General features: G+C 38.6%; 2 protein-coding genes across 2 annotated transcripts; both read right to left on the bottom strand.

Moving 5' to 3' along the window:
* Positions 1-19,717: 19,717 nt before the first annotated feature.
* On the bottom strand, positions 19,718-22,301 carry LOC111903606 (glycosyltransferase BC10). The gene is made up of 2 exons (XM_042897581.1): positions 21,003-22,301; positions 19,718-20,389 (listed from the first exon to the last, which is right to left on the bottom strand). Exons 1-2 carry the CDS (start codon positions 21,579-21,581, stop codon positions 19,751-19,753), a joined length of 1,218 nt encoding a protein of 405 aa, XP_042753515.1. The 5' UTR covers positions 21,582-22,301; the 3' UTR covers positions 19,718-19,750.
* Positions 22,302-49,104: 26,803 nt separating this feature from the next.
* LOC111903582 (AP-3 complex subunit delta) lies at positions 49,105-53,055 on the bottom strand. Its single transcript, XM_052767038.1, has one exon. It carries the CDS (start codon positions 52,914-52,916, stop codon positions 50,199-50,201), a length of 2,718 nt encoding a protein of 905 aa, XP_052622998.1. The 5' UTR covers positions 52,917-53,055; the 3' UTR covers positions 49,105-50,198.
* Between the last annotated feature and the right edge of the window lie 19,034 nt (positions 53,056-72,089).

Here is a 72,089-nt window from a genome sequence, read left to right on the forward strand (position 1 = left end):
AGCTTAATACCAGGCTCTCGGCGCTTGCTTCAGGCCATATACTGCTTTATCCAGAACATTGTAATGATCATGATATTTCTCGTTCACAAACCCAGGTGGTTTCTCAACATACACTGGTTCCTCTAGTTCTCCATTCAAGAAGGTGTTTTTTACATCCATTTGAAAAACTTCGAAGTTTTTATGAGCAGCGTATGCCAGAAAGATTCTTACAGATTCCAACTTTGCTATAGGAGTGAAGGTCTCCTCATAATCTATCCCTTCTTCCTGACAGTAACCCTTCGCAATAAGTATCGCTTTATTATGAATTACATTCCCTTCCTTGTCCACCTTGTTCCTAAAAACCCATTTTAGTCCAACGACCGAAGCATCCTTATGTGCTGGAATAAATCTCCACACTTTTTTTCGCTCGAATTCGTTGAGTTTATCATGCATGGCATGTACCCAATCAGAAAGATCTTGTGCATTCTGAATCGTTTTTGGTTCAACCTTGAAGACGAACGAATTAAACATGCAAAATTCTACTTTAGAGAGTAGTGCAGTTTGTTTCGCTTTCAGTTGAGAGCGTGTAAGAACCTATTCTGATGGTTCACTAATAATTTGTTTTTGAGGATGGTCTTTAGTCCATTTGATTAGTTGTGGGTAATCAAGATCATAAGAGGGATCTAGTTCAGCATTCACTTCTTCCTCGAGTTCGGATTGAATGTCATCATCGTTTAGATTCACATTCTCCCCCTCAAATGATGATTCTTCTTCAATTTCAAGCTAAGAATTCTCCTTTTGGATTGCACTTTTAGATGGACTCTCCCCCTGGAATGGTATTTCTTGGTTATTTGGATAAGACAAGCCGTCCCCCTGAACATAAGAACTAATTTTTGAGTTTCGCATGACTCAGGCTGTTCGGTTGCTATTGGTTGATCATCTGTCATTGTCTTTGGTGCCTCATCAATTATCTTCCTCAGGCTATCCACCCTGTTATTAGCAGCCTGGGATTCAGAGTGAATAGCCTTTTCTGGTTCATCGAATAGCAGCATGTATTGGTCGAAGGGATTTGATATTTGTGCCGTAACTTGACCAGTTTTTGGAAATATTTCCTCCACATAACTTTTGATTGTTGATAGTTTCTTGACGTAGTTATCATCGAAGGTGACATAGTAAGTCTCTTTAATTTTATTTGAACGCTTGTTAAGAACTCTATATGCTTTGGATGATAACGAATAACCTAGGAATATCCCTTCATCCGCTTTAACATCAAACTTGTTTCGGTTCTCCTTTGAATTGAAGATAAAGCATCTTGAACCGAACACATGAAAGAACTTTACATTGGGCTTTCGGTTGTTTAATATCTCATATGGGGTGACAGAAAAATGTTTATTCAGATAAGATCTGTTCTGCGTGAAACATGCAGCAGCAATAGCATTTGCCCAGAAATATAGAGGTAGATAAGCGAAGCTAAGCATTGTTCGGGCTGCTTCACATAAAGAACAATTTCGCCTTTCGACAATCCCACTCTGTTGCGGAGTATATGGAGCAGAGAAGTTGTGAGTAGTTCCCTTTTCTTCTAGAAAATCTTCAAGAGCTTTATTCTTGAACTCCAACATGTTATCACTTCTGACATTTCTGACCACCTTTTGCAGTTGAACTTCTATCTGTTTGATAAATAGTCTAAGCTTTGGAGTAGCATCTGATTTCTGCCTCAAAAAGAACACCCAAGTAAACCGAGAGAATTCATCAACTATAACAAGTAAATACCTGCTACCACCAATGCTTTCGATTGAAGAAGGACCACATAGATCAACATGAAATAATTCTAGTGGTTCAATAACTTTAGTATTGACTCTTGAAGGATGACTCTTTCGACTCTATTTTCCCATTTCACAAGCTGCATACAAGTGTTCTTTTTCAAATTTCAGAACAGGAAGACCGCGAACATGATCCCCAAGTACAAGCATGGTTATATCTTTGAAATTGAGATGGGAGAGCCTTCGGTGCCAAAGCCAACTTTTGTTTGAATTAGCTTTCGTTAGCAAGCAAACTGCTGGTTTTTCCCATATGGGATTGAGATTCAGAGGGTACATCTCTCATTTTCACTTCGACTTCAGTAGAATGTTGTTCGTCTTCTTTTCAATGATTTCTGAGCCCTCGTCATCGAATGAAACCTTTAACCCTGTGCCAACTACTAGTTGTGAAACACTGATGAGGTTATGTTGAAGACCCTCAACGAACACCACTTTTCGAATTGAGAAATCACCATTGGTAATCATACCATATCCTTTGATTGTGCCAAGGGAATTATTTCCATACTTGACACACCCACCATCTTCAAGGGACCGAAATTCCCTCAGTTCTTCCTTTCTTCCTATCATGTGACGCGAGCAGCCACTATCTATATACCATTCATCATCGAACTTCTCGTCACGCGTAACCTGCAAGAATTAAGCAGATTTAGGAACCCAAAGTTTCTTGGGTCCTCGTGAGCCTTTTACATAACAGGGAATGGTAAGAGCAACATCGATCAAAAAGGTTCTTTTTATTAGTGTTGCTTCATCTTTTCTTTTTATGGTAAATACTTTGATTTTATTAGTTTTAAGAATTTCAGGTTCAGTTTTTAATTTGACGCTAGCAGCCTTTCTGTTCTCCACTTTGGATTCATACACCGTCTTCTTTTTGTCTTCTGGAAAGAGTTTTCCTTTACCTTTTCAATCATTATATGAGTGAGAGTGAAAAGGATGAGACTTGGGAGTAGAATTAGAATTTTTATCATTGCCCTTACTTAGTTGAGACCCGAAACTACCTTCCCTTCGGTTCCTCTCAACGGTTGATTTAGGACCGAAACCCTCCTTTTGAGGACCGAAACTCCTTTTTCGATTGTCGACCGTCTGATGACTCAACCTTCTCTTCTGGTTGCTTTGCTTCTGTGGACCGAAGCTTTGTTTTTGGTTATCTTGATTTTGAAGACTGAAACTCTTCTTTCGGTTGTCTTGGTTCTGAGAACCGAACCATTGTTTTCGGTTGTCTTGAGTTTGAGGACCGAAGCTTCTTTTTTGGTTGTCATGATAGTGTTGAGACGCTAATTTTGCCTTTTCTTCTTCCTTTGACTTAAAGGACTTATCATAGCGAATGTAATTAGGATTTTGAGATCGCCAAAAGTGTTTCCTTTCTGTCAGATTCTTCTTGTATCTCAAATTCCGTTGATGCTTTCTGTCTGACACTTGTTTTGAATTTTTGTGGATGTTAGCCCTCTTCCTTGGTTCCTTAGCAAGAGTTTTGCTCTTTAGTGAATCTGTTTCGCTTGATGTCATGACCGGTTCACCTGAAGATGTTTTGGTACCACTTGTGCTTGGAACATCGAATCGCTCGGGTTCATTAAGTGGTTCTGCCACATACCTGCCCTTCACTCTCCATGATGTTTTCTGAGATAAACCTTCTGTTTCATCAGCATTATCAATCGATGCCGACCATAAAAACTCATCACAGCCATCTACATTATCTTCTTCTGCTAATGTTGTTAGTTCGGCTGTCTGATGTGTTGTAACTCCTTTGACTGTATAAACTTGATTTGGAGTTGTTTAGACTTTTTGATATACTACAACTTTTGTCTTGAGGACTTTAGTCTTGTCTTTTGATGAGCGAGCGAACTCAACAGAGTTTTTAGAAATAAGATTTTTATTGGTTTCGGGTTAGCTCTTGACAAATTCAGAACAGTCCACCTCATCTTCTACAGATATTTCACTCATATCATCATGCTCATTTAATTCAGAAGTGTTTTCAATATTAATTTTGTTTTCTGAACTCAACCTGGCATTTAAAGAGTCAAATTTCTATATAGTTTCGGTTTTGATTTTTAATTTGTCATTTTCATCCAACAAATTTTTAAGCATCTCCTTATGGTCTTTTGACTTTGTGAAGGACTCTATCTTGTCCAAACCAATTTTGTAAAAGGGAGAGATATTGTCAGAAGAAATAACATTTTCACAGTTGTATGCATCGGCATCGATTTCATCCTACTTGAGCTCAAGGAAGGGTAAAATCATACGATGTATCTTCTTTCATATATCACAATTAAGATGCAGTTGAGTAATGTTGGAATATAGTCTTTTAGAGATTAAACAAAAAACATTTCGTTGTTTCAAAAGCTTCAAATTATCTCTTTGCAAATAAATTGTTTCATCTCTATACCTAATTAACTCCTTCTCCTTTTGCTCTATCCACATACACCTTTCCTCACTCTTCGATGATATCCTGCTGATTTGATCAGTTAGGTTAGAGTTTGTGACCCAAGTTTGAGATAGACTGCCACTTATACTAGAAAATTTAGATTTTAATCCATTTAGTTCCTTTTTATAGTTTGTGACGGGTATTTTTAATGAAACAAGAATAGATTGTACCTTCTTGATCAACTCATCACATTCGTTGATCTACAAACTAACAGGTTTCGCTGCAAAACACCTATCTTCTGTCTCTTTCACTTCATTTAGTTCCCCATCAGTAGTATATCCTCTCATTTGTGATACCTCAGAGGTCACCATCAGACACTTTCTAGCAACCTTCTCTTCTTTTACCAACAAAGCCCTACCATGAGTGGGCTTTCTTACTTCTTCATCTTCAGAATCGGTTGACCAAACTTCAACTCTGCCAAATTCGTCATCAACAGTATTTCCCTGCACAATTAGAGCATTCATAGTGTTAGTAGTTTCAGCTTTCTTCTTCCTGATTTCCTCCAAACGTCGTACGAGTTTTGCTTCCTCGTCATCTTCGTCATTCTTTTCAGACTTCTTTCTCAACATACAATCTTTGGCAAAATGGTTTTTGCCTCCACGGTATTGACAATTAAAACCTTAGTCGCCACCAAGTTTGGCTTCTTTCTTTGGTTCTTCGGTCGAAGAGACACCTTTCGTTTCCTCCTTTACCTTCTCGACGTTGTAGCTTTCCTGCCAGTTTCGGTTCTTATTGGCTGGGAATCTTCTTTTGATGAAATTCTTGGGATTGAACACCATTACAGCAAAATCTTCACTCGTTAGATCATACTCAGTAAGATCCAAATCTTCTTCTTCTTCAACAGCATTCTTTCCTTTGAAGATTAGAGCTAGTGAACCCATGCTGGAAACCACGTTCATTTATTTAGTCATTGCACTCTCATGTGACTTTAATATTCCTACTAGCTTTGGAAGAGAATAAGCCTTGAATTGTTCATGTGCCTTCACAGTAGACACCACAACCATCCATTTGGTTCTAAGGCCATTCATAAATGTGACCTTTTGTTCAATTACTTTCCTTTCTATCCCATGTTTTATCATCTTACTGAGGAGATGATTAAAGCGATCAAAAGCTTGAATTAGCTTCTCTTCAGGCTTCTGCTTGAAGTCACCAAATTCCAAGAGCAATAACATTTGGATGGAATGCTCAAGATCTTCATTTGTAGAATATAGCTCCTTCAACCTATCCCAAATCTCCTTCGCTATTGTGCATGAACTTACTAATCGAAACGTGTCCGATTGTAAAGCAAACCTAATCATCCTTAAAGCTTTGATTTTGCACTGAAACTTCTCTTTCTCATCATGAGGAATGTCTTTGACATCATTAACGAGTTGATTATACTCCTTCTGAGTTTTGACAATTCTTGAAGTGCTTGAGTGAGCAAATGGACCAACAGTTATCGCCTCCCAAATCAAGTATCCATTATCTTGTGAACCAATCACGTAGTCTTCAAAGTGATGTGTCCATACCTCATAACCTTGAGTGTACAGTATAGGAATTCTCGTTGTAGATCCAATGTTGTTTGAGATATTGATTAGGTTTGACTGGGAATCATATATGGACATGACGATGTTTGATTAAAAACCTTTCTAAGATCAGACTTTTAAATAACGTTAGGTTAAGATTGATTTAAAGAACTACATCAATTAAGAATGACGGCTCTAGGAAAATCAATCAAAGCGGAAAGACCCTAACATCTTCTTAAATAGAAGAGATGTGTATGAATTACACAGTCTCCTGCTCTGATACCAATTGATGAGTTTAGAAACTCTTAGATCGATTAGATCTTCAACATGTTAATCAGTAAAGCAAATTAACAAACAAACAAACAAACAATAAAACGCAAGATGGAATCAAATATTGCTTAATGATTTAAAGTAGTCATGCCTCAGTAGAGCTCGATCAAGAACTTCCACTGTAGAGTCGAGCTAGGGTTTCAGTACAATCAATGAGAATAATTATCAAAAGCATTGTTTCCTATGGATGCATGCATGCACCTTAAATACTAAACCCTGATAAATAATCTCGGTTGGACAGGCCCAAACCGAGTATACAAAATAAACCAAACATTAAGCCCAATGACGCAACTTTAATACTCAACACAATCATAATAAACTATACTTGGTATACTCTGGGAGTCACAAATACTAATTTATCATTTCGGACGAAACATATAATTATTTAAAGGTATAATTATTTTTTACACTATGTAACCACTATGGAGGAGTAATACTTTCATTTATAAGAAAAAGGGTTTTCATTACACTAGACGTAAATCGGTTAATACAAATTTGTGAGACATGCCTTCACCGCACCTACTAGAGTACACACTAAAGTCCTGAATTATAACCAGAATCTCGATAAGAGAGTGTGACACTTTTGTATAGATCTATACGGGACAAAAAATCTTGCACCCAAGCTGTTAGCTACAGTTAGACCGGAAGGGCTGGCTAGGGTGACAAATGTCTAACATTCCGACACCTGAAGGACGTCGTAGCAAGCCAACTAGTTGTTAGCATGGTAATAATGACTTAAATGGGGTATTAACAATATAATTGGTTTACGAGGCTAATATACATTCAATCAGTTTTATATAATGATAAAACTACATAATACTATTTTCTAGTATAACATTACTTACATTTTTGGTCTTTGGGTTTAAGACTTGCAGCTCATTTTTAACGAAAATATTGGATTTTCTGAAAGCACACTCTATCATTTTTACAAGGAAAAATTTATCGATTTTCACATACAAAACTCTTATGAACTCACCAACTTAATTGTTGACACTTTTCAAAACCACTAGTATTCTCAGGAAATTAGTAGACAGGTAACCAAAAAGGTTTTGAGGATGGGGCGTCACTCATTTATTTTTGTCATATGTATATGGTATCAAGTAAACAATTGTGACAACCCAAAATTTCTATTTTGTACAGTCAAGCACTTCAATTAAAAGTTAAATACTTTCTGCTAATTTTTAGCCGGTTTAAAGTCAGTTTGAGTGTTCTAAAGCCTAGTACTGCAAGAGATAACTGGAGAGAGGATACTTTAGGGTAAAGTGTGCAACATTTAAGTTCCAAAACTCCAAGAGTTTGGATTTTATGGCCCAAATGGTATGGGTGCCGTGAACTCCATGCCTATATAAGAAAAACTTTGCCATTTTGATTCATTCTTGCCATTTCAAGCCTAGAACTCGCGGGTTCGCTCCCAAGTATCATCCACATTCCATCCCTAGATCTTCAAAACTAGTAAGTGTTCTTCCTTGACTTATTTATACACCTCTTAACCTAGCATTCTCTCATGATTTCATCCAGCAAAAATCATATTTTCATAGATCTTCAAGTTTCACCAAGAACACACACTAGTGTTCTTGGACCTTAAACCCAATCAAGTTCTAGATTGTAAGTACACTTATCCTAGCTTGTTATACACTTGAAAAGGACTTGTTTTCACCTAGAAAACACAATGAATCACAAGATCAAAGGTGTTTACGGCCAAGGAATGCTCTTGGGTCGTAAACCCTTATAAGTGGGGCAAAATGCACCCTAGTCCCTTCTTAAGCCTTGGACACTAGTCTAGATCACTTCCTTGAAGTTTTTAGGACCTTAAACATCAAAGAAACCAAGTCCCCATAGAGTTTATGGTCGTTAAATCATAAGGAAATGGTCCTTAGGCCGTAAACTCTATAATGTGGTGATATTGTGCCCCTAATGCTTCCTAAGGCTTTGAATTGAAAATTGGATGCTAAATCTTGACTTATAAGACCTCAAAACACCAAATGGAACTTATTACCATGAGTTTACGGCCATAAACTCATGGGGGAAATGACCTTAGGCCGTAAACTCCATAAGGAGTGGTCCTTGGGCCATAAACTCCAATGTCATCCCATACAACCTTTAAATGCAACCCTTTGGTACCTATAGCACTTGAATCAAAGTGTTTCCATGTCCTAGGGTGTCTTAACTTAGTTAATTAGTAGTTAAATGACTAATTGGATACATATATGCTTTATTATATGTTAACTAGGATCATTGTGTGTGTTCAAGTCTTCACTTGACACCTAGCACCATGTCCGACACCTCCATCCAATCCACTCACTACAGGTGAGTTCATACCCCTTAACCAACCTTTTAAATGATTTTAAATGTTTATATGGGGGGATACAAGTTGAATATCATAGTTATTAAATCAATCACATGTGATTAATAACTATTAATCGATGGATTTAATATACTTTCAAACTGTTTTACCAAACATATGACTTCAAACTGCTTATCAAACTATTTTACATGTCAAACTCTTTATCAAATTTACTTTTGTATACCAAACCTTTCTTTTACAGTTTTCAAACTTATATATTGTAAAAACCATGTCTACTATTACATATATAGTTATATAAATAAGGTTTGAAGGACTTAGGACTGATAACTCACTTTACTTCCTGTTCCTTGTTTGGTTGTGGACTTAGAGTACCCGGTTGTTTGTCCGAGTGTCGTTGAACCCTTAGTTATGTATTATGTATATATGTAGAGATATAAAGATTATTATCTCATTTCAATACATTTAGTCATACAAACTCTACTAGTAAACTATAATAGGTATAGTTTAGGGTTATACTACTTACTACTTTTAGTCCAATGAAGCATACAAACAGTTAGTTCATTCATGAGTCACCACTTAATATGATGAGAAACTATAAAACTATACTATGATGAGAAACTATACGACTATACTATGATGAGAAACTATACAACTATATTATGATGAGAAACTATACAACGATACTATTATGAGAAACTATACAACTATACTACGATGAGGAACAGATAAACAATACTATAACGAGAAACAATACATACTAAGATGCTATAGCATACAACAACTACAAGGTCTAATTATACCAATGAATCACTAACTCATTGTTCTAAACAAACGGTGATAGTTAAATTGGGTATACATGATCATATAACTTTAATGTGGATGTACATGATGCAACCACCGGTTTGCCAAGTCGTGTTTGGTTCCCAGAATCTTTTGACACGGAGAACATTTAGTACGGGAACTAGCCATCACATTATACCTTAAACAATCAATTTAAGACAATAACTACAGCAGTGGTTACTGAAATACAGTACTACAGTACTTTAATATTTTCCCCATTGCATTCATTTTGTGATCTTCTCACATAATCGGTAATGTATAAACTATATTTTGTTAATGATAGTCACACTTGGGAAGGATACACACTTTTACAAAAAACAAACATGAAGAACTTTGATGCCTTGGTAGAAGGCTACTTTTAGTCGCAATTATATGATTTTCTAGGAGATACAATTACTTATACAAACCTTTACATTGTACATTTATAAACATTTTCTTCAAACTTATACAAACATTTAATGTAAACATTTACAAACTTGTACATCAAACACTTACAAACGTTTTCATACAAACAATGACATTAAATACTTATGAACTCGCCAACTTTTATGCTGATCTATGCTATCAAAATAACTTGTATTCTCAGGTCACCAGTAGACAGGTACGATGAATAGGTTTTGAGAAGATGGAGTAGTCAAGACTCATCTTTTATTTTGATTACTTATTTTCATGTCTTTTTCTATGAAAGAACACACATGTATTAAAATCTTACTATTAATGCAATGAATGATGTTGTTGCTTATTTACTACTTTACACTGTTGTGATACTTTACATAACGTCCTCCACCCCAGAATGTTTCCGCCGTTCTTAGTTTTGGGGTGTGACAGATTGGTATCAGAGCATTGTTTATAGTGAATTGAGTATATCAACCCATAAAAGATATACAGACTATAAATACAATGGGATTAAAATACTCTAACCAAGAGTTTATACTTTTAAATAATAAAATATTTAACTAGGTATACATACCTACATTCATACTAAAATCAGTGTCATAACGACAAGAACAAAAGTATTACGATTGTTGAATATCACAAGTAAGCTCGAGGATGTATGGCCAGTCCTGGGAGTGGCATAGCCTAATCAACTATGCTGGTCCGAGGAGTGATTAGCATATGCCCAAGAATGGTTGTGATATGGCAACAAGTCTAAAAACTTACCAACACTACTACGATAAAGACATTAGGAATATCCTGTGTTACTATAGGTACTTAGTTGAGAACTAAAAAGATCTTCATTACTAGGTCAATAGTTTCTAAGTTGATACACTAAGGTTATGTCTAACTAGGATGACATAGACTTAGAATCTATGAATTTTTGCTTTACCCCTGTTCCTTGTGAATTTAGAGTTATGGTCACTTATTCGAAGGCCTATCCTGTTTTGATTACATATAACTGGTATGCGCTTTAAAAATAATGAAGTAAATAATGAATATTATCTTATAACTATCTAGTTAGTAAGACTAATAATTATTTCTTTACCCCAATTCTCGGGTAGATAACATGGCTGGACTCCATCCCCACGACGATCCGTACCTTCCGAATGAAGACAATGTTGGATGGTTTGGAGAAGAACCAGAGGATGATCATCCAATCCCTTTGGATGATCACCATGATGAACACTTTTTGGATGGTGCTAACTCTGAGCCCGAGGTTGAGAACCTACCCCCGGTAGCTCCCATTCCAAATCCTAACCCTCGTCCGGCTTTTCATGGCCCGACGCCTCCTTGGGTAGAATGCTTGGAAACATGGAGCGAAGAGAAAGATCAACCTATGTCGTTTAATGGAGACTGAAGCTTCTACAACTTAAGTGAAGGGGGCTCAGCAGACAGCGTTCTGCCAATCCTGGTCCGTAGAGTTGCCCAAAACGAAATTCAGGGCAGGACGGCTCTCCATCGTATCACAGAGGTTGATGCCAATGCAGGAATGCATACCCTCCGCACCAATTTCCTTGAAAATACTCATGAGAGGTCTGAGAGAGACTATGAGACCCTGCTGCAAGCACTAGCTGAAACTCGAGACGAAGTCATAGAGCTCCGAGTACGCCATAGGGTGTACGAATGATACCTGCTTGATATGGAACATCAACTAGCTGAAATAAGGGTTCACTATAGAGGTGACCGTCACCAGTAGGAGGTGCTTTACTTTCCTCCCTTTTTTTAAGGAACCATTTTCCTGTCTATGTCCTAGGTAGCACTTTTCTATGTAACTACCTTGTACTGTAAGTACTTTTGATTAGACCTTTCTACTGTCAAAGACTTTTCTACTCCGAATAAGATGTAAGACCTACTACAAGGTTAATATTCCCAAACTTATTACATCTTAAACATCAATGATATTGACAGTCGACTAACATCTGTTTCACTCTTTGTTTAAATACTTTCATCATACTTTAATTTGAGTCTATCTGAAAGCCCCTCTAGTCAAGTTATTGGACTATAGTAATTTAACTCTAAGATCATTTCCAATTCTCTTTTAAAGGTTGGATCATGTTATCCAGCAACCAATAATACCCTGGTTTGGACGGAAAACGTCTTGAGACCATTCTATCAACTTACTTCTACTCTATACTAGGACTGCATCATAGGGATGTAGGTCAAACCATCGAGAACATACTTCTCCTCTTTACATGAATGATCAGAATACATCTAGGTTCAACCAAAATTGCTCACGAACTCATTTTCTTTTCGTGTGACAGAATCATGCCGTTGAAGAAAAGTAAACAACCCATCAACCAAACACCAACTCTTCAGATTGATGAAGCTACCTTTCAAGCCGCAGTCTCAGCTGTCATGACTCACCTTAATGCTAACAACGCAAATGTTAGTGGGATTGTTATCAATCATTCCAATCAAAGTAACAATCAAGTACATCAACGAGTAACAAACTACCATGACAATCCGAATCTCAAACCCAAGACTAACAAACGAAATTTTTGGGAAAGATTTAAAGGCAAATCACCCAAAGGGACGAGCAAAGGACAACAACCTGTGGCAGCCTTCGCGGCCACGACGCCTGTAACTCCTACTACCATCCCTTCTGGTATCCTAGTTATCCCTAACCCAGCCAGACAGTATGTTGGTAACCTACCAAAGTGCAATAAGTGCAGCTTCCATCATCTAGGTAGTTGTCTTCTGTTACACTGCAATAACTGCAACAAGAACGGACACACTACCAGCTTCTGTAGGACTTAGATCCAACACATTACTTCAACCACCAATGTCGAAATTTCCTGGATATGCCATTTATGTGGGGTGATGGGACACTTCAAGAGGGACTGCCCAACAGAGAAGAATGACAGTGGAACAGGAGGAGTTTGACCTTAGAATGGAAAAAGGCAACAAAGGACCCTACTATAACATAGGTTCACTTCCAATCGGCAGTAATTAAGTATGCTTTTAAACTATTTAAAACTACTTCAACTCGATTCTTATCTTTTGCAAGATCCCGTCAGTCAAGGGACCCTCGTACTGCGTATACTTGCCTTTTGTAGTATACCTAGTTTGCAGCAGTAATCTTTAGTTAATCTAAAGTAATATTGCTCTGTTAAAAAGTTGCACTATTGTGTTTTGTCTGTAATGCCTTTATGATCAAATCTAATGCCTTTATTTCCAAGTGAGTCTGGTATAATCATACAACTTGAGTCAATTCGATCCTCATAGTACCAGTTTCATACGTAAATCTCTTTCTCCAAAATTGCCTTTCTAGCGCAACCGTCAATCCAGAACTCCAAGATACTCATGTGTGGGATATCCTATATTTCATAACCTTCCCGAAGAAACCTCCCCGGAATACCACCCATACAGTACGTCAAGTTCAATCCAAAGACCCTTATGGTTGATCTATCGCTGAAGAATGTATACACAAGGGTGGTATATAATCAATGTTCTACAGGTTTAGAATTGATAATTCCGCTTTAGCTTTTTTTCCTTGTTTGGATGTGATCTTAAAGAAGAATAATTTCTTCGACTACCTTTTCAATCATAATTATATATGACTCGTATACACGAGACTATGATCGATAAACCATGTAGGACTTCTAATATGAACTTCAGGACAGAGACTGCCCAAGACTACGAGTAATCGCTTTGACATGCGAACAAACTTAGAATCTAATAAAATGCTACCCCTGTAACCAATTCGCCCTATAGTCTAGCACCTACAGGGATGCAAGAACTGTCCGGTCAAACTTCACGAACTGCTCAGCAATGGCTTATTAAGACTGAGCTCCTTACCCTGTGGAATTCCAGTCTAGTTCATCAAAAAGAAAAACAGATTGTTTAGTATGTGCACCGACTACAGAGACCTCGACAAAATTCCCATTAGAAATCATTACCCTCTGCCTCGCATAGATGGATAGTTTGACCAACCGCGGGGAACAAATTACCCTTTGAAGATGGATCTAAGATCCGAGTATCACCAGTTACAAGTGTTAGAGCAGGATGTCCCGAGGACAACCTTCCGGACACAATACAGACACTACAAGTCTGTAGTGATACCTCCCGGATAAGACCAATGCGCCCGTAGTATTCATGAACGTAATGAATAGGGTATGTCGTCCTTACTTGGATCAGTTCGTCATCTTCCTTATAAATGACCTACTTATCTACTCACGTAGTAAGAAAGAGCAAAGAAGCATCCACGACTCAACTTACCCCGCGACTCAGTAACGTACATTCTACCTTCCACGTCTCGAACTTGAAAAAGTGTATGTCCGACGAGACTCTTGTAATCCTACTCGACGAGATCGAGATCAACAAGATCCTCAACTTTGTGGAAGAACTGTAGTGACCATGGGCCGAGAGGTGAAACAAACGAAGCAAAGCCGCATCCCATTAGTGAAGGGTCGCTAGAATACCAAGCGAGGACCTAGATTCACTTGGGAGCGCGAGGATCAATCAAAACTGAATTATCCTCATCTCTTTACTTGATTATTCATGCCTACTTCCTTACCTAAACTCTAATTTCAGGACGAAATTCCCTTTAACGGGGGAATGATATGACAACCCAAAATATTTTATCCTGTACAGTCAAGCACTTCAATTAAAAGTTAAATACTTTCTGCTAATTTTTAACCGGTTTAAAGTCAATTTGAGTGTTCTAAAGCCTAGTACTACAAGAGATAACTGGAGAGAGGATACTTTAGGGGAAAGTGTGCAACATTTAAGTTCCAAAACTCCAAGAGTTTGGATTTTACGGCCCAAATGGTATGGGGGCCGTAAACTCCATGCCTATATAAGAAAAACTTAGCCATTTTGATTCATTCATGCCATTTCAAGCCTAGAACTCGGTTTTGCTCTCAAGTATCATCCACATTCCATCCCTAGATCTTCAAAACTAGTAAGTGTTCTTCCTTGACTTGTTGATACACCTCTTAACCTAGCATTCCCTCATGATTTCATCCAACAAAAATCATGTTTTCATAGATCTTCAAGTTTCACCAAGAATACCAAGAACACACACTAGTGTTCTTAGACCTTAAACAACCAATCAAGCTTCTAGATTGTAAGTACACTTATCCTAGATTATTATACACTTTAAATGGACTTGTTTGCACCAAGAAAACACAATGAATCACAAGGTCAATGGTGTTTACAGCCAAGGAATGTTCTTGGGCCGTGAACCCTTATAAACAGGGTAAAATGCACCCTAGTTCCTTCCTAAGCCTTGGACACTAGTCTAGATCACTTCCTTGAAGTGTTTATGACCTTAAACATCAAAGAAACCAATTCCCCATAGAGTTTATAGCCATAAAATCATAAGGAAATGGTCCTTAGGCCATAAGCTCTATAATGTGGTGATATTGTGCCCCTAATGCTTCCTAAGGCTTCGACTTGAACATTGGATGCTAAATCTTGACTTATAAGACCTCAAAACACCAAATGGCACTTAGTATCATGAGTTTACGGCCATAAAATCATGGTGGAAATGACCTTAGGCCGTAAACTCCATAACGAGTGGTCCTTGAGCCATAAACTCCAATGCGCGCCATACCATACAACCTTTAGATGCAACCCTTTGGTACCTATAGCACTTGAATCAAAGGGTTTCTGTGTCCTAGCGTGTCTTAACTTAGTTAATTAGTAGTTAAATGACTAATTGGATACATATATGTTTTATTATATGTTAACTAGGATCATTGTGTGTGTTCAAGTCTTCACTGGACACCTAGCACCATGTCCGACACCTCCATCCAATCCACTCACTATAGGTGAGTTCATACCCCTTAACCAACCTTTTAAATGATTTTAAATGTTTATATGGGGGGATACAAGTTGAATATCATAGTTATTATATCAATCACATGTGATTAATAACTATCAATCGATGGATTTAATAACTATCAAACTGCTTATCAAACTATTTTACATGTCAAACTCTTTATCAAATTCACTTTTGTATACCAAACCTTTCTTTTACTGTTTTCAAACTTATATATTGTAAAAACCATGTCTACTATTACATATATAGTTATATAAATAAGGTTTGAAGGACTTAGGACTGATAACTCACTTTACTTCCTGTTCCTTGTTTGGTTGTGGACTTAGAGTACCCGGTTGTTTGTCCGAGCGTCATTAAACCCTTAGTTATGTATTATGTATATATGTACCGATGTAAAGACTTTTATCTCATTTCAATACATTCAGTCATAAAAAGTCTACTAGTAAACTATAATATGTATAGTTTAGGGTTATACTACTTACTACTTTTAGTCCAATGAAGCATACAAAGAGTCAGTTCATTCATGAGTCACTACTTAATATGATGAGAAACTATACAACTATACTTTGATGAGAAACTATACAACTATACTATGATGAGAAACTATACAACGATACTATTATGAGAAACTATACAACTATACTATGATGAGGAACAGATAAACAATACTATAACGAGAAACAATACATACTAAGATGCTATAGCATACAACAACTACATGGTCTAATTATACCAATGAATCACTAACTCATTGTTCTAAACAAAAGGTGATAGTAAAATTGGGTATACATGATCATATAACTTTAATGTGGATGTACACGATGCAACCACCGGTTTGCCAAGTCGTGTTTGGTTCCCAGAATCTTTTGACATGGAGAACATTTAGTACGGGAACTAGCCATCACATCATACCTTAAACAATCGATTTAAGACAATAAGTACAGCAGTGGTTACTGTAATACAATACTACAGTACTTTAATATTTTCCCCATTGCATTCATTTTGTGATCTTCTCACGTAATCGGTAATGTATAAACTATATTTTGTTAATGATAGTCACACTTGGGAAGGATACACACTTTTACAAAAAACAAACATGTAGAACTTTGATACCTTGGTAGAAGGCTACTTTTAGTAGAAAATATATGATTTTCTAGGAGATACAATTACTTATACAAACATTTACATTGTACATTTATATACATTTTCTTCAAACTTATACAAACATTTACTGTAAACATTTACAAACTTATACATCAAACACTTACAAACGTTTTCATACAAACAATGACATTAAATACTTATGAACTCGCCAACTTTTATGCTGATCTATGCTATCAAAATAACTTGTATTCTCAGGTCACCAGTAGACAGGTACGATGACCAGGTTTTGAGAAGACAGAGCAGTCAAGACTCATCTTTTATTTTGATTACTTATTTTCATGTCTTTTTCTATGAAAGAACACACATGTATTAAAATCTTACTATTAATGCAATGAATGATGTTGTTGCTTGTTTACTACTTTACACTGTTGTGATACTTTACATGACGTCCTCCACCCCAGTACGTTTCCGCCGTTCTTGGTTTTGGGGTGTGACAACAATGTTTTGGATTCAATATAAACTTATTATTTAGGTTGCATAGCTTTGATCACTATTATTTATTTGTTATGATAATTTACATGAAATCATCCACCCCGAGACATTTCTGTTGTTCTGGTTTGGGAGTGTGACACAACAGAACCGGGACTTCAGAAAATTAACTCGTCGAGGTCGCCCTTGAACTCATCGAGTTCTTCCTTTTAAGAGAATCGGGACACTTCGACCCAAATCTTCGAGTTCCTCTATAAACTCGTCGAGTTCTTTAGTCTGTTAAGCCTTCTTAATGTATTAAGCCATCATTCTTTGAATCTAAGGCTCATATTCAGATCTGGGCCAAATACACATCTAGGAGGGTAAAGTTTCTAACTTTACACATTAAGACTCATCCTAGAAGAAATGAGCTCTAACCCTTACTCAAAATGGCTTAGATCGAACTCCAAAAGCCATCAAAACTTCAAGATAGACCTTGAGGTCATAGATTTGGACTCTAGGGACGATTTGGTCACGTAAAGTTCCTATCTTTACTTTCATGCATGACCTACTTGGCTCAAAAGACCAAAAAGATAGTCTACAAGTTGCATTGGACTTCCATAGCCATAAAGTTTGCACCTATATGCCATGAAGTCCCCTCAAGACCCCAGATCTGAAGGGATTGCCCACATGGGACATCCAAATCCCAAAAACCTACATACTTGGACCAAAACATGAAGAAAGCAACCTAAAACTAGATCTAAGCATGCTATAGATAAGGTAGGAGCTTTATACCTCAGATAAACCAGAAATGAAGCCAAACTTCTGGATCTACTCTCCTCCTACACGTCGTTGCTCATTCTTCAAGTACCTTCTTCTTCAAAATCACCAAGAATGCACAAAAGTTGGCTCAAAACTCTAAAAAGTGAATTAGGGTTTCGAGATTAGGGTTTGGGATAATGGAGGGTGAAAATGAGGCTAGGTTATGGGTGTTAAGGTGTTTAAATAGGGTGCAAAACCCTGAACATTAGGATTTCATTCAGCTAGCCTACTCGTCGAGTTGAGGCTACTCAACTCGTCAAGTAGACTTCTTAACCCGTGTCCCAATCCATCTCTACTCGATGAGTTTGGGGCCTCAAACTCGTCAAGTTTCTATACAAAAAGGAATAAATTATGATTTCATATACATACCAGAAACCATGTGTTACAGTTTTTGTCTTTGTATTTTTTGTTTTTGCTTTTATTACTTTATGGAGGACCTGTTGTGGCCCATATTGTGTGTTTAATTCAAGGGATAGAGTGAACATTTTTATTGTAATTTTTGTTTTACACTTCATATTTTCATCATCTTCATTTAAAGGAAAAAAAAAACATCAAATGCTATGGATTCCTCTATATTTGACTTATTTTTTTCGTTATTTGATATATATAATGTGTGTTTTATAAATTGAAATTTTGATGAACCATATGCATTAAGAAAATATATTGGTAGAATATAACTTTTATTCCAGATTTTTTTTCATTTGAAAGATTTTTCAGTTTACATGAAAAAACAAACCAAATAACCCGTAACTAAATTCTCCAAAATATAAAAAACCGGATTTATATATTTTGTTTATAATTCGTTTACAGATGTTAAAAACCAGGATAAAGTGAAACATTTATAAGTAACCAGATTAAAGTCTTAAATTGAAATCTGATTAACTCAAGGGAATTATACCCTGAAACGGTTAACAGTATGAAGATTGTAGACCTTTGCAAGTAAATTAAGTTTTATAAAGGTAAATTATGTAATTTAACAATTTTTAAGTTTTTTTTAAGAAAATAGAAAAAAATACCACTTTCTCTCGAACATCCATTTTGGAGTAAACATTAGTTTTTTGTTGTATTGTCTTTGTAGATAAAAAAAAACGTGATGTTGAAAAATCAAAGAAACAAATAAACACTAAACTACTAAGAGCACCTATAAAATTAATAAGGAAATTAGAAATTCAAATTATGTTCATGATGACTTTAATGAAAGTTTATAGTCGTTTGATGTTTTAAATGATCTTAAACCATCAGGTTTGTCAATTCATAAGTTAGTATTATAAGTTGTTCAAGTTATGTTAATAAGGAATATTGATCAGAAATATGATTTTTGTAATGGATCGAGACTAAGGGTTATAGCACTGGGTAATCGGGTTATAGAAGCAGATATAGTTCAATGAAATAATATAGGAAATCGTACTTTTTTCAAAGAATGTCTTTGACGTCTTCGAATAAAATGATTCATTTCACATTTAAAAGAATACAATTTTCACAACTATATTTTTGCGATAAATATAAACAAAAGTCAATGGCAGTGTTTATCGAAAGTGAGATTGTTTTTTAGATAACCCGTGTTCATTCATAGTCAATTGTATGTTGTATTTTCTATAGTAAAAAGTGGAGACAGATTAAAAAATATTGATTTTAGACAATAACGGTAATTAACTAATTAATAGGATATATCTAATGTTGTATTCAAATAATTCTTTGAAAATTTATCAATAGGTTTTTTATTAGTGTATATTGAATTTCTTAATTATTCATTATTTCGTTTATATTTATTTCAAAATTTTACCTTAAAAAATGTTTAAGATTTACACATTTATATATAATTTTTATTTAATCAATCTGTTTAATACACACCTAATACTACATTAATATGCCCGTAATATAAAAACAAAAGGAACCAACATTTTTCTTGATTGCAATTAAAGGTTTTACAAGTTAACTTCAAAAATTCATTACTTCCGGAGCTAGCTCTAATAACCTAAGCAAAGAACTTGGTACAAACTTTCTAGCAAACAAAAAGCAAACTCTTGTTCGCTCTCCATTATACATACACTCGGTTCCATTCTGCATTTGTCTCAACAAAGAAAGTGTCACCTCCCATTTTCCAAACTTGTAGGGATGAGGTCCACCTTTTGACCAGTCAACATAAGTTAACGTCCGATCTGAATTATCTTCCTTGAACTCTATATATAAGAATGTGGGGATGTAATGCTCATCTGAATAACAAGCAGGTTTGCAATAGTCTCGAAACAAAGGGTAATATTTCCTATCACAAATAATCTCTAGGGCTAGGTGGCGATCAACTTCAAACCACTGCGAGCCTTTTCGCCATTGATCCACTGTAACTGCTGGTTCCATGTTGTGGTCATATCGTCCACGCCCCACTGGTCCCTCTTTATCATAGCACTCCACAAATGTCTGTTTGGAGTTGATTAGATATGGGTAGATGGTTGAGAAGTTGTAAAGAGGAATGCATGCTTCAGAAAGAAGCACAAATCTTTCGTTATTGAAATCAAGTAATGCACTGGCTAATAGCCGACGTTCGGCTTCCACCATACTTATTTCTCCCCACGTAACCACCTGCACCATGCATTGTACATTAAGTATATCTTATTGTTTATAAATTCTAATTTTGATTCATTTGTATCCTTCTAGCAAGTTTTTGTTCATTTGTATCGTCCATCATGCATTAGCATTTTGAAAGCTTGGACATTTTGTTTATGACTACTTTTCACTTTGATTCAAACGCACCATGAACAGTATTGGTTAACGGAGAGAAAGAAACTCTAGAGTAGGTGTCCACTGAAAAGGGATTTGAAAAACAAGAATCTTTATTTTTCATGAAAAATAGAACAACAATGTTATAGAAAGTACACCATGAGCCAAATTTGAGTATAGTCACATACCCCTCGCCCTCTCAATTGGCAATGGTGAATCTAGTTATAAGACTGATTGTAATTGGGAAATACATATTCGATCACTATGCTACAAAAAGCCATGTCGCTCTTAATTTTTTGGACAATTATAATCTAAAGTGAAACGTATTACATGTTCTCTGTACTAGGGGTGTGTTACATATTTTATGTATGTGAATTAAATTATTGAATTTTAGTGGCGATGTAATATAATTGGTGTAAAAATTATGAAGTAAAAGATAAAAACACAAAAGCGATTTGACACATAATTAACATACCTCACTTGGAATTCTTCGTCCTTGAAACATCGGTTCAGGAGCCACTTCACCAACAAAATATGGTTGTGTATGAACATAAATGGAGTAAAACCCCTTATAACCACGAAAGAACCTAGCCCAAAGGGGAGATAATGGCAACCTTCCTCTTACTAAATACATGAATGCAACCTTTGGCGTCTTCTTGAATGGAGTCTTGCGTATTCTAGGAACCATCGATGCTCTCCAAAACAACTCATCATCTTTCATTCTGTGTAAAAACGCACTTGTGGCAGATGGCTTTGGTGTTTCTGTTGGCTCTTTAATCGTTCTGGTGGTGGTGTTGGTGACGATGATATTGGTAGGAGGAGTGGTGATTTCAGTTCTGTTTTGCATTTGGGGATTTAAAGGGAAAAGCCCTGAACGTTGATTATCGATTATGGTGGATGGAACTTGGAATGTGAATACTTGCTTAGATTTTGAGTTTAAGGGTATACTATAAAGGCAAAAGATTAGTGTGGCCCCAAGCCCTATACCACATACAAGTATAAGAAAATAATGGGCTAATGTTTTAAGATGCATTTGTCGAATTTCCTTCTTCATCTAGACACAATACCCACGAAACTTCAAGGAAGACGAGAAACTTGTTCCAAGAGACTGGATCCTTACAAAACTTGAAAGATTTGTTTTTCTTTCCCCGTGAACTCAACTAATTTCGATTGTTATTTACAGAAACGAGTTTCTATCTTAATTTGATGCTATGAACGTATAAAATGATCCGTTTAGGGATATAATTCTCACTCGGTGAATGTATTACACTTCTCAAGGGTATAACTATGGGACACTGGAAAACAACTGTATCTTTCCTGGGTAAGTCGCCTCATGAAATGTGAAAGGAGATCAAGAATAAGACACAACATCGTAATCGTCTTTGGGGATAAACTGTAAACAAAGGACAACTGTAAAGAGAGACCTAATTTCCCAACCCGATGAGCTATCCAGAGACATGCGAAGGTTAATCGAAAGGAAGTTTCTTTGTTGTTGTGAATAAAGCAAGACAATGACGAAATGTTGTGAAATCCACCCAGAGGAATACACCCACAAAGTGATGATGGAGGAAACGAGGAAGGAGATCGATCGGGCAGAGAGAGAGGAGAGTTGTGCCATGTGTTACTTACTAGTCCAAAAGTCGGTATTAAATCCAAAATTTCAGGGTGGCCAACAAGTTGTCACATTCGTTGGTAAGGCTTTCACTTTTTTTGGGTCTAGATGTTGACTTCTCAAAAGACGAGGAAACTCCCAAGTAACAAAAACAAGTGTTAATAACTTGAGTAAATTACATGAATGGTCCCTATGGTTTGGGGTAATTTGCACGTTTGGTCCCTAACTTATTTTTTTAACTCGGAAGGTCCCTACTATTTGGTTTTGTTACGCACTTGATCCCTACTGTTTGTTTTTGTTACACGTTTGGTCCCTATCTTATCTTAAAAAACTATTATTTAAATAGAGAAAAATAATGGGGTATGTAAGGTAAGATGAGAGGGGTAGGGTTGGAGGTGTGTTTAATTAAATAAATTAAAAAATCAAGGGAAAAATATTTTTTTAGGTAAGATAAGGACCAAGCGCGTAACAAAAACAAACAGTAGGGACTTTCCGAGTTAAAAAAATAAGTTAGGGACCAAACGCACAAATTACCCTATACCACAGGGACCATTCGTGTAATTTACTCTAATAACTTATTGTCAAATTTCTTCATTTTTTGATTTGCAACGGATGTAATATCTTTTGTAACTAATTATATTTTAAGAAAAACATTGATAATATTAATAAAAAAAATATAAATACGAATTCAAATGTATTTGGGAAATGTACATGAGAAGAAAATAAGATAAAGTGAAAATAAGGAATAAGAAAAATAAGTAAAATAAAAAAGGTAAAATAAATGATGGCAGCTAGTCGGTATTTTGTAAGATCCAATGATATTTATTCATTGTAATGTTGTGACACTCATGTATTATATAGGTTAATTAAAAAAAAAATTAAATATAAATGTCTAAAATTGAAATGTTGTTTTTATCTTTTAAATTTAACAAATAATTTAGATAAATAAACAAAAAAAAATTGAAAATTTGAAATTAAAATATAAGTTCATTAATGAAATTGATATTCATTTATTACAACATTTATTGTAATTACTACATTAAAATATTATGTAGAATTTAATAAAATAAAAAAAACTCATAAAATGACATACGGAGAAAAAGTAATTCAAAATAATCACAAAATGATATGTGGCAAAATAAATGAGAATGTGACACGTGACAAAAAAAATTATTTATTAGAGTAGATTATTGGAGCAAAGCATACACGACGCTCATGAACATGTTGGGGAGATTATTATTTTGTTATTTCCTAATACTTATATTTTCAAAGTTTACAAGCCGAAGGCCAAAGAACTTTTAGATTCAATTGTCCTTCAGTCTATTTGATGGATTTTTAAGATTGATCAGACTAAGTGCCTTAAGTTGGCATCTTTTGCATTATAATTGTAACGCTAGAAGAAGTGATGTCATTTTTGTCAAACTTTTTTTTCTGTGATATAATCATATTTGTCACACCTTTTCAAGAACTTGCTATTTAGACGGGGTGATTTCTCACTGGGCGGATATTGGCGGAGACTGCAATACCCGTCCCCATACCCGATGTAACATCCATAAAATTCATGAAAATTTAAAACTTTTTCAAGCATTCAAAAACCATCATTTATTACAAAATATTTTCAAAATAGTTTCATGTCAAAGTATCTCAGAAATCAAATCATAAAAATACGAGGAGGTGCACGATCAGGCCTTCGCCTTCTCGTGATCAACCAAAGTACCTGAAACAAAATCCAAAATTCTAAACCCGAAGCTTAGTGAGTTTTCCCAAAATATCAACGCCATACAAACCTTAACCATATAATAACAAGCATCATGCATATAGAGTCTACAATATAAATTGACCGCCCTCATTAGACCTTCAGTCTATATGGCCCACTCTCAGAACCTTTAGCATGTCTGGTCCACCTCACTGGGCCTTTAGTCTGTCTTGATCGTTCTCTGGGCCTTCGACTTGACTGATATGCCCCATGGCCTGCAATCTATCCGTGCTGCCCTATGTATATTGGCCTACAACACAAAGCAGGTCCACCTCAACCCACCCCCAGTCATACAATCAACACATAGATAACAAATGCTAGCATATGTAAACACTCAAACCGATCTAACAGATCACTAATCATAGCATCATCCTATTTACCAGGATACCGACCTAACCGGTCACTAACATAGCATCATCCTATATACGAGGATACCGACCTAACAGTTCACTAAGCATATCATCATGCAATGACCAGGATATCAATCTAAAAATAAGGGTCGACATGGGTGCCTTCGACCCTGTTAGTATAGTGAGGACAACTCACCTCACAATATCGATCGAAACTGAAATATCAAACTCCCGCAACACGGCTCCAAACACCAACACCTACAACCACCAATGATCCACTCCTATGAATTCCCCATTTACTATAATTTCCTCGAAAGTCAAACTGGTCAACCCTTGGTCAAAGTTAAAGTTAGCGGCCAAAGTCAATGGTCAACTTTCCTTATTATTCCATCCTCACATCGTGACATTCCCTGGCATACGTCGTAAGAGTCAACTCATCCTGGGTCAACATAGTGAGTCGACTCAATTCACTCATTTCAGGGTTTCAGATCGGGCAAATTCATGCCCACGTTGTGAGACCATACATCTCAGGTCATAAGAACTGTTCAGCAAGCATTAAGCTCTTAATCCTTTTTTATGTGTGTTAGGACTTTCCAGGATACCATATCTAGCCTAAAGGACCATAAAAATCATATATTTTCAGTCATGCATGTCTAATGCATGACTTAAACACTAGTTAGGTCAAAAGATGGGTATAAGCATCAAGATTCAAACTTGGAGTCCAAAACTTGCACCAAAATCCAGATCCAAAGGTCCTACATGCCAAATGACTTAATGGTCCATAATGTTGATAACTTTATGGACCTCAAGCATGATAACTCAAGATCTACATGCAAAGAAGGTAACCATAACCTTGATTTAGCAAGATTAGAAGAGAAAGGTGGAATCTTTGAGACTTATAGAGGCTTATGAGCTCAGAAATGCCACTAAGAGGAGCTTATCTCGTCCAAAGGAACCTCCACAATAGCTTCTTCTTCTTCTTCTTCAAGGAAATCCACCACTATAACACACCAACAATAACTCAAGGGCTCAAGAAGGCTGAATCTAGGGTTTTCAGTGATTTGGGAGTGAAAGAGGCTGAGGATGGACGACCCTAGCCTCCTCATTTCGTTTTATGCCAGATTTTTAGGGTTTAGAACCATCAGGCATGACTCACATCGTGAGGTCCGAGAACACGGGTGAAATAGTCAAGGTTCCTACTCACAATGTGACCACTATGGTTCACGTCGTAAGCCTCTTCCAACTACAATTTAAATAAATATTTTTAATAGCTCAGAAGTCGGATGTTACAACTCTCCCCCACTTGAATTAGGCTTCGTCCTCGAAGTCTGTTGCGGTGAACAAAACCGGGTAATGTTCCCGCATCTTGGCCTCCGGCTCCTAAGTCCACTCGGATCCCTTCTGGTGCTGCCACTGTACCTTTACCAAAGTTATCTCCTTGTTACACAAAATGTTTACCTTTCTTTCCAAGACAGCCACCGGCTTCTCAACGTAATTCAGGCGCTCATCGGCATGAATATCATCTAATGACACCACTGACTCCTCATCTAATATGCACTTTCGCAATTGTGAGACGTGAAAAGTCATGTGAATCTGACTGAGCTCCTCCGGCAGATCCAGTCTATATGTCACCTTGCCAATCCTTACAATAACCCGAAAAGGTCCAATATATCGGGGACCAAACTTCCCCCTCTTTCTGAAGTGAATCATCCCCTTCAATGGTGAGACTTACAGTAGTACCATGTCACCAATTTGAAACTCCAACTTAGATCGGCGTCGATCGATATAACTCTTCTGTCGGCTCTAAGCGGTCTGCAAACGCTGTCTGATCTGTTGAATCTTCTCGGTAGTCTGTAGAACTGTTGGATTTGGTGTCTAAGTCCATAACTATAACTGAGATGTACTTGACTCGATTGTAGCATGGTCTTTTTAGGTTGCCTTTACCAGTGCAATTTGATAGGATGGACTTTTGAGAATAAGGCTATTTGTGATTTATTAATATATTATAAGTGTAGGGCTGAAGTTTTATTTGATGTTGCGTCTTTTGGGCTCATTAGTTTAGCCTTGTATTCTCCGGTTTGGGCCTGTCCAACCGAGAGCCTTTATGTATAGTATTTAAGTTAATGCTTGCATGCATATTAGGTTAAGATTGCAGAGATTATCGTGATAGCGATTGATAGAGCGTACAACATTTTTCTTTAATCGTTCTTGTAATCTTCTAATCCTCTACAGTTGATGTTCTTAATCGAGCTCTTCTGAGGATTTTATTTAATCATTCGACACGTTTGATTCAAGCTGTTTTGTTCTTATTATTGCGTTTTTACTGTTTCATATTTATATACTTGTTCAAGATCTAATCGATCTTCATAGATTAAAAGTTGTTTTAATCCCATCATTTGGCATCAGAGCAGGAGGCTGTGTAATCGATACACATCTTTTCTGTGAAAAAGATTTCCATTAGGGTTTTCCGCAATCATCGATATTTATTGAGCCGTCATCTTAATTGACGTATCTTAATATTTATTGTTTTGCCCTAATCTGCTTAATTACAAGTCTGATCTTTGAACAGGTTTTTACGATCATAATGGACGCGACGCAATCAAACCCTATTAATATTTCTAACAGCATCGGTTCGACGACAAAGATTCCAATCTTATACACCCATGACTATGAAGTATGGGCGCATCATTTTGAAGATTACGTGATTGGATCGGAGGACAATGGTTATCTCATATGGGAAGCCATCATCAATGGACCGTTTTCTCATTCTGCTACATCCAGAATCATCAAGACACAAAAAGAGTACAACGATCTGCTTAAGGACGTGAAGGATATTGCACAAGACGAGAAAGACAAATTCCAGTGTAATATTAAGGCATTAAGGTTGATCAGATTCGCCCTTCAGTCAGACACATTCAGACTGGTCAGCTCATGTACTACGGCGAAGGAAGTATGGGATAGACTTCGCGAACTGTATTCCACAGACGAAGATCTTGAACATTCTATCCAAACCTTGCTTCTATCTGAGTTTGGAGAATTCAGGCAAGGGGCCGAAGAAACAGTGACCCAGACGTTTGATCGCTTCAATCATCTTCTCAGCAAGATGATCAAACACGACATTGAAAGAAAGCTTATCGAACAGAAGGTTACTTTCTTGAACGGACTAAGGTCTGAGTGGAGAGCAGTGGTTTCCACAGTCAAAGCCCATGAGCAGTTTAAATCATACTCTTTGGCGAAACTGGTGGGCATTCTAAAGTCTCAAGAGAAGATTGTGGTACAAGAGAAGAATGTTGTTTCTAGTCTTGGTTCGTTGGCCCTTCTATCTAAAAGTAAAGTTGTGATGGAAGATGAAGAGCTTAACTTGGAGGAATATGACCTCACATCTGAGGATTATGCCATGATGGTGTCCAACCCTAAGAGGTTCATAAAGAAGAGATTCCCCAGCAACAAAAACCGAAACTGGCAGGGGAGTTACAGCTCTGAAAAAGCGAACAATGAACCGAAGGTTGAGGAGCATAAGAAGGAACCGAAGGCAGATGGCGATTCCGGAGTAAGCTGTTTCTACTGTGGTGGCAAGAACCACTATGCTAAGGACTGTGTTCTTAAGAAAATGGCCGAAAAGGACGATGGAAATGATGAGGAAGCCGTGCTGCAGAAGAGATTGGATGAGTTGAGAAAGAAGAAGTCTACAGCTAACCCTTCTATTAATGCTCTTATTGTGCAGGGTTCGGTTAATGACGATGAGTTCGGTAGCACAGAAGTTTGGTCTACTGACTCAGAAGATGAAGAAGTGAGGAAGCCTACCCATGGAAAGGCGTATGTGGCTAAGGAGGAAAGCAGTGGAGGAAAATGCTTCATGGTGACAGACGTATCACAAATGAGGGGATACAACACCGATGGAGGAAGCGACGGACCGAAGGTACAGGAGGATATGTGCTTTACGGCCAAACCACTCAGCCAGCAGTTCAATGAGCTCGATGAACTGATAAAGAAGGTACAATCTGTTTTTATTTCATCTAAAGTACCACCATCCTCATATGAGAAAGAACTAAAAAATGTTAATACAAGAATTTCTCATTTAGATAGTAGCTTAACTCAAACTCGTGTCACCAATTCTAACCTGACTGATCAATTAAGCAGGGCGGCGTCGAAGAGTGAGGAGCGGCGAATGTGGATTGAGTTAAAAGAGTCGTAATTAGTTAAAGTTAAAGACGAAAACATTTATTTGCAGAGAGACAATTTAAAATTGTTAAAACAACGAAATGTTTTTTGTTTAATTGCTAAACGCTTATATTCCAATATTACTCAACTTCACTTAGACTGTGAGATAGGTCAAAAGATCCATCGCATGATTTTGCCCTTCCTAGAGTTTAAGGAGGATGAAATCGATGCTGAAGCCTACAATTGTGAGAGTGTGATATCGTCTGATGATGTCAACCCAACCTATATGTATGGACTGGACAAAATTGAGTCCTTCATCAAATCCAAAGACCACAAGGACATGCTCAAAAATCTTTTGGACGAAAATGACAGGCTTAAACTGAGAACCGAAACCATGCAAAAATTTGACTCTCTAAACGCCAACGTAAGCTCAGAAAATAAAATCGATGTTGAAAATACATCTGAGCTTAACGAGGACGAAAACATGAGTGAAATTTCTGTAGAGGAGACGGTTGACTGCTCAGAATTTGTTAAAAGCGAAACTGAAAACCACAAAAATCTTTTTTCTGAAAATTCTGTGGAATTCGCTAGATTGTCCCAACAAAAGTCCCCGAAATTAGTAGAAAAAGCAGTTGTGTATCAAAAGGTCAGGACCACTCCAAATTAAGTATACAAAGTGACTGGAGTAACCGAACATCAAACAGCTGAGCTCACAGATATTGTAAACGAAGACAATGCTGATGGCTGTGATGAGTACTTCTGGGAAGCTCCAATAGATAATGGAAACGAAACCGTTGGCCTATCTGAAAAAATCTCCTGGATGAGAAAAGGGAGATACATACCTGAACCCTTGAATAAGCCTGATAATTTCAGTGAACCAAGCACCAGTGGTACGAAAGATATTCCTCAAGAGGATGATCGTTCAACAAAAGAAGACATTCCCTCTACTCCAACAGTTCAAAGTGAAACTTCATCAGATATTCCTTCCACTTCCTCAGTGCAAATTGAATCTTCTTCGGATATTCCCTCAGCTCCCTCGGCTCAAAGTAAAACTCTTGAAGTTCAAAAGGAACCAGCCAAGGTGACAACAAAAACGAAAGCGAACGTTCATCATCAACCTAAGCAGATGAGGGATAAGAAGATAGAAAGGAACCAAAGATACAGGAAAAACCTTTCTGAAAGGAAACAATTCTGGCACTCCCAGAATGCATACTATTCACACAAAGACAAGAATCTGAAGTATGAAAACAATCCTGTACGAAAGCCTGAAAGTTCCAACAACCGAAAGCCAAGGTTCCAAACATTTAAATACTATAGGAGTATTTATTACTTAGAATAGCTTAACATACCTATTTAGTCTTACATGTTCCAAACATTATTCGATTCTTATAAACCCTATTCTCGTACAGTCAAATGGCTGGATTTCACCACCTCGGCGACCCCTACTATCCCAACCAAGGCAACGGGGGATGGATCGAAGAGGATCTCGAGGAGGACGAAGAACCCATAGAATTGGATGATGACTCCGATACCGACTCAGAGCCAGAAGTGATCAACCCACCACCCGCACAACTTCCCGTCTTCGTAAGGAACTTTCAAGGACCGACTCCCGTCTGGGGAAGTCACCTCCACCATTGGAGCCAACAACAAAACCTACGCCCTCCCTACGGCATGTGCCGAGACTTCTATGATGTCCACGGCGGAGGTTCGGCTGATCGGGCACTCCCAGTAATGGTGGGCAAACTAGCCAATCAGTCCTACCAATCCGGAGTTCAAGCTACCCGGATTCGGGATGTCAACGTAGAAGTACAGGTTCACACTTCTGACATCCGTAGGCTGGACAGAATTCAGGACAATGCCCAACTCCAGACCAAGGCATTCCAAGCACAAATGATTGCAGCCCTCGCCGAATTGAGGGAACAACAAGTCGCTTTTGATAGGCGTCTAATGGAATCGAAGTAATCGAATGCGGAGTCAAGCTCCAAGCGCAACCCACGTCGCAAGTAGTGCTTGCCAAAATCTCAAATTTTGTTATAAGTTAGGACCTCGGCTAAAAGTTTTTAAATTTCTTAAAGTTTGTAATCGGAGACCCTTATAAGGGTCAAATTTTCGTGATCATTGTATCAACTATTATATTAATATAAGTGGCACTATTATTACTACGTGGAGTATTTCATTCAATCCTTAAAAAGTTATGGAAAAACCAAATGCTTGTTTCATATTTTCAGTCTTACAAATAACTATCATTCTTCTATTTTGAGACTCGTACTATCATCTGTTGTTGGGCTATAGAAATATAACTCATGAGACACATACAGTTTCTATGCTATGGAATTCTTATCTTCGTCTTTTCAACCTATAGTTGAAGGATGCCTCCGCGTAGGAACCCAAGGCGAAACATCAGTGGGGAAGCACCTATACCACCACCGCCTCCACCTCCTCAATTTGATGTTGTCATGTTCCAAGCAGCAGTCACCGCAGCTGTAGCAGCTGCCATGTCAGATCAATAACTCGAGTACTACTGGCTCGGGAACTAGCACACACCCATCCAACCATGGAGAGAGTCATGGGCAATCCCGAGAATGCACCTATAAGGACTTTACTAATGCCAAACCCTAGATGTTTAATGGAACTGGTGGTGTGATGACTCTGAGGCAGTGGATCGAAAGGACAGAATCAGTCTTTGAAATCTGCTCCTGTCCCGAGCATAGCAAAGTCAAGTTTGCAACCTTCACACTTACCGATAGGGTTTAACTTGGTGGAATGGCCACGTTAAGGTACTTACCCTGATAGTGGCAAACTCCATAAGCTGGGAGAGCTTAAAAATCATGCTGATGAGAGAATACTGTCCACGAGGAGAGATTCAAAAACTCGAGCATGAACTCTGGACTCTTGGAATGATTGGTACCGACATAGCAACTTATACCAACAGATTCTGTGACCTGGCAATCCTTTGCCCAGATATGATTGCTCCTGAGAGCAAGAAAATAGAGAGATACATTTGGGGACTGTCGCCCCAAATTTGATCAAGCGTGTTAGCTTCAAAACCTAACACTTTTGAAAGTGCCAAGGAACTGGCACAATCTCTTGTTGATTACGGAGGTCATCAGAACTCAACGGTTTCTACACCAAAACCACAAAAGGGAAACAACAACAACAATAATAGGAAGAGAGTATGGAATAAAGGGAAGGGTGGGTCTTCCCAAGAATCCGCGAAGAAACAACAACTGGTTTCAGTGAATGCAGCTACTGTACCTACTACCGTTCCTACAAATCCCTACCCAACAAAGTCTTATGGGGGTAACCTTCCAAAGTGCACCAAATGCACTTATCACCATCATGGACCTTGTCGGGAAATGCAGTGCTCCAACTGCAACAGAAAGGGACACAATGTCCGTTTCTGCAAGGATCCCGCAAAGCCGATCACTCAAGTTCCCAACGCGGGTGTAGGCCAAACTTGCTACGGTTGTGGCGAGGTGGGCCACTACAAGAGAAACTGCCCAAAGGCAGCAAATACCGGCGGGGTGGGACGAGTTTTGGCTATAGGCCACGATGAAGCCATAGCTGATCCGACTGTAGTTGCTGGTACGTTCCTTCTCGATAATTCATATGCATGCGTATTATTCGATAGTGGAGCGGAGAGAAGCTTCGTGAGTCAAAACTTAATTCACTTACTTAAACATAAACCTAGCAAGTTAGAAAAATCATTCACCGTAGAAATGGCAAATGGAAAAACAGAAAACACTAACTACATATACATGGACTGTACGTTAACTTTAGATGGTTATTCTTTCCCAATCAACCTCATGTCGGTCCAAATTAAAAGTTTCGACGTCATAGTCGGCATGGATTGGTTAAGTCTTCTTCGCGCCAACATCATGTGCTTTGAGAAAGCAGTCCGTCTTAGTCTTCCTAGCAATGAAACATTAGTGATTTATGGCGACAAATCAAGTACAAACCTTCGCATCATTTCGTGCATCCAAGCTCGAAAGTATTTGCGAAAGGATTATCATGCATTTCTTGCACACATTGTCGATACGAGTTAGGAAGTAAGGGATATTAAGAGCATTCCAGTAGTACACGACTTTCCCGATATCTTCCCAGAAGAACTACCGAGATTACCACCACAACGCCAAGTCGAGTTCAGAATCGACTTAGTTCCACAGGCTACCCCAGTAGCGAAATCGCCTTATCGCCTAGCGCCAGCAGAGATGCAAGAACTTTCCAGTCAGCTTAACGAACTCCATCAAAAAGGATTCATTAGACCAAGTTTCTCACCTTGGGGAGCACCGGTCCTATTTGTAAAGAAGAAAGACGGATCGTTCCGCATGTGCATCGACTACAGAGAACTGAACAAGCTTACTGTCAAAAATCGTTATCCTCTACCCCGCATTGAAGACCTATTTGATCAACTTCAAGGAGCAAACTACTTTTCAAAAATAGATCTATAATCCGGATATCATCAATTACGAGTACTAGAGGAGGATATTCCCAAGACAGCCTTCTGAACTCGTTATGGACACTATGAATTTGTAGTGATGTCGTTCGGATTAACCAACACACCAGCAGTATTTATCGACCTAAAGAATAGGGTGTGCCGTCCTTACTTAGATCAGTTTGTCATCGTCTTCATCGATGACATACTTATCTACTCCCGAAGTAAGGAAGACCATAGTCAGCACCTACAAAAAGTCTTAGAAACATTGCGATCGGAGAAGCTCTATGCGAAGTTCTCTAAATGCGAATTTTGGATTCGAAGAGTCGAATTCTTGGGCCACGTTGTTAGCGAGAAAGGGATACACGTGGACCCCTCCAAAATTAAGGCCATTGAGAACTGGTCGGCACCAAAGACACCTACAGAGATTCGTTAATTTCTAGGTCTCGCTGGCTACTATCGCAGATTCATAAAGAACTTCTCTAGCATTGCGAAACCTCTTACTACCTTAACCCAGAAAGGCATGGCCTTTGACTGGGAAGCGAAACAAGAGAAGGCATTCCAAACACTGAAACAGGCCTTATGCACCGCACCGATACTATCCCTTCCCAAAGGGATAGAAGATTTTGTAGTGTATTGCGATGCATCAAACCAAGGACTTGGTTGTGTTCTTATGCAGAGAGGGAACGTTATTGCTTATGCCTCCCGACAGCTTAAGACACACGAAGTGAACTATACCACACACGATCTTGAGTTAGGAGCAGTGGTATTAGCTCTTAAGATCTGGAGACACTACTTGTACGGAACAAAGAATACTATTTTCACCGATCACAAGAGCCTTCAACACATTTTTGATCAGAAGGAGCTCAACATGCGACAACGACGATGGGTCGAGTTACTCAATGACTACGAATGTGAAATTCGTTATCATCCTGGCAAGGCCAGCGTGGTAGCTGACGCCCTCAGTCGAAAAGAATACACTGGGCGGAGAGTCAAATCTCTAACTATGACTATCCATTCCCACTTATCCACACAAATTAAGGAGGCTCAACTGGAAGCGTTACAACCTGAAAATGTGGCGGGTGAATCCCTGAGAGGAATGGAAAAGAATCTAGAAATCAAGGGTGGTGGAGCGTATTATCTCAAGGATCGAATCTGGACACCGAAACATGGTGGTTTCAGAGACGTAGTCATGACCGAAGCACACAACACGAGATATTCCGTTCACCCAGGTTCAGATAAAATGTATATGGATCTTAAGAAACTGTACTGGTGGCCTAACATGAAAGCAGAAATTGCTACCTTCGTAAGTAAATGCCTTACTTGCGCTAAGGTTAAGGTCGAGTATCAGAAACCGTCAGGATTACTGCAACAGCCGGAGATCCCGGAATGGAAATAGGAACGGATTACTATGGACTTCGTAAACAAGTTGCCCAAGACGACGGGTGGACTCGATACCATATGGGTCATCGTCGACAGATTGACCAAATCCGTGCATTTCCTACCAATCAAGGAGACTGACAAGATGGAAAAGCTTACAAGAACTTATTTAAGGGAAATAGTGCGACTGCATGGTGTTCCGATATCCATTATCTCCGATAGAGATAGTAGATTCACTTCAAGATTCTGGCAGTCACTACAAAGTTCCCTGGGGACTAGGCTAGACATGAGTACAGCCTACCACCCACAAACAGACGGGCAAAGTGAGAGAACAATACAAACTTTGGAAGATATGCTGAGAGCCTGTGTGATTGACTTTGGAAAGGCATGGGATATCCATTTACCCCTTGTCAAATTTTCATACAACAATAGTTATCATACAAGCATAAAGGCTGCTCCGTTTGAAGCCCTCTATGGTCGAAAGTGTAGATCCCCTCTGTGCTGGACTGAAGTTGGCGACACCCAGTTAGCTAAAGGACGAGTTCCTGAAAGCACTCTCACCGGTCTGGAAATCATATGAGAAACGACAGAGAAGATCGTTCAAATTCGTGAACGATTGAAAGCCTCTAGAGACCGACAGAAAAGCTACGTTGACCAAAGGAGGAAACCTTTGGAATTCCAGGTAGGAGACCACGTTTTATTGAAGGTCTCACCGTGGAAGGGCTTAATATGCTTTGCAAACCGTGGGAAACTAAATCCGAGATACGTAGGGCCTTTCGAGATTCTTGCTAGAATCGGCCATGTGGCTTACAAGCTTAATCTACTGCTTGAACTTAGTAACATACATCCAACCTTCCATGTCTCGAACTTGAAAAAGTGTCTGTCCGATGAGACTCTTGTTATTCCACTCGACGAGATCGAGATCAACGAGAGCCTCAACTTTGTGGAAGAACCGGTAGAAATCATGGATCGAGAGGTCAAACAAACGAAACAAAGTCGCATACCCATCGTGAAGGTTCGCTGGAACACCAAGTGGGGACCTGAATTCACATGGGAACGCGAAGATCAGATGAAGCAAAAGAACCCTCATCTTTTTCTCTGATTCACTAGTATCTTTACTACTTTAAATTTCGGGACGAAATTCCCTCTAACGGGGGGATGATGTGACAACCCGATATTTCAACTCGATGTAATGACCTAAAAAGTCAAGTATTGTGACCACTTTTGTGATAATGAAATTAACTTCAAAAATAAAATGTCCAAAAAGTTTCTATTTAATTACCTACTATGTGTGATGTCATTAAACCGTGATCGTACGTAAAAAGAACGCCCAAATCCGACTTCGTATATTGAAGTTGTGATTTTTCCAAGTTCGGCTTAGCGACAGATAACTAAAAACTCGAATCCGAGATCGAGCGACTTTTGAACGGAATGACCTAAACGAGAATCGAAGGTCTCAACAATGGCATTTCAGCGGTAAAAAGTCTGGCAAAAATAGACGTCAAATAAAGAAGTTATGAATTTCTAACGAACTTTTCTTAACGCGGCCTTCTAAAAATAAATAATAAAAATAATTTCAAATTTTGCCGATGGAATCTAAACGAAAGTTGTAGAGCGTAGTCTCACCTACGCGTGGATATAAAGAACGTCGAAAACGGAGTTCGTATGAAGAAGATATGAATTTTAGAAGTTTATTAAATAAATAAAATATAAATTTTATTATTTAATCTTGGTATTATCCGAAGGAAGAGTCAGCAAGTCGATCCGAGTTACGCCCAGCGTACGCTCATATGCCCAGCGTACTCGGGGTCTATGCGAAGCTATGCCCCGTCCCATCCGAACTCCGAGGCAGTCGAGGATCTGGTCATGCGTGACGCACGCGTATGCCCAGCATACCGAGGCGGTTCCCACCCCCTATAAAAGGTATGCGAGGGTTCCGAAGAAAAGAGCCATTCTCTCTCATTTCTCTTGTGTTGTTGCCTCATTTTCTGCTCCCGTGCTAACCGAAGCCCCGGTCACTTTGCTCAAGTCCCGAAGGTCGTTTGTACTCCCGAGATTCCCGAGAATCCCAAGAAAATCCGTTTTCCCGAGAAGAAATTATGCCCGGTTTTCATCTCGCTTTTCTTCGATCTTTCAAGTGAGTTCATACCCCTTAATTAACCCTTTTAAATATTCTATAAATGGTTTTATATGCTTTCTGTAACGACCGAAAAATACAACCAATTTTAAATTTTTCAAAACATCTCGACTCCATTAAATCTTTTACAAAAAGGTTTTCAATACAAAACATTTAACGTGTTCCCAGAATCACTATACTACGAAATCATGAGGAGCGGTACGATCACGCCTTCGCCTTGCCACGGTCTCCTAAAGAACCTGAAAAAAAAAAACATAAAACCACAACTGTAAGCCCGAAAGCTTAGTGAGATATCCCCAAAATACCAACCTCAGATACCATACACGCATAACATGCCATAACATATCCGATCACAGAACAGCCATGCACTTCGGGTCTACTGTGTGACTGGTCCGCCGCACCGGCGTACAGTCCACCTGGTCCACCCTCTGAGTCTATCCACATACATCGAGTCTACAGTATGACTGGTCCGCCCGCACCGGGCCTTCAGTCTATCTGGTCCACTCTCCGAGCCTTCGGCACGTCTGGTCCGCCCTCTTCGGGGCCTACAACCTATCCGGACCGCTCGTTGGGCCTTCGGGACAACCGGTCTGCCCTGGGTATCTTGGCCTACAGCACACAGCAGGACCCGCCTTAACCCAACTCCAGTCCAAACAACCATGTGCACATATACAAATAACCATATAGCAATTCACAGTCAAAGAGCAGATCAAACAGATCACATAGCATATCATCATTCTAACCCGGACACCGACCTAACAGGTCACGAACATAGCATTACCCTACGTCTCAGTCAAAATACTACTTACGCGCATACGCCTTTCCAGGCCATGACCTTCCGGTCCACATAATATATATATATATATATATATATATATATATATATATATATATATATATATATATATATATATAATGCCTTCCGGCCCATATCATAACGCCATACAACAACTATCCGGATTTCCATCCGATAAAAGGGTCGGGCTTGGTGCCGTAGACCCTATCGATATAGTGAGGATAACTCACCTCGAAACTGCCGACTGAACAGATAACCCAAGCTGCTCCGATCACTGATACGATCTCCACCACTGGTAAATCACCAATGCACTGAACTCAAAACAATAATCAACAATTACCAAAATACCCTTGGAAACCACTGGACAACCCTTGGTCCAAGACAAGGTCAAAGTCAACCCCTGACTGACCCTACTCGCCGAGTCAACCCGATGACTCGCCGAGTCCCCATACTAAGAACTTCCCTCAAAACGCGACCTAACTCGCCGAGTCACCCCGAGACTCGCCGAGTCCAACAACTCTGAGTCCACTCGCACACAACTCACCGAATCATCCCTTGACTCACCGATCCTCGACTCAACCAGAGAACATCGGGACTCTTCGACAAGACTCGCCGAGTCTAAGGCTATATTCAACCTACTCGTCGAGTTGTTCATACAACTCGCCGAGTTCCAGACCATCTTCATCCGACTTGTCGAGTTGTTCTTCCGACTCGTCGAGTTCCAGCTCATCTTCAAGCAACTCGTCGAGTCCACCCATGTGACTCGCCAAGTACCACCGATCTGAATCCATACAGAAGCACTCCAGGCCATACAATTGATCCAAAACATAGATCTAGCTTCCTACAACCCATTCATCACGTAAAGTGGCAAAATTTACGTGAATCCAAGGAGATCTATGCATTTTGCACATTAGGGCTAAGGTTTGGGACATGATAGCTTCATCCAACACTCAACACAGGGACTTTCATGCATCTCAACTCCTCTCTATTCCAGATCTGAGGTAGCAACCTCAGATCTAACCTCTAAACTCCAACATATCCAATCATATGATCTCTAATACCCCCAAAATGATGCACCAAGGAAATAGCAGCTCAAAGACGAGATATTACCTCAAAATAATGCCCCAACTGCAATGAAACTTGAATCCAAGCAAAGCCCCTTGCTCCAAGCCTCTCCTTCTCTAAGATCTCTTCAATAACCACCTCTCCAAGCTGTAATTTGCTCAACAATGGTGCTTCTCTATGATTTTAGGGTTCCTGGGACTCAAGGGGTGATAAAGAGGCTGGGAGGAACACATAATGTTCTTTATAAAGGGTTCAACCCCGAGAATTAGGGTTTTCTCCACTCAGCGCCTACTCGCCGAGTCCACCTCATTGACTCGCCGAGTCGGCTACTTAGCACGCGACCAAATCGCGACTCTACTCGCCGAGTCCATCCATGGACTCGACGAATCACTCTTTCCCAATTTACTCTTTTAGCCCTTCCACTCTACTCTTGATATTTCGGGATGTTACACTTTCAAGGGGGGAATACAAGTAAAACACACGACTATTATCGTGTGTTATATAAAGTTTTATTATACACTTTTATTCAATAGAATCATATGTGATTTCTAAACTTTATAGGGAGCTTTCGTATGTAAAATATATCACAATAACATTGTATCTTTTTGAAATGACAAATGTTGTTATATATGTATAAATTAAACACTCTGCTTAGATTACTTGTATATGTGTCCAACTTCGACACTATAAAAAATCTATACTTTCATAACAAGTGATTCATTTTCTAGGGATTTCTAAACAAATGAGACACACTTTTAGAAAGCTATAATAGGTATAGGTATAGTTTTACGAGAACATTACTAACTTTTACATACTAGAAACGCGATTTTCAAGAAGTCACTTTCACATACAAGAACAAACGAACATTTTAACACGTAAATCTGTTTTTATACTATGTTTTGTGAGACATTAACTTCACGTACGTTCGAGTACACATTTCAAGTCCTGTATTATATACCAGAATCCCTTGGAGGGAGAGCATGGTGTTTGTGTATAGATCTATACGGGCTTGACAACCCGCGCCCTGACTGTTAGCTACAGTCCACCATTTGGGGTGACAAACGTCAGAACATTCCAACGCCTGAAGAACGTTGTGTATAGGCAAATCCGAGTCAATAGCATGGTTATAAAACTCACATGGGATATTAAAAATACATTGATTTACGAGGTTTTTCAAACATATTGGATATTTTATACGTACATACATTTTCTAGAAACAAACATTGGTTTTGATAGAAGGCTACATTTATGCTAGTAGAAAATATGGGATTTTCTAGGAACAAACAAACAAAAACAAAACATTTCATTTCATACAAACATTGTCATTTAATACTTATGAAACTCACCAGCTTAAATGCTGGTCTACTCTTTCAAAACTACTTGTATGTCCTAGGGATTCAGTAATTACAGGTATCAAACGGCTTTTGAAGAAGGGACGCTGCGTTGTCAGTTTAACTTCATATTTTGGCATCATATTGTAATTGGTTTTGAACATGTACTTTTCAAACAATGTAAACTTTCAATTATATATATGATGGTTGTATTGCTTTCTTTACTATGTATTCATTTGTTATGCTACCACATGAAGTCATCCGCCCCCGAACGTTTCCGCCGTTCTGGTTTGGGGGTGTGACAGATTGGTATCAGGGCAATGTTTATACTGAACTAAGTATATCGAACCACATAATATATACAAACTATAAATGCTTAAGGGACTAATACTCTCTGATAAAACATTTTTTGTTTTACGCCTAAGCCGCGTTTCGTTTAACTTATAATGTAGTTCATTCAAAGTACAAATACATGCATACAACAAACTTATTTTCATGATTATAATTATACAAGAAGTATTTAGACAAGTTGGACACTACGATTAAGACTCGATATTTGTAATCGGATTTGGGACAAATATAGCATGATCAACTATATTTGTCCAAGATCGGACCAATATATATCGAGGATTGCTCGTAGTGAGCAACAAGTCAAAACTTACCAAAACATCACGACTTATACATTACATGTTTTTTGGGACTTAGTGGTACATTTACATGCTTATTGGGACTGGATTATACATTACACGTTTATTGGGCCTTAGTGGTCCATTTACATGCTTATTAGGTCTGGAAATAACTTACATGTTTAGTGGGCCTTAGTTGTCCTTCTGCATGTCTGTTGGGCCTTGTACATTCACATACATACTCGTTGGACTTTGCTAACATTAAACGTACACGGAAACATTATACACAACGTAATACAATATTCGCATAAACTCAATTAAGTATCTAGTAAGACATGTCGATTAACACCTCTCGAGTGTACAATCGTAGCCTATGGTTATAACCAGAGTCTCCTGGAGGGAGAGCAAGAGTTTGTGTGTAGATTTATACAGGGTGACACCCCACACCTGAGCTGTTCGCTACAGTTGGATTAGGCCAGTCTAGGGTGACAAACCTTACCTTAACAAGTCGACGCCTCAAAACGCCATGACAGGCGAATTAGTCATTATCAAGTATGGTTGTAACAACTCACATAGAGATTAACTCCATCATAATTTTACGGAATACATATAAAATCTTGTTGATACGAAAACATACATACACTGATATTCGTTCTTAGGGTTTTGAGACCACGACACTTTTATAAATAGAATATATCGAATTTTTTGGGGAAACATACAGTCAAACAATACCTACTACTTACAACAGAAAATACAGGATCTTTTCTATATTACATTTTTATATACATTCCAAAAACAGAAAACACACATGCATTAGTACTTGATTTTGACACGTTACTTTCAAACCAGTTTTCAGAAAATATCGGATTTTCTGGCGTTTTACGAACAATACAAAACTTTTCATTCAAAATGCTTATGAACTCACCATCATTATATATGTTGAAAATTTTAAAATAACTTGTATTCTTAGGGAATCGTTAAGTGGAAAGGTCAACAAGAACATATGGAATTTGTCGTATTTTGTGTCCATCATACATTGAATATTTTGGCATGTAATTTATGATACTATACTTGATGTCAACAATGATGGTTGTCTTTTGTTATGTATGATGATGGTGATGTCTTGTTTCAATTATATACATGTGATGATATTACAAGATGAAGTCACCCAATCCCCCAGACGTTTCCGCCGTCTGGTTCGGGGTGTGACAGATTTCAAGATTTCTTGGCAGAATTCGACTATGACATGGAGTACAAGCCAAGGAAGGCAAACATGATCGCAGACGCTCTAAGTCGTAAAGCAGCATTTGTGAACATCACTCGAGTAATCTGCGATCTTTCTGACCGAATTAGAGAAGGATTAAGCCACGATCCATTAACCAATAGTTTAATGGAAATAGCTAAAGAAGGGAAGACGAGGAAGTTTTGGGTTGAAGACGATCTTCTACTCACAATCAGAAATTATATGTATGTTCCAAGGTGGAATAGTTTGAGGAGGGAAGTCTTAAGAGAATGCCATGACTCAAAGTGGGCAGGGCATACAAGAACACATCGAACTAAGGCCATCATAGAACGAAGTTACTATTGGCCAAGGATGCAGGATGATATTGATGCTTACGTACTAACATGCTTTATATGTCAGCAAGATAAGGTTGAGCAAAGCAAGCCAGCCGATTTGTTAGAACCACTAGCGGTCATCGAACACCCTTGCGAAAGAAATGGATTTCATCTTGGCCCTACCCACATCAGAAGGATGTGACTTGATAATGGTGATTGTAGATCGCTTCTCGAAATACGGGACATGCATTGCCGCTCTAAGAGACTACACCATCGAGGAAGCCAGTTGGTTATTTTTCAAGCATGTAGTAAAGTATTGGGGACTTCCTCGGTAGCATTATCAGTGATCAAGACCCGAGATTCATAGGAAAGCTCAGCAATGAGTTATTTAAACTCATGGGATCGGAGGTCCACTTCTCAACAAGCTTTCACCCACAAACAGATGGCCAGATGGAAAGGGTAAACCATCTTCTAGAAATTTACCTTAGACACTTTGCTATTGCTAATTAGAAGAATTGGGGGAAGTTACTAGACGTCACCCAATTTCCATATAACTTCCAACAGAGCGAGGCTACACGAAAAAGTCCCTTCCAAATCATAATGGGACAGCAAACGTTGACACCTCAAGAGTTGACCAAAGCTTATCAAGGGATGATCCCACCCACAAAAAAATTTGCAAGGGTGGAATGAAGAACGTGATATAGCAAGATCATAAAGGCAGCAAAACATATGAAGAAATGGGAAAATATGAAAAGACAGCCAAGAGAATTCTTAGTGGGCGACGAGGTAATGGTCAAATTCCCACAAAGAATGTTTAAAGCCACCTGACAAGTGCACGAGGGCTTAACATGAAGATATGAAGGGTCGTATCAGGTGATTCAAAAGGTCAAGACCAGATCATATAAGTTAGACTTACCATCCCACTTAAAGGTCTACCCCGTATTCCATGTAAGTCTCCATAAACCTTATAATCGAGATGAAGAATAGCCTTCTATGAGTGAATCACAACGAGCTCCGGTTGCAAATTTGATCTCCTTTGATAAAGTGGTAGACAAAATTCTAGCCGACAGAGTAATTCGCAAAATAGGATTACCCAACTGGACCGAGTACTATGTTCAACGGAAGGGACAACCTGATATGGAATCCAGTTGGGAACGAGAACAAGACTTATGGTAGTTCAGAGACAAGATCGAAGCATATAAGTCCAAGGCTTGACGATGACGTCAAGGATTTCAGTGGGGGAGGGTGTCACAAGACAGTGTTCCAGAATTTTCCGGACCGATCCAGAAGACGGTGGAACGAATAATCACGATCCTGAAGAACCTAGAACATCTTAGAATTATCTAGGACACTAAAGTATAGCATAGAATCTTATAGAACTTTGTATCTAAATAAAGGTCTTGTAATAACGATCAAGAATGCTCGAGAATGTACGGAACCTAGAAAATTCCCTTTGAGGAGGTGTAAGTTTCCTCTAAATAGGGTACTCCTTTGTCCAAACCATCAAGAAGTTGTTGTAATCTCTTGAGTTCTTATAATACAAGTGTGACAACCTGACATTTCGAGGCAATATAATGTAACACCAGTCAAATTTAGGTCAAAATTTGACTTTCCTAAAATCTTATTTTGGTTAAATAAAGTGGTAGGAACCGTATCAAGGTTTTCGTACATATAAAGAACACTAAAATCCGAGTTATAACGAAGAAGTTATGACCAATCTAAGATTCGCGGAAAAAACCGGCAACACTGATAGACGTAAAACGCGAAATTTCAATACAATAATTTTTAGCCTTAGGTATCTAAATGAAAGTTGTAGACATCATTAAACCGTAAACGTACATAAAAAGAACGTCCAAATCTGACTTCGTATGAGGAAGTTATGATTTTTCCAAGATCCAGATATATCAATAGACAACTAAAAACTCGAAATAGAGATCGAGAGACTTTTGGCCGAAACAACCTAAATGAGAATCGAAGATCTCATCATTGGTATTGCAACGATAAAAAGTCTGACGAAAACGGACGTCGGATGAAGAAGTTATGGATTTTTAACGGACTATTCCTGTCCCGGCCTGTTAAAAATAAATAATTAAAAATAAACTCAAAACCAGCCGACAAAGTCTAAATGAAAGTTGTAGAGTACATTCTCACCTACGTGTGCATATAAAGAACGTCAAAAACGGAGCTCGTATGCGAAAGTTATGGATTTTACAAGTTCGAGGCACACACACCAAGACGGTTTACGCCCAGCGTACCCTCGTACGCCCAGCGTACTCGGGTGCTAGGCCTCGGTTCGTCCACGTCACTCTGGGTCCCATCCAATGCTCTGTCCGAGGATGCGGTAAGCGCTGACATCGCGTACGCCCAGCGTACTCCAAAATTACGCCCAGCGTAATCCCTTTTTCAGCACCCTATAAATATCATGCGAGGCTGCTCGGGTTTATTTGCTCGCTTACTCATTTCTTTCACCTTGTAACCCCTCTAAAGCCCCTCTAAACCACCCGAAAGTCCAGGTACACCCCTACTACACGACGCAAGGCCCGACACCCCGAAGTTCCCGAGAAATAAATCAGTTTTCTAGTCGAAGTTTTGCTCGATTTATTGTCTCAACTTCTTCAAGTCACCACTTCAATCAAGTGAGTTCATACCCCTATAAACTACACTTTCAAATGCTTTATATACTCTTTTAGGGGGGGGGGGGGGGGGGGAATACAAGTAAACACACTGTTATCCTCGTGTGAAAGACATAAATCTTTTGTTATACTTTTTGTTATATAATCAATCATATGTGATTTATAACTGTGTTTCAAGCAAATGATTTCATATACTTTATAACTGTGTTTCAAGCAAATGACTTCATATACTTTATAACTATGTTTCAAGCAAATGACTTCATATACTTTATAACTGCATTTAGAGCAAAGGTCTCTTATACATTACACTGTCTTATCAAACAAACTACTTTTTAAATCATTTTATACATTGACATCAAGTCATCAATATTTATTATTAAACTCTTTAAATGTTTTACAAAACTTCCTTTTAAATTTATGTATTATGTGTACATATGTAGATATAAAAGTACTATTCAATCAGTTCAATACCTTTGGGTAGCAAAGGTATACTTTCATTCAAATTACACAAATTACTAGTAAGCTATTATAGGTATAGTTTAGGAGAAATAGTATCATATACAAATACTATAACAGCGAATACTATAACAGAATGCAAAACATGTCACGATAATGTCTTTCCCTTTTGGGGAGTAAAACATGTTTTATATAAATATCAAACACTTTATTTATATTTTGAGTATAAATGTTCGATAATGTTATTACAAATGTTATACTACACATACAAAGCCGACACTACACTAGGGTTTACTATTCAAACGAAACACACTTTTGGAAAAACTATAATAGGTATAGTTTACAAGGTAATCATGAGATTTTACATACTATAAGTACTACATCAAGGAAATACTTTAATATACAAGAACAAATGGACTTTTCATACGTAAATCTATTTGATACTAAGTTTTGTGAGACGTTCAGCTTCACGTACTTTCAAGTATGCAGTTAAAGTCCTGTATTATATATCATAATCTCTTGTAGGGAGAGCGTGATACTTGTGTATAGATCTATATGGGATTGACAATCCCGCACCTAAGCTGTTAGCTACAGCTAGACCGACAGGTCTGGGGTGACAAATGTCATAACATTCCAACGCCTGAAGAACATTGTGACAGGCAGCCTAAGTCATTAGTATGGTTATAAAACTCACTTGGAGTATCAAAAACACACGTTGATTTACAGGGTCATCAAATGCTTTAGTAATTTTATACATACATAAATCTACTATTTAGGAATGAAAAACATCATTGTGTTACAGTTTTGGAACTTTTAAACTGTCACCCACTTACGGAAAAACATCGAATTTCTAGAAGTAAACATTCAAATCAGTCGGGTCTTGGTAGAAAGCTACTTTTATACTAGTAGAAAATATGGGATTTTTCTAGGAACTTTCAAATATATCCAAACCATTCTATTCAATTTTATACAAACAAATTACACTGAACAATTTCAAACGTTTTCTTCATACTTATACAAACAATGACATTAAATACTTATGAACTCACCAGCTTAAATGCTGACCTACGCTTTCAAAATAACTTGTATTCTCAGGTCGTCAGTAGACAGATACCGATGCCATGTTTTGAAAAGACGAAGCTTATGTCAAGACTCGTCTTTTACTTTGATTATCATGTTTATGTCATATTACTTTGAAAGAACACATATGTATTAAACTATACTATTAATGCAATGGATGATGTTGTTGCTTGTTTACTACTTTACATTGTTATGATACTGTACATGAAGTCATCCACCCCCAAACGTTTCCGCCGTTCCAGTTTGGGGGTGTGACAACAAGCATTCTTTGTATTCTTGAAGTGTTAGTCTCTTCCTTTCCAATTTCGTTAACACATCTAATATTGTCGAAGTAGACCGACTTAGTCGAAGAAAAACTAAGTTGCACACGAGATAGACTAGTCATAAGAGTCATCCTGTGACATGGTGGTCCAGATGTATTTTCAGAATAGTTGCTTGTGTCAGACTTAGTCAAATACATATATAGTGAATGAGAAAAAATTCTGGAAGTTGCTTCCAGTTATAAAGGGATTTTGTGTCAAGAACTGAGAACAACTTTATCTAAGAAGATTGAAAATGTTCAAAAGTTGAAGTTAGTTCAAGCTATTCCCAAAATAAAATCGTTCAAGAACTCCAAGGCAAAAAAGAAGATCTTAGTGTATTATTGATGAGTCTTGGATGTATTACTTCCAATGGAGTTGTGGAAATCAACAACTTGTCTATTAGTGTGTTATCTAATGTTATAAGCCGACTAGTTCTCCTGAGTTTGGAATCTTCTATAAATACATAAATGGGTTTATGTGCTTCATGAGAAATTTAGATTTACCAATAACTCCTACGACTCACTTGCTCAAGTTACGAGAGTTGTGTATTGGTGTCAAGAATGCTAAAGGGTTCCAAACTTTGGTTTCTGTTGAAATGAAAAAAAGAAGAGAAAATTTAAAGAAGAGAACAAAGGATGGCTAATTGCCCTTTTGTTCATGTCAAGCATGAACTCATAAGTGAAGTTGAAGAATATGACAATTATGTAGGTTATGCTGCAAGTCAAGGTCTTTTAGTTTATTTGTAAACATATACTCTCTAAATTATAAAGATTATTTATTTAGTATAGATTGGTGTTAACTTGATTTGATGAGTCTAACGTTGTCGCTATAGCTAACGTTGTCACTATTGGTTTAAGCGTGTGTTAAGCTAGGGTTTATAGGTTTTTAGTTATATATAGACGATATCTTGTTATCTAAATGTTTTCGGTCAAGAGTGTGTTCATAATCAAAATTTGTTATCTAAGCTAACCTTGATAATAAATTTTTAGTTTAAAAAAATACATATTTGTGTTCTTTATTACTTGATTGAATTGTTTGTTTGAAACCAAAAATTGGAAGCAGTTCCTAAAAAGAGTCTGTGTGATTGATCTACATACAAAAAAGGGGTCTTGAAAGCTCTAATACCATGATAGAATATGTAATTCCTTGATGTTTATTGATCTCCCAACTAATGTATTTATAGACAAACTTAAATGTGAATGGAAAATATAAGGTATATGACTTGATAACCATCACTAAACTATTAATAACAAATCATCTAATTGGCCAAGTTCATATTATAGGGATGGTTGCATAGTTACTCCATAAGTGAATGGAAAATATAAGGTAAATGACTTGATAACCATCACTAAACTATTAATAACAAATCATCTAATTGGCCAAGTTCATATTATAGGGATGGTTGCATAGTTACTTCATAAGTGTTTATGACCCTGGATCACAAACATGTATTTTTCTGCCCAAAATATTGCAGCGACTTCCACTTGGGATTATTTTATTACTACATTACACTTGCAAGCTAAAGTCTCTCTTGTTATGCATGACACAACTAGAAAGACAAGATGTCCTTAAAGTGTGTTTTCCATGCAAAGGACAAAATTTTTATTTTATTTTAGTTGTAAGGTGGGAAGGATATTCATCGCCCTTCTATCGTTTATGTAAAAGACGTAAATTGCCTTCTCGTCCTCATCATTAAAAAATAGCCATAAAAGCTTGTTATGTACCATCAAGTCAAGTATAGTGTGACAAACACAACCTCGAGTACAAGGAATAAATTATCATACCAACAAAAGCCATGCAATTTCTGTAATTCCAAAAATAATGAGAAAATATTGTATTAAGTGAAGTTATCAAAGTACGAAAGTGTTAAAGCTATATGGGCAGCAACACATTATATGATATCAATCGTCAAGTGAAAAGCAAGTGGAAGTTGATGAAAACGAATTGGAAAGATAAAAGAAAGCTTACTTCTAGTTCCACTTCTTACTCTCAAACTATAGAAAGACTTGTTGGAGATTACTGTAATACCAAAAAAGAAGTCGGAGTGTTTAAGATCGTGTTTGTTACATGAGACAAGACATAAATATACATCATTGACTGGACAAACTTTCTAATGCTATTTTTGATGATAAGATTTTGGAGTTTGCACAGACAAGAGATGTTCCACTGTTTTACATTGGACAAAAACTACAACTTTTATCCGATTGACATCTATCTCAGTTCCAATACAACTGCGGCCTATTCTATTGAGTCTTGGCCTGTGTGTGGAGGAATTTAATAAGTAAAAGAAAATGATCCATATATTTATATAAAACCTGTTTCATTAGAACAGCTACAAAATAAGTTGAGTCAGCATACCCAATTTTAAAAAGCTATTATCACAATGGAAATCAAGAGGACTATGTTGGCATATAGACATAGGATGAGGACTACTTGTGATCGATGCAAGACACTAACATTTCTTGAGTCTCAAAATCACCATTTTCAGATCCTGCCACGTGTACATTAACTTCTGACTAATGGCATACCAATATATTGAGAAATTTGGATATTCATAGAAAATCAAAGATTTAGAAGCATAGTCGTAGGTTTTGTTATTTGGACATGATTCATGTCTAGAAACTCGAGGGGTCAACTGCTTTATTTTTTTCTGCAAAAAAAAAATGTATCAAACCAGCAATCATTAAATGCATAATCTCAACTTATTTGAATCATATAATAAAATTACAAATATAAAAATGCGTTATATACTGCAATTTTTCATTCCATTCCATAATGGAAAGAAAAACAAAACACACCATGAGTGATAAATGAAAATTAACAAAAATATATTCAAGAATGGAATAAACCATTGAATTCTTTTTCTGATTCTATCATACCAAACACTAGGGTAAACTAACCTTTAACATTTTGAGGGGTAATAGAGCCTCATAACTGCAAAAATAAACCAATATATACAATTATTAAATTGGTAACATAATGAAAATGGAAAGGCAATGCTATTAAATCATAAAACTGAAAATGACCTGAGAGAAGAGCAGGGAAAAACTAACCTTGTAACTTTCCATGTCGAAACAAGTTGTGTGACACGAAATGGCACCCAGAAATTAGTCGTTTCATTTCTTAAAATAGAAAAAAAAAAAATTGAAGATTTGATCGAATTTAAGACTTGTTAGATTGATGCTTGATATATGTCACATTGCAAATTTTTTAGTAACATCATTAAAAATGTAAAAAGTAAGAAAGATAAAAATTTGTCACGTGTTTGCCATGTCAGATGTCACATTATTTAATGGAATGGAATGCGATAGAAAATTCTTGAAAGGACGTGATTCCCTCCATTTTGTTAATTTTCATTCACGTGTTCTTTCATTTGCATCACAGAATGGGATTGGGGTATTGTTAACTTGTTAATTAAATTGATTCCTTTTGAAATTTCAGAAATTTTAATTGGATTATAATCAAGTTTTCTAAAATTAACACGAGAATATATATTTTATTATATCTTGTTTGAGCTTTATTGTGCTTTCATTATGTTTAATTTTTTATGTTACTAAAAAATTAATGATGACGAAATAACATACACAATGGAGTTAAAATTATGCACTTGTATATACATGTAATACGAAAAATTCATATGAAAATTAATTCAAATACAAATAAGAGAAAGAAAGTTCCAAAATCCAAACCAGACATAAAACATAGAAAAATTCATGAGACAAAATAGGTAATACAACAAAAATATCAGGAGAAACACGATTTTACTATCAACTTGTCATATTTAAACACAAATAAGAAGACATGTAATATTCAAAAAGAAATGGTATAATGTCTTACAATCAAATCCATTATCCACCAACACAAAAAACTGTCATAACAAGCCAAAAACTCCACAACTCATATCTTGAAAAGAAAAGAAAAAATATACAAGCATAAATAAATAGTACAAGAACTCTAAAAAGTAAACTGACCTTGATGTCTTCTAGTAAAATGTCTACAAAAGGAAATCAGGAATTACTGGCTTTTGAATTTGAACAGCCACATTGATGCCTTCATCAGCTCTTTGTCTAGCTTTATGCCTTCCATGACGCCCACCACTTTTCTGTTTACTTTCTTCAACATTTTGATGCTTTTTTTCTTTACGATGTTTGCTTTTTCTTCTACTGGAATCACCAATTTCAGATTTCTCAACTTTTGAATGTGGTGCTGCTGGTGGTGGTGAATTTTCATTACCCAAAAGAACATCACGCACAGCTCCAGATATCAAATCATCATTTGATTCCGTTTTTGCCCTTGTGATAGGAAGCCTATCTCCTTCATCAAGTTTGACCACAACAGGCCTTGGCCTACTTAGATTTGACTTCCTTTTAAGAACTAAAGATTCTTCTGTAAGCCTGACAAGATCTTCCACATCGTTATCTCTCTCATTAGGATCATTTGCAGGTGGGAAACTTGTGGATGCATTTTGATTGTTGTCAGAAGGAAGATAAAAAATTCCATGTCGTTTTCGATGTTCAGAAAGTAGAGATGTAGATTCAGCAGCAGATGTTTCAGATGATTCTTCATTCTGTCTGATGGAAACAGAATCAACATCTGTCAAAACAGGCTTTACAAGAGAAAAGGATTCACTTATTGGTAACTCAACATCTGCACATATTGTGTCCAATTTTCCAAGATTGTCCTCGAGGAGTAACCCATCTGGGATGGGAACCCTTTCTTGAGCACTCAATGAAACTGGACCAAGATCCTCTGAGAGTGCATCATTGATTAATCTGATGAGAATTGAAGTTTTTAAAGCAACCCCGTCAATTATCTTTTCTTTGTTATCAAGATCACAAGATATCTCTTCTTGTGCCAATTGAGCTAACCCTAAAACATTCCGCACCCTTTCTTGAATTTCAACATCATGGCTTCCAGCCAATGGGCTTAGAGAAGTTAAAACGAGAATCAACATGTTTACAATTGACTCCTGTGTAAATGCATTCTTTTTGGACAAACTTGAAGAAGTTGTAGCAAGATCAACATCTGTTTCCTCTTCAGATTCTGAATATGTGAAATCAGGTTCATCAACAAGCTTTGAAGAAGAAGTTGCTGGTTTGTGGGGTAAGAGAAAGGAATGAAGGCAAAAGCTAAGGACTTTAAATGCAGAATGAATATATAAAGCTCTGATTGATGGAGACAAGAGATTAGCGCGTGGTTGTAGTAATGCTTCCATGATCTCAAATGGGTTCTTTGAAAACCAAACATACTCACCTGATACCCAAGCAGCTGCAGATAATATTCTGTGAATGAAAGGATTCCCAAGTAAAGCAGGATCAATCAATAGATCACGAGCCACACGAACAAGCTCTGGTCTAACATCTTTCACCCTCATGCCAATGTCTATCAACTGATACTCGATTTCTTCTCCATTTTGGCAATGTGGAATCCTTGCCATTTCCCCAAGAAGTGACACATACCAATCAAAATCGTTGATGATTTCGTATACATTTCTAGAACATGTTGATAGCATTGACCTTAGAATTTCGTTACAGAACTCGGGATCGGATTTGAGAGCATAGCCAATCAAAACCCTGCAGATTTCAATGACATTATCATCAGAAACCATTGACATCACAAGCCTCAATGCTTCCAGCCTTATGTTTCGGTCAACATCACTCAAAGATTTTATTACAACCTCTTTGTTCTCCAACACAGCCCATAAGTGATTTGGTGCAACAAGTAACAGACCTTGTAATCCAAGATACTTGAGATTTAAATCAGTATCCAGTAAGAACTCTTTGATTTTTGATACAGCAAGTTTCACAGCAAACTCATACTCATAGAAACTACTCACAATAGTTCTCACACATTCAAACACCAGAGATTTGGCCTCACTGCGCTTCATATGATCACAAATCGGTTCGACCACCTTCTTTGCTAACCTAGGCTCTAATTTAGCAAGTTTCGCAAAGATTTTCAAAACCTTGATCAACACCCAATTGTTCCTTGAATCAACTAAAATCCTATAAAATTCTGGTGCAAGAGGGAGATATGTTCTTGGTTCTTTACTAGCAAGCTCACAGAATACACCAACAGTAGCAGCAAGTGTTTGGGCATTATCGGTACTCTCTAAATTCTCAACTAACCGTTTGAAACAAACCCTAACAGCATCTGGATATTGGCTAAAAATCATCAATAAACACGCAATTGATTTCTTTCTAATGAAATTCTTAGAAGAAGTCAACAAAGTGAAGATATCCGGAGTTAAATCACGTGCAAAATCGGCCGTGCAGATGACGGAAAGGCACTCTAAGGCGAGACTTACCTCATGCTGGTTGGTAGAGGAGAGGTCTTTGCGGAGCTGATTGGTGAGGAGGAGGAGGACCTCGGTGGAAGGACGGAAGGAAAGGGACGCGGCCAGGTAACCGGTTTTTTTATGGGCGAAAGAAGGGGAGGAGGTGAGTTCTACGGCGTGGAAGGCGGCCCAGGACATGTCGAAGCCGTGCAGGGAGTGGAGGTAAGTGAGTTTCTGGAGAGCAGTGGATTTGGTTTGTAAGTCTGTCGATTTGATTTCACGGCGGATCTCATCTACAGATTTCGAGATGAAGGACGATTGAGCGGCGCCGGGAGTATGAAGACGGATACCTTTGATTAGATCGTCCAGGGTGCGTTGGAAGAGGGAGTCCATGAGTGAAGGACCACCACCGCCACCGCCGCTGCCACCGGACATTGTTTTCGCCGAATCGTAATCAAAATTCAACAAAACTGTAAACGATTGACGGATTGAGACAGTGTGGCGGGGGGCCGGATCCGTCCGTCTGCTAACAGGATGTGTTTAGACCCCTGACATCGATGAGAACAACCAAAGTACATGTCTTTCTTTTTTCTTACTTTTAATAAACTACTAGTTTCGTCCCTCAACTATACCACCGTAAAATTCTACCCCTAAACCTAGCGCCCTTGATAAATTTTCTTATAATTATGACAAACTATAATGGTATTACCCCCGCTTTGTAGGGTTTGTAAATTTGCTAATATATGAAGAGTAAGGACCAGAAATTGTTTTTGTTTAAAGTTAGAACATCTCCGACCTATTTTCAATTTTTTCCCTAAAAAAGAGTAAAAAATAATGTTTGATTTCGAACCCTACTTTATTTTTTACCTCATTTTTACCCTAAAAAAATGTATTTACAGTACATTCCATTATTTAAACTTACATAGATTTTCAAACACACCCCTCTACTAATTTATTTTTAACAAATATATAATCTATATTTTTTTCATTATATTAATATTAAATACAAAAGAATATATTTATAATAAACTTATAAATAAATATTATACATGTATTTATAAAAAATATTACACATACACACTTTTAAATAAATATTATACATATATTTATATAAATATTAGACATACACACTTTTAATTATAAGTTTTTGTAAAATACGTTATCGTTTTTTAAATTTTCAATATGTATTTATATTTTTATATGAATTTGATGAACAAAAAACAAATTTTATATTTATAATTAATTAATATAATTTAATATATAACAAAATATTAGAAGTATTGAATATTATATTTAAATTATAATTAGTAGGTAAAAATGAACTATAAATGTATAAATATATAAACAAAGGAACTAAAACCGACAACACAAAGTTCATCTCTATTTCGGGAGAAATGAATAGTATAACACCATATTTGGTGTAATACTATTCATATCCCCCAAAATGGGGGAGTGTTGGAGTAGAATGAGGAAAAATGTAACACCTCGGATTTCCAAGTATTATTTTATTCTTTATTTTTGGGTGATTGTGAGGAGACTCGGCGAGTTGAAGTCCAAACTCGCCGAGTAGGATCGCGGTTTTGTACGCGGGTTCGCGTCTAGACTCGGCGAGTCCACGCTGTTTAATAAAACCCTAATTTCCAGGGTTTGAGACATATTTAAAGGGGCTTATGGCCGTCATTTGCGGCCACCAACCCCAGAGAGAAACCCTAAAGAGATTTTGAGTGTTTTGGGAGAGAGAAGAGCCCATTGTTGACCTTTGAAGCTTTGTTTGGCAAGGCAAAGGAGATTCTAGCTAAGAGGAGGCAAGGGAGGTGGACATCCTTCGATTTTGGAGCTCAAAGCATCATCTTGGAGGTATATTTTGGCTTCCTTTTCTGTTGTCATGATAAACATGGGGGTTAGGGTTTCTTGACCCCTTTGTTGGTTAGATTTGATGTCCATTTCGTCCCTATTGGAGATGAGGCTTGGGATGAGATCCATAGAGGTCCAGAGAAGCTTTATTCCTTAAGCTTTATGAGGATTCATGGGAGTTTTGACCTAGAGTTATGAGATATGGGGCAAAAACATCATCTAGGAGCAAATAGTTGTTGCTTGAGCACCAAGGTTTGGACTTTACGTGATTATCATGCCTGGGGAGGCCAGATCTATGATTGTATGGAACAGATCTGACCTCAGAAGTGAGTTTGAGTTATGCATGGCATGGACTCGCCGAGTCTGAAGAACAGACTCGGCGAGTAGCATGAAGTTTGCCCGTAACCACTCAGCGAGTGGTCTTGTCGAGTTGAGGGGTCGACTCAGTGAGTCAGGGAGAGTCAGGGGGGACTGAGTCAAACCGGAACTCGCCGAGTTGTTCTTGAGACTCGGCGAGTTGAGTCGTGGTGGCCCCGCGATTTATGCCAGGAGAAACTCGTTGAGTCAGAGAAATACTCGACGTGTCAAGAGAGGATCCAAGGGAGTCAGTGGACACGTATACACTCGCCGAGTCGCCCTAGTGCACTCGCCGAGTCCGGTCAAAGTTGACCGTTGACTTTTGTTGACTTTTAGGGTTTGGTCAGCGACGTGACCTTTGGGCCAAGAGAGGGGTAAAATGGTCTTTTACCCTTAAGAGGGTGCCAAGAGAGGGGTGATTCTAGTATCGAGAGTTATATTCATGAGAGTATTTGCCTTATGTGTTAGGCGGTGGCGAGTTCGAGATTCAAGTGTGGGGATATCTGCTTTCTGCTTGCTAGGTGAGTCTTCTCACTATACTTTACCTTGAGTAGGTAACCAGAGATATGTGACAGATTATTTGTATGCTATGTATGTTATGTGTTGTACCACATTATTTCTATGTGATTTATGTTGTGCATGTTTACAGAGTTAGAACCGGAAGGTTCCCAGAGTTAGAACCGGAAGGTTCACAGAGTTAGAACTAGAGGGTTCATAGAGTAGGGTCCACGGACCCACAGAGTTATAGCCTCGAGTGGCTAATATGTGTTATGTGTGGTATTTTGGGGAACTCACTAAGCTTCGTGCTTATAGTGTTTTGTGTTATGTGTTTCAGGTTTCTCTCAGGATCACGGGACGGCACCGGCTCAATTGTACACACCAGAGAAAGAGTCATGTTTTGGAGGATCCTGGTTTATTATGCAAGTGAAAATGGGGTTATGTTTTGTAATTCGATTATGAATGAGATTTTAAGCAAAGTGTTTTTAAGAATTTAACGATTATTTTTCAATGAAAAATTGTTTTAAAATTTTCGGTGTTACAAGTTGGTATCAGAGCCTTGGTTTGAGGGATTCGGATGCACCTTCGGGTAAATCTGGACTCAAACTGAGGATTTAAGAAAAATTTTCAAAAAGAAATGTGTTTTTATAAAGAGAATAAGAGTTTTAAAGAGAAAGCAAAAAGAGCAGTGTGTACAATCAGCCAGAGCCCGAACGGTGATTTCCCAAAACACCCTTATTTTGTGTTATGAGATATTTGTGATATATTTTATGGGATAGTGTGCATGTTAGAGGCAGGCTAGGCAATTCATATTTTAGGACTAGAGTGGCCTGATTTGTGATGCCTTAGCCTAGGGTTGCTGATATATGTGATGTGCTTTTGAGTATGTGCTGAGCGAGAGTGTCCAGCAGGAAATCTTTAGGGGATTTGAGCAGGGAAGTAATATGGAAGAGGTATCTATATGAGCATATGAGGAGCTTGCCGAGAGGGTAGCCAAATGCCCACGTGGGGCGGAGTTGTTAAAGCTCAGTGATATCCATCACAAATAAGGAAGGTGAGTGGATAATAACCTAAGGAGGTTTTTCGTACTGAAGGGGACACTTCAATGCCTGAATGCTGCTTGCTTCGTGCTTTGTGGAACTCTTGATGATGGGAGTCAGCTACTAAGTGAATATGACGATATTCAAGAGGTAGATGGCTGGCATCATTAGGAACTCTTCAGCAGCTGATGGTAGAGAAGTGTGGGGATCTAGGCAGAGCCTAGGAGTAACCTTAGCCAGATGAGTGCGCTGGCAGAGTAGAGAATTTCACTGGGGAGCGAGCGCGTGCGATGGGATTGGTGAAAGAGCATTTCGAGTAGCTACTTAGGAGCTCCGGGATAGTCCGTGTGGAAAGTATGGGTAGATGTGGCAGGTAGTATGGGCCCGTACTACTGAAAGCAGAGGACCCATACTTGATACAGGGAGTATTCTGGAGGTTCTAAGGAACGGATTGAGGAGTGATGTTATGGTTCGAGTACCATACATTGGAGCGGATTGAGGAGTGATGTTATGGTTTGAGTACCATACATCGAAGCGGATTGAGGAGTGATGTTATGGTTCGAGTACCATACATCGGAGCGGATTGAGGAGTGATGTTATGGTTCGGGTACCATACATCGGAGCGGATTGAGGAGTGATGTTATGGTTCGGGTACCATACATCGGAGCGGATTGAGGAGTGATGTTATGGTTCGGGTACCATACATCGGAGCGGATTGAGGAGTGATGTTATGGTTCGGGTACCATACATTGGAGCGGATAGAGGAGTGATGTTATGATTCGAGTACCATACATTGGAGCGGATTGAGGAGTGATGTTATGGTTCGGGTACCATACACCAGAGCATATTGAGAAGAGATGTCATAGAATGAGTACCATGGTTCATAATGAATGATGCTTGTGGTTCCCCGGTTATCCGGTCATGATTAAGTTCGAAGAGGCGTCCTTTGAGAGGGAGATCGAGAGCCTCTCAGAGTATTTTAGTAAGGAGTCAGAGAGAGGGGAGAATTTCAGTCTGAGTTGAGCAATTAGTCGATAGAGGAGATGTCACCTTCTATGATCTGGGTGGTACTAATTATGTTCGTGTGCTAAACATGAGAAGCATGATGTTTAAGTTTTGGGTTTGGGGGTAAACCCTGCAGGTTGTCATTGATGATGATCTTCCACCAGAGTATCAGGTAGCATGTGTGCCGCGAGGCAGTGATTTATCATGAACAGATAGTCAGTTGGGACTGAGATAGTCGAGGACCACATTACACCTATTTGAGTATAGTAGGGTGTATTGTAGTGGTATTAGTGGGGAGTTCAGTCGAGTTTAGTAGTGCAGTGTGTTTTCTATCTATGTTGGGTATTGAATATGGGAGTGGGTCCCTGTTCTTGGGATGATCCATGTGTTGGAACATTGGTTGATGAGTTGAGGTGGGGGAGTACGATGATTTCGTGGTCCAGTCTATGAGTCAGTGATGTTTTTAGACAGTTGACTTGTTTGGTATTGGATTGGTACGAGACTTGGGACGACTAGAGGCAGTCGTGGCGAGAAGTTCTTGAGGATTTCATCTGAGGTTCAAAGTTATGAGATCGATTGATTTCCTTAAGGGGGGATTATCGGGTGTTGCGTAGCACTTTCCAGGGGCAGGTGCGTTATTGCTGGTCAAAATAGTTTGTGAGGTTATCGATGTGTCAGATAGTGATGGTTCAAACCCTAAGTGGGGGAGAACCGGGTGATTTATTGAGAGAACCAGGGATTTGTGCAAGAGCGGTTAGGGGTTGGATACAGAAACCTGCGGCTTGATTTCATGAGATCGGGGTCATTGGTGATCAAGGATAGGTGCAGAGCGAGATAATGCGTGTGCTATATGTCGGAGAGAAGGATGGGTGTCTCCGCGGCGGGTGGTCAATGGTCAGGAATCTGGTGGTGGTCAAAGTCGTTTCAAGTGGAAGACTCGTAATGATGGTATGGGCAGTTGAGAACTTCTGAGTTGAATTATGGGTAGAAGATTGTCGAGTAGCCAACTCCCAGGCTGGGATGTGTATTCTTGCTTGGATTTTGAGCAGTAGTGGAAAGGGTTTCGGAGGATCATCAGTGTGTTCTGAAGAGTTAGCGCCTTCCTTGTATTCCAATTGAGTGTTTGGATGCACTGAAGTTACGTATTGAGTGAAATAGGAAATTATTATGGGATTCAGAGGAAATGTATTATTGTATCTATATGATGCTTGGGGCAGGAGATCGGTGGTTGTGGCAGGATCTTGTGATGTTCTGTTGGGGTGTTCCGAGGTATCCGGGTATGATATCATGATTTCGGAGTTATTCGTGAATCTTGAGCTGAGACGACTAGTGATGTATCATGTATCCACGGTTCCAGTAGGAGCCCTTCGTGTATTGTCATCAAGGGGGATTATTTAAGGAAGTGGATCTCCGCAGAGGTAGGTTCTATGTTATGGCGGTTGCCGCCAGAGTCTGTAATGCATACCGGGGCAAGTGTGTGTGTAACTATCTATGATAGTCTTCGGTGCTTGAGTTACTGAACATAGTGGGGCGTTGTAATGAGAATGAGAGTTTAGGGTGAAGCTATAGGGAGCCGTAGTATTCACCAGTCAGAGGGTGTTGTGATGCTACGGGGGGCCGTAGTACTCACAAGTGAGAGAGAGAGAGAGAGAGAGAGTCGTGATGCTACGGGGAGCCGTAGTATTCGCCAGTCAGAGGGTGTTGTGATGCTACGGGGAGTCGTAGTACTCACTAGTCAAAGGGAGGGAGTCGTGGTACTACGGAGCCGTAGTACTCACTAGTTAGTTGGCGTTGTGATACTACGGGGACCTGTAGTACTCACTAGTCAAAGGTTGTCGTAATGTTGCGGGAAGCCATAGTACCCACTAGATGGCAAGAGAATGTGATGATGGATTTTTCTCCGATCAGTGTATGATGTGGAAGAGTTTTGGGCTTGAGTAGCCCTAGTATTGAGTTTTTGGAGCCTGGTTGTCAAACCGGGGGCGAGACGGGGGTCTCCGTCTCTGTCGGAAGATTCGACGAAATGCATAAGGGATATGTGCAGCAGACACTAGAGATCAGAGTTGAGATGATCCTTGGTTGGATTGTAATTTTTTTCGCATAAGGAAAAGAGAATTTCATGACTTGCGTGTCACTGGGGCTGGATAGTGGTCACGGGGAGGAAGTTAGTGGGATATTTGGATCATAATATGGGTGACCTTTGGAGGCTCAACTGTGGAGTCAAAAGCTGACCTGGTGCTCAGTCTCGAAGAGAGATATGAAAATTGAGCTAGAGCTTATCATGGGGATGTCTAAGGACACTTCAGAGCGAGCAAACGATTCAGACGCTCGAAGACATGCTTCGGGCATGTGTATTAGATTTCAGAGGGAGTTATAGCACGTATTTACCCTTGGTTGAGTTTTCCCATATCGATAACCATCATTCGAGCATTGGTATGCCACCCTTTGAGCTGTTGTATGGGAGGAGGTGTCGGACCCCTATTTGCTGGGAGAGGTCGGGCAGCGTGTTATAGGTAGTACGGCGATTGGGTTGCAGACGACTGCGCAGATTCAGCAGGTCAGGCAGAGGTTGTTGACTGCTTAGAGTCGTCAGAAGAGTTATGCGGACAGGCGCCGGTCCGAGCTCAAGTTCCAGATCGGCGACCTTGTGCTCCTGAAGGTCTCTCCTTGGAAAGGAGTGATTCGATTCAGGAAGAGGGGCAACTTGGGGCCCCGATATATTGGTCCATTCAGGGTGGTCGCGAGGGTAGGCAGGGTAGCCTATCGTTTGGAGTTGCCAGCAGAGTTGGGTTAGATTCACGACACTTTCCACGTGTCGCAGTTGCGAAAGTGCGTAGCCGACAAGTCAGCAGTAGTGCCACTAGAGGATATTCAGGTGGATGCGAGCCTGAATTATGCTGAGAGGCCAGTGGCGGTCAGAGAACGAAAGATTAAAGTTCTGAGGAATAAAGAGGTGTCACTGGTGCAGACCCAGTGGCAGCATCGGAAAGGGTCAGAGTTAACTTGGGAGCCGGAGCGTGAGATTCGTGGACAACATCCGGAGTTATTTGCAGAGCGAGACTTCGAGGGCGAAGTCTAATTCTAGTGGGGGAGAATTGTAACACCCCGGATTCCCAAGTATTATTTTATTCTTTATTTTTGGGTGATTGTGAGGAGACTCGGCGAGTTGGAGTCCAAACTCGCCGAGTAGGATCGCGGTTTTGTATGCGGGTTCGCGTCTGGACTCGGCGAGTCCAAAAGTGGACTCGGCGAGTCCACGCTGTTTAATGAAACCCTAATTTCTAGTGTTTGAGACCTATTTAAAGGGGCTTATGGCCGTCATTTGCGGCCACCAACCCCAAAGAGAAACCCTAAAGAGATTTTGAGCGTTTTGGGAGAGAGGAGAGGCCATTGTTGACCTTTGAAGCTTTGTTTGGCAAGGCAAAGGAGATTCTAGCTAAGAGGAGGCAAGGGAGGTGGACATCCTTCAATTTTGGAGCTCAGAGCATCATCTTGGAGGTATATTTTGGCTTCCTTTTCTGTTGTCATGATAAACATGGGGTTAGGGTTTCTTGACCCCTTTGTTGGTTAGATTTGATGTCCATTTCGTCCCTATTAGAGATGAGGCTTGGGATGAGATCCATAGAGGTCCAGAGAAGCTTTATTCCTTAAGCTTTATGAGGATTCATGGGAGTTTTGACCTAGAGTTATGAGATATGGGGCTAAAACATCATCTAGGAGCAAATAGTTGTTGTTTGAGCACCAAGGTTTGGACTTTACGTGATTATCATACCTGGGGAGGCCAGATCTATGATTGTATGGAACTGATCTGACCTTAGAAGTGAGTTTGAGTTATGCATGGCATGGACTCGCCGAGTCTGAAGAACAGACTCGGCGAGTAGCATGAAGTTTGCCCGTAACCACTCAGCGAGTGGTCTTGTCGAGTTGAGGGGTCGACTCAGTGAGTCAGGGAGAGTCAGGGGGGACTGAGTCAAGCCGGAACTCGCCGAGTTGTTCTTGATACTCGGCGATTTGAGTCGTGGTGGCCCCGCGATTTATGCCAGGAGAAACTGTCACACCCCCAAACCAGAATGGCGGAAACATTCGAGGGTGGATGACTTCACGTAGTATCATAACAATTGAATATTTGTAAAGAAAGTACACATCCATCATATATATAATAAAAACGTGTATTGTTGCGTTATACAAATTTCAAAAGAATATTACAATATGATGATATGAATGTAATAATAAATGTCTTTAGCGTTCCTTCTTCAAAAGCTGATGGTTACCTGTATTACTGGTTCCCTGAGAAATACAAGTGGTTTTGAAAAAGTGTCAACAATTAAGTCGGTGAGTTCATGAGTGTTTTGAGTTGAAAAGTATATCCTTTTTGGTAGCAAATCGGTAAATGTAGTTTTCAGAAAATCCAATATTTTCTATAAATGACTCGAAAAGTTCCCAGAGTTGGAATATGTTAGTGTCTTTCGTACTTGAATGATAAAGATAACTTTGTATGAAAATAATGTAGAAAACTGTATGCATATATGAATCTCGTAAATCAAACTTGTTTTTATACTTTTTATGTGAGTTTTATAACCATGCTATTGACATTGACGGCCTGTAACAACATTCTTCAAGCGTTGTAGTGTTATGACATTTGTCACCCCAGACCTGCCGGTCTAACTATAGCTAATAGTTTAGGTGCGGGGTTGTCAATCCTGTATAGATCTATACACAAGTATCACGCTCTCCCTCCAAGAGATTATGGTATATAATACAGGACTTGAAATGCATACATAAATGTACGTTGAAGTTTGAATATCTCACATTGCTTAGTATAAATAGATTTACAATAAGAATGACTTTACTTCTTTTGAAAGTGTTTTGTTTTTCAAGATGTATATGTAAAATGTACGATTGACTCGTTAACTATACCCATTATAGTTTTTCAGAAAGTATGTTCCATTTGGTGAAAATAACTTGGTGATATAATAGCCATTTATACATAAAGATGTTTGTATCGATATTCGAAGATAGATATTACATTTATGTTTATAAAATGATACTTTGACTTGTAATGTACTTGTATTCCCCCCCCCCCCCCCCAAAACATGAAAAGAATTGAAAAAGTAGGGGTATGAACTCACTCGTTTGGTTTGAAGAGAGAGGCTAGAGTTGGGCAGAGCTTCGACCGCGGAAAGTTGCGTCTTCGGTCTCTTCGGGGATCTCGGTAGCGTAGATCTTTCGTCGGGGGCTCGGGTATGGAAATCGAGGTGTCAGGATGGTCTCTGGAGCTCTAGGGTGTGTAAAAGTGAGAGAGAATATGAGAATTGTGTGCAAAAACCCGAAGCTCAACCTCTCTATTTATAGGCTGGAAACTCCTCGTACGCGAGGCGTACTACCGGAGTACGCTGGCCGCGGGGCGTCCTTCGGTTACGTGGGGCGTAAAAATGCGTCACGGCTTACGACTCCGGTCTAGCTAGCATAGAGCACTCGAGCCGATGGGACTTGACACTGGGCCTAGTACGCGGGGCGTAATCCAGTCTTCCATCTTCTAAATTCTGTAACTTTCGCGTACGGGCTCCGTTTTTCGCGTTCTTTATATCCACGCGTAGGTGAGATCATGCTCTACAACTTTCATTTAGACTCCGTCGGCTAGTTTTGACTTTATTTTTAATGATATATTGTTAATAGGCCGGGACTACTAAAGTCCGTTAAAAATTCATAGTTTCTTTATTTGACGTCGGTTTTCGTTTGTCTTTTTATCATTTTATTACTATTGTGGAGATCTTCAACTTCCGTTTAGGTGGCGATAGCTAAATAACACTCAATATTCAATTCGAGTTTTTAGCCCTCTACTACTGTTACGAAACTTAGGAAATTCGTAACTTCTTCATACAAGGTCCAATTTGGGCAATCTTTTTATGCACGCTTACCATTTAACGAAATCTACGACTTTCGTTTAGATACTTAAGGCTAAAATGCATTTTATTGAGATTCCACTTTTTACGTTAAATAACGTTTTAACGGTGTGTCGTAAATATACGAGTGGTTATAATTTCTTCAATATAACCCGGTTTTGTACGTTCTTTATGTTTTTGGAAACCTTGGCACGATATCTAATATTTGATGCATCCCAACTTAGATATTTAAACGCTTTTATTTTTTAGATTGATTTTGTTGGCTCCAAATAGTTTTCGTTATATTTGACTTTTGAGCGTTACACTGCTTTTGGAAAATATAGGGTTGTCATAGAAACTCGTCGAGTCAGAGAAATACTCGACGTGTCAAGAGAGGATCCAAGGGAGTCAGTGGACATGTATAGACTCGCCGAGTCGCCCTAGTGCACTCGCCGAGTCCAGTCAAAGTTGACCGTTGAGTTTTGTTGACTGTTAGGGTTTGGTCAGCGATGTGACCTTTGGGCCAAGAGAGGGGTAAAATGGTCTTTTACCCTTAAGAGGGTGCCAAGAGAGGGTTGATTCTAGTCTCGAGAGTTATATTCATGAGAGTATTTGCCTTATGTGTTAGGCGGTGGCGAGTTCGAGATTCAAGTGTGGGGATATCTGCTTTCTGCTTGCCAGGTGAGTCTTCTCACTATACTTTACCTTGAGTAGGTAACCAGAGATATGTGACAGAGTATTTGTATGCTATGTATGTTATGTGTTGTACCGCATTATTTCTATGTGATTTATGCTGTGCATGTTTACAGAGTTAGAACCAGAAGGTTCCCAGAGTTAGAACCAGAAGGTTCACAGAGTTAGAACTAGAGGGTTCATAGAGTAGGGTCCACGGACCCACAGAGTTATAGCCTCGAGTGGCAAATATGTGTTATGTGTGGTATTTTGGGGAACTCACTAAGCTTCGTGCTTATAGTGTTTTGTGTTATGTGTTTCAGGTTTCTCTCAGGATCACGGGACGACACCGGCTCGATTGTACACACCAGAGAAAGAGTCATGTTTTGGAGGATCCTGGTTTATTATGCAAGTGAAAATGGGGTTATGTTTTGTAATTCAATTATGAATGAGATTTTAAGCAAAGTGTTTTTAAGAATTAAACGAATATTTTTCAATGAAAAATTGTTTTGAAATTTTTGGTGTTACAAAAAAATGAAGAATGGGAGTAGATTGGAAATGCTCTTAATGAAAATGATATTTTAGAAAATTAAATGTGCAATTTTACAGAGGTGCAAAGTACTAACATACCAAAGTTTAATGACAAAACATGTCAACATAAAACATAAAAAATCTTGGGGTTAAAATCTGAAAAAGAAAAATCTTGTGGTCAATATCTAAAATAAAAAAAAACATCTTGTGGAAAAAATATGAAACACAAAAACTATATTATTCCTAAGCCTTTCTAGCCAAAATGTAAAATAAAAAGTGTATCGAACGATGGTTCAAAGGTATTATTAATTTTTTTAATCATTTATTTAATTATGTTAATCATGCAAGTTATTGTTGGGCTTTGAGGATTGGGCCTTCTTGAGTGGGCTTCATTAGGCGTAAGCCTGGTGTACGCGGGTCGTAGATGAATCAAAAGGATCATGGAGGTATGCACGTACGCAACATACGTGGTCAGGCCCCCAAAAACCCTAATTTTAGGGTGCAAGCTCTATATAATGTTATTAAGTCGCAAGTGTTAGCCTTCTTATCAACCTCTTATGCCTAAAAACCCTAACATCGAGTCCTATCTTCCATTCTTGAGTGTGTGAGCATTTGGTGTTCATTTTTGTGCAAAGGTATTATTAATTTTTTTTTGTAGCCAAAATGTAAAATAAAAAATATAACGAACGATGGTTCAAAGGTATTATTAATTTTTTTAATCATTTATTTAATTATTTTAATCATGTAAGTTATTGTTGGGCTTTGAGGATTGGGCCTTCTTGAGTGGGCTTCGTTGCATGTAAGCATGGTATACATGGGGCATAGATGAATCAAAAGGATCACGGAGGCATGCATATACACAACATACGTGGTCAGACCCCTAAAAACCCTAATTTTAGGGTGCAAGTCATATATAATGTCATTAAGTCCCAAGTGTTAGCCTTCTTATCAGCCTCTTATACCCAAAAACCCTAAAATCGAGTCCTATCTTCCATTGTTGAGTGTGTGAGCTTTTGGAGAGCTTTTGGTGTTCATTTTTGTGCATTTTGAAGGAGTTGAAGAAGCTAAAAATTGCTTAGCCTGAAGAGGAGGTCTTGGATACAGAATCTCTACCCATTTTGCAAAAAGTTTGAGGTATCAAGTTCTTATCTTGATTGCTAAATGTTTAGATCTCCCTTGTTGTTAAATAGTTATGTTTTTAGCCATGGTTTGGATGGGTGTTGGGATTAGGACGTCCTAAAGGCTTATTTTTTCAGATCCAAGGTCTTCATGGACTCCTTTGGCATAAAGGTGTCGGCTTTATGGAGTTTAGGGGCTTCATACATCCATTAAGTCCTTCATTAGGTCCTTTTTGAGCTTTAGAGATTCTTATGGTCATGCATGGACGTAAAGTTAGCAGCTTTATGTGGTATTTCAGCTTAAAGGGGTCAGATCCACATTCTGGAACAAAGTCTTAATGGGTTAGGAGCTTAATCTTGAAGTTGGCTGAATTGGTTGAGTACGTTGGGTGTATAAGCCTGTATGTGCAGCGTACAAGCCCTCGATGCAGTATGCTTAGCGTACTAGCTGAGTACGCCCAGCTTACTCAGTCTGATGGCATTTCGATAATGGACGTTCGGTTTAGGCATTGGTTTGGGCTTGATGGTTAAGGTAAGTTAGGCCGAGTGTTGTCAAACATGCTGAGTTGGCCGATTACTACTCCGAGTACTCGTTACTCGGCCCCTTACCGAGGCGAATTACATAATCCCGAGTTGAAACATCCCAAATTTCGAGTCCAAAAAATTCTTCTAAAAACATTACTAATTCATAATGTTAAGTCATTCAAACATACAAAAAGGGTTTATATGACAAATCATAGTTTCATTTCCAAAACACTTGTTTAATTATCAGAGTAAACATCCCATGCTAACTTGCCATGATGTGTGCACTGCAACCCTCCCGAGCTCCTCTTCTGAAAACCGAATACCTGAAACCAAAACTGAAAACCGTAAGCACAAAGTTTAGTGAGTTCCCCAACCTACCGCATACCATACATATCTACTGATCCATACATGTCATACATATTACTAAGCACATAACTGTTGGATAAGGTGTCTAAGTCCATAACTATTTCTGGTAAATACTTGACCCGACCTGGCATGGTCCATTTGGGTTGCATGGCATCATGCAATTGGATAAACTAAATGAGAGAAATAACACATATGGTTTATTAATATATTATAAGTTCTAATGTATTAATAATATTATTTAATTAGTTTTGATCAAGAATTAATTAAGTGATCAAAAGAATAACTAATTAAATATATGGGTAGATTATGCAAATCTTCCATATCTTATATAGTGGGCTAAAAGGCTCAATGGATTATCAAGTTGGGTTCCACCCGTAGGATGCTCCATGGAGTTAACCCATGGATTGAGAAATGAAGAGTCATGTTACATTAGGGTTTTACCTAATGCAACACACTATATAAGGACCATGTCTCTCCCCAAAATCGGTTACACTAGCTACACTAGTGATACACAAGTGAAACAAGAGGGCTTGGCTGATTTTGAGTGTGTTAAAGTATTCTCTCAAGTTTATACTTTGCATTTGGTGTTGTGTGAAGCATTTGAGGCATCACACTTGAGGTGCTAGGCTCACAAGGTTTCAAGGAACACTTACAACAACAAGGTATGTAGTTCTATCTTTTATACAAAGAAAATTGTACCCCATGTATGCTAGATAGGTTCATAACCTTGGAAAACAACTTTGCATGATTATTAGACAAACATAGATCCAAGGTTATTAGGGTTGCATGTACACTTAGGAAGTGTTAGAATGCTCAAAACCCATCAGTGGTATCAGAGCTTAGGCTTGTTTGTTTGATACTTGATGCAAAATATTGGAAAAAAGTCAAAAAACTTGTTGTCTGCCTGATGAACTCGCCGAGTCCATGGGGGGACTCGCCGAGTTCATGTGTATCTTCAACCTACTCGCCGAGTAGGTTCATGCACTCGGCGAGTAGGAGCCACAGAGTGCAGATTTTCGACTTTAGTTGCTGGAAATGGACTAGATACATTACTGTAAACTGTTTTGGTACTTGAAAACTTGTTTTAGATGGTGTAATGTCTTTGCTAATCCATTTACAACAACTTGTTATCAAAATTACAAAGTTTTATGTTCATGAAAGTGTTCATATTCATGTTCTTGATCTTATGATGTTTAGATGATCATAGGAATTATTTGTAACCTATGTGGTAGATTAATTCATGATCATTATGTGTTTTAATGGAGTCCATAACTTGTCCTCAAGTTATGGAAAACCAAAAGTCACTTGAATTAAAACCATTAAAAGAACACAAGAGTTAGCAAAATGAAGAGTCTTCATTTTTATTACTCTATTAAACACATAAGTTACAAGATATGAAAAGTTTTGAAAGTTTACAAAACTTGCCCTCAAGTTTTGGAACAAGTAAAGTCATATTAAAAACTTTAGTTCCAACCCTTAGAATTTTAAAAGTTAAAATTCAACCCTTATACTTATAATATTATAAGCTAATAATATATATATATATATATATATATATATATATATATATATATATATATATGTATAAGATCAAAGTCGTCTTACTGCTAGTACGCCTCATTCACGAAGCTAGTCTATAAGGTGGGTATAAGGTTGTTGCCTATAAAATGGCAACTTAATGGGTGTCCACTCTCACCTACCGCTTGCTTGATTGGTGGAGGGTCGTTAGCCGAACGGGTAAGACAAGGACTTATAAATTCTCATTAAAAGTATGATGAATATTATGTTTTATTAAATTCCCAATCTTAGTTACTTTAGGAAAAATGTGAATAAGGTGCTAATCCATGAAATTACACTTTACACTTTGTCTAAGTCGTTAGTGGAGCGTGTGTGGTTAACCGGCACACTAACTTGGACTTAACAAGGTAGGTAAAGGGTGACTTAATATTAATCATAGTATCGATGGAGCGTGTGTGGTTAACCGACACATCGATTGAGGGGTAATTTATTAAGGTTACCAAGCAATTTGCATGGTTACTTCACACCTCGTTTTGTGATCCTCGGCATCCCAGTCACAAAACTTGGAGGGCACACTTGAGATTGAAACATGCCTTTGAAAAGTTCATTGAATCTCAAAAGAATCTAGGAGTTTCTAAGAACCAAATTAAATATTTTTAATATTTCGACTTTGGTGGAAATTGGTGAATCGTCATTCACCTACCTTTCAAATATGTTATTACTTAGATTATGGCATACCTCTTCTAAGTATAATATATTGTGATTGGGTCCTAGCCTTAATACTACATTTGGGTGTTTTATTAAGGACTATCACTATTTCTAAACTAAACTTTTCTTCTCTTCAAATGTCTGCAAACACTGCTGCTTCTGGCTCTAATCCTAATGGCTCCTTTTCTCTTATGAACTTGTGTGGGAAAGTCACTTTCGATGGATCCAACTTTAATGAGTGGATCAGAAACATCAGAATGATTAGTCGCTACGAGGACAAGGAATGTGTCCTCGATAAGGAGCTTAAGGAGATTGATGAGATAGTTTCTACTCCTCAAGAGATCGCTGACTTTAGGGCACATGAAAGGGATGCCACCAAAGTGTCATGCATCATGATGGCCACTATGACCGCGGATCTCCAAAAATCCTATGAAGATTTCTACCCCTATGAGATGCACCAAGACTTTATGGAAAGATACCATCAAAGTGCTCGTCAAGAGAGGTATGAAATCATCTCCTCCATGATAACAACTCGCAGGAAGGATGGAGAACCCATCACGGGCCACATGCAGAAAATGCAAAGATTTGTGGACCGTTTGCTGAAGCTAAATGTGAACTTCCCCGAGGAGCTTGCAATAGCTATCATTTTGCACTCCTTACCTTCATGTTATGATCAATTCCGCATGACATACCACATGAACAAGGAAGAGCTCACTCTCAGCAAACTTCAAGGACTCTTAAAGACCGCGGAAAGTGGTCTTAAGGGTAAGGCGGTTGTTACTACTCCTACTCCTACCAACTCCGCCCTGTCTTGGCAATCGGGAAAGGGCGAGTGAAGAAGAGAAAGAGTTCTTCGAAGGGTACCAAGGTTAGGACCCTTGATGGCTCTTCTTCAAGTGGAACCAAGACCGGTTTCATCACTCCTTCTTCTGACCCAAAAGAGGCTGAATGCTTCTATTGTCATGAAAAGGCACATTGGAAGCGGAACTACCCAAAGTACCAGCAAGATGTGAAGGATGGGAAAGTTAACCCCAACCATGCAGGTACTTACACTATCTTATCTAATAACTCACCCCATTCTAATTCTTGGGTCCTTGATACCGGTTGTGGTATTCATATCTGTTCTGATTTATAGGGACTAAGAAGAAGTGAGAATGTGGAGCAAGGAAGAATAAACTTGATCATGGGAAATAGGAAAGCTTCACCTGTCACCAAGATTGGAGTTTATACTTTATCGCTAAGTAGTGGGTTTAGTTTAGATTTGAATAAGTGTTGTTATTTGCTAGAAATGGCAAGAAATATTATTTCCTTTCATGCATTGTACAAACAAGGTTTCACCTTTTCATTTGATAATGAAGTTGGTTCGATTAATGCTTTCTTTAATAATGTTCTTTATTTTAAAGCATTACCTTGTGATGGCGTGTATGAAACAGTATATGTGGTTGATAACTTAGGAAATAATGTATTGTGTATTGATTCTGTTAATAATAATAACATGGATAAAGCATCATTATGGCATTTTCGTCTTGGACATATAAGCAAGAAACGCATAGGCCAACTCCAAAAGGATGGAGTTTTGGAGTCATTTGACCTAAAGTCAGATGATAGTTGCGAATCATGCTTACTTGGGAAAATAACAAAGTCACCCTTCACAGGTTCGTGTGATAGGGGTGAGGGTTTGTTGGACCTTGTACACACGGATGTGTGTGGACCATTCAAACATGCCACAAGGGATGCTAATCGTTATTATTTGACTTTTACTGATGATTACATTAGATATGGATATGTCTACTTGATCAAGCATAAGTCAGAGACTTTCGAAAGGTTTAAGGAATTTAAGCAGGAAGTCGAGAATCAATTGGGCAGGAACATTAAGATGCTTCGATCTGATCGAGGTGGTGAGTATCTTATTTCAGAGTTCCTCGACTATCTTAGGGAATGTGGGATTGTCTCACAATTGACACCTCCTAGGACACCGCAGTTGAATGGTGTGGCTGAGAGGTGTAATCGAACCTTGTTCGATATGGTTCATTCCATGATGAGTCGAGCTTCGGTACCAATTTCATTCTAGGGGTATGCCTTAGAGACTGTCGCCCATATTCTTAATCTAGTCCCTACAAAGAAAGTTGCCAAAACTCCTCACGAGATGTGGACTGGTAAAGTACCTAAACTAGACCACATCAAGATTTGGGGTTGCGAGGCTTTTGTGAGGCGCAAGTCTCATGATAAGCTAGAACCCCGAAGCGAGAGGTGTATTTTCATCGGCTACCCACAAAGATCCTTTGGTAACCTCTTCTACAGACCTAGTGATAATGTGGTCTTTGTAGCAAGAAGAGGAGTCTTTCGAGAGAGAGAGAGAGAGAGAAAGTTTAGAAGCTAAGGAGACAGTGGGAGGCAAATTGATCTTGAAGAAATTCAAGAGTCAAGCGGTGAAGGAACTTCAAACCCTAGCCCTCAACTTGAGGAGGAAACTCCTGTTGAGCCAACTGACGAGTCTGTACCTCTAAGGTGTTCCACGAGAGTTAGGAATGCACCCGAGCATTACTATGGTTTCCATATTACTGCGGAAGGTGAGACACTTATTAGTGATGAGACACTAGTAGGTCTGGATGAACCTAACAGCTACACGGAAGCCATGGCAGGCCCTGAGTCTGCTAAATGGAAAGAGGCTATGGATAGCGAGATACAATCCATGTATGACAATCAAGTTTGGAACTTGGTAGAGAATGTACCAGGTCATAAGACTGTAGGGTGCAAATGGATCTTCAAGAAGAAGACCGACATGGATGGTAATGTACACACTTATAAGGCTCAACTGGTTGCAAAGGGCTTCTCTCAAATTCCTGGAGTGGATTATGATGAGACCTTTTCTCCAGTAGCCAAGATTAAGTCTATTAGGGTTATGTTAGCCATAACTGCATTTCATGACTATGAAATTTGGCAAATGGATGTCAAAACCACTTTCCTTAATGGAAAGTTGATTGAAGATGTTTACATGAGTCAGCCAGAAGGTTTTGTCAGCAACGAGTACCCTAATAGAGTGTGTAAGCTTGAGAAATCCATTTATGGATTAAAGCAAGCACCTCGCAGATGGAATCTTTGCTTCGATGAAAAGGTCAAGGAATTTGGTTTTTCTAGGAGTGAAGATGAATCTTGTGTGTACATCAAGGCTAGTGGGAGTATAGTTAGCTTTTTGGTGTTGTATGTGGATGACATACTACTCATAGGAATTGACATCCCAAATCTGCGGGAAGTTAAGTCCTGGCTTGGGAAGTGTTTCTCTATGAAGGACCTAGGAGAAGCTGCCTATATTCTAGGGATAAGGATTTTGAGAAACCGGAGTAAAAGACTAATTGGACTTAGTCAAAGTACATACTTGGACAAGGTGTTGAAGAGATTCAACATGCAGAACTCCAAGAAAGGAGAGTTACCCATCCAGAGTAATGCCAGATTGAGTAAGACACAAAGCCCAAGTACCGAGGCTGAGATAGCAGAAATGAGTCAAGTACCTTATGCTTCAGCAGTAGGCTCGAT

This window comes from Lactuca sativa, chromosome 8, assembly GCF_002870075.4.
Source record: "Lactuca sativa cultivar Salinas chromosome 8, Lsat_Salinas_v11, whole genome shotgun sequence".
NCBI lineage: Eukaryota > Viridiplantae > Streptophyta > Magnoliopsida > Asterales > Asteraceae > Lactuca > Lactuca sativa.

Excerpts from the sequence above, each read along its gene's own strand:
- LOC111903582 (XM_052767038.1), bottom strand. The coding sequence starts at position 52,916 with ATGTCCGGTGGCAGCGGCGGTGGCGGTGGTGGTCCTTCACTCATGGAC.
- LOC111903606 (XM_042897581.1), bottom strand. The coding sequence starts at position 21,581 with ATGAAGAAGGAAATTCGACAAATGCATCTTAAAACATTAGCCCATTAT. Across the intron at positions 20,390-21,002 it reads GACGAAGAATTCCAAGTGAG|GTGGTTACGTGGGGAGAAAT; the intron begins GTATGTTAATTA and ends TGCATGGTGCAG.